The sequence below is a fragment of the Manduca sexta genome, chromosome 8 (assembly GCF_014839805.1).
Source record: "Manduca sexta isolate Smith_Timp_Sample1 chromosome 8, JHU_Msex_v1.0, whole genome shotgun sequence".
Taxonomy (NCBI): Eukaryota; Metazoa; Arthropoda; class Insecta; order Lepidoptera; family Sphingidae; genus Manduca; species Manduca sexta.
The window spans coordinates 10,811,499-10,883,587 of record NC_051122.1 but is presented as its reverse complement, the minus strand read 5'-3'; the positions used below and the strand labels follow the sequence as shown (position 1 = coordinate 10,883,587).

Here is a 72,089-nt window from a genome sequence, read left to right as displayed (position 1 = left end):
GTGAAGATGATGTCTCAGAAGAGGTATTGCAAGCAGCATCAATCTCACTAATTATACAATATGCAACACCAAAGCTCACAGTTAACCTTGGTACGTTATATTGAAAGTATTATTAATTGTATCAAGATAGCAAGCTCAGCTAAGATATATTTAAATTATAATTTAACTTAGGAATACAACTTGTACCGCGTACCTTATATGAGTTTCTCAATTTGTACCTTGTATTTTTTTTTCTAATTTGTGCGTGTCCAGTTCGGTTCAAGGTTTTTTTCGGTTCAAGACGAGCTTGTCGTTCGCCTGATGGTAAGCGATACTATCGCCCATAAACAGTTAAAATATCATCCAACACCTTGAATTACAAATTATTGTTTGGTCTTCTACGGCGCTCGCCATCCTGAGACATGAGATGTTAAGTCTTATTATGTCCAGTAGTTACAATGGCTACAAGTTGCAAATATTTTAAAGGTTGTACTGTATGTCTTTTATGAATGTTGAGTTTGTAACCAGTTTTGTGGACCTAAGAAAAAAAAGTTATTTCCAAACTGTCCATTTACCACCTTATTATTTTCAATATCTAAACTTTAATGTAATTTTCATCATCTCTCAGCCACAGGAAGTCCACTGCTGAACATAGGCCTCCCCCAAGGATCTCCTGTAATGTAATTTTACTATCAGTATATATATTTTAATACAAGAGGATCCCACTTCACCTGATGGTAAGTAGAGTAGGGTCGACAGAATGGCGAATACCTTATTTACAATAGTAGCTATCCTTGCGGATATATCCTACCACCAGCAAAGTAGTCTAGTAACCAATTATAAACATTTAAATAAACCAGACGTTTGCGGAGTCGGCCGCCTAGTCGATGCAATAAGCAATTTCCATTAATGTAATGAGATAGACATAAACGTTTTGTTTTTCTCCATTTACTCGAAGCATGTTGCATGAGAAGCCAACGTATAAACGTAGCGCAGACACTTCTTTCTATTTTTATTTGCAATTTGCTTGGCAACTTGGACTGCCTCCACGGCGTAGTTGTATTGCATTGCGGTACGGCAGCGCTCTGAGGTCCTGGGTTCGAATCCCGGGTCAGGCAAGTGATATTTGTTGTGTGTTTTTCTGCTCAGTATCAGCCCGGAGTCTGGAATTTGCGCCCGATAAGGCGATAGGCTCGCCCTCTATCATATTATGGGACGGAACACACTTAGCAAAATGTGGGTGCCCTGGTTGCGTCTTTGCATACCCCTTCGGGGATAAATTCGTGATGTGCGTTGGTTTCGTTTGCTTGGCGAAGAGTGTTTAGATCTGATGCAAGTAATTTTGAGGCGAACCTCCTAACGAACTATTTGCGATAATGTATTACATAGACTGTCAGTGGGGAAAGTTCGTTAACCAATGTTACGTGTTCACTCAACTTTAACACCATGAATGAACTACTCCTAGCAGAATTCCGGCCACGGCGACCAATCTCAACTGAGATATTATAGTGCACAAGTGTGTGCGCAATACACAGGTGCACTCTCTGCTCCTTCACTCTTATAGTCGCGTGAGACGGCAATCCGACATGTCCAGAGAGAGATCAATTTAACAACATATATAAAAAAAATTATACTGTTCTTAAAAGAAAGTTTGAAATTCAGAAATAGAGGTGTTTAGGCCTACGTAATTCTCAAATGAACGAAACGCCGGTGTGTTTTTATTAAATCGTGTTTTTAAAGCTAAAATACGAAAAATAACGTCTAGACGTAAAGTCTGTTCGTTTGTAAGATGTTCCACGAATCCTTAATATATTATGGTATTCTGAATAAATAATTAGAAATCACTTGTCTGGCTATCACAGAATATTAGTTTAGCTTTGTTTAATTATTTTAAAATATAATCTCTTAATAAAAATGAACCTTATGCCCAGGACAAAAGTAAGAACGTTTTTCATAAGAAATATACTATAGATATTTACTATTAGCTTTTGCTTGCACTTTTCTAGAAGATCTGTTTAGGGAAAATAGTCCACATAATGTACATTTTTATTAATGGTAAAATTTTCAAATCAAAGCCGTAGTTTCAGAGATTTCTAAGATCAAACATAAATTAAAAAACATTGTTTTTTTTTTCTTATAACCCATCCGCATATAAGAGAATTACCACCAGATGAATTTTAAAACAAGTTTTATATTATTAGATTTCTTGCTTATCCCAATGTAAGATGTAATTGGTAAAACGTATGCAATAATATTCAGGGATGTTACAGTATTTAGCTTAGAGTTTACCTCTCCCATGTCAGACTTCTCACTCTGGGATACAGAGTTAACTTAAATCGAACTCGAAACATCTCGGTGTATAGGCAATATAAGTACTTTTTAATGAATCAATCTAGTAGCCACTACAGCACCTTATTTTTGCTTAGAAACTTTTCTTTCTTATCTAAAAAATACAACCATCCTTGTCTCAAAGGTTATAGACCAATTAAAATCTATGAGGCTGGTCCAATGGTTAATGGATCTTTTAATCTTGGTGCTTTCAACGGAGAGCATTTGTGAAACACATAATTAACCTAGTTTAGGTTCACGACAATTATGACTAATATATCTGTTTCATTTTATACTCTCTTGCTTTACGCTCCATTAAGACAAAATGTCTTGAAGATCACGCCTCGTCTCCGCGCCTCATTAAGTCCCAATCTCTGTATTTGGATAACCGTAAAACCTCCATTAACCGCTACCCAACAGCCTCGTTCACGTGGAAGTCAGAACCACATTAGCCAGAAGTTTAATGGGCTTATGAAATTTATATTTTTATTGACCTGTTACATGTTGTTCTAAGGTTTATCCTCTTTGCGTTTTTGATATAGGCAATTTGGTTAGTAATAGTCTTCCACCTTGGTCGAATGTAGACTGTGGCATCATAGCGTTCCTAAGTAGGCTAAATGATGATCAATCTATGGATGGTGGTAGGATATATTTTATATCCGCCCGGATAGCGAACACCCTATACAAGGTGTTAAAACCCGCCATAGTGACCCACGTAAGTGTGTCGAAAATGCGTGCGTTTCAAAATCAGCCTGTATATATCCGGTTCCAACATGCCGGCATAATTATGTCGATTGTCGAGATCTAATCATCTCTCATCAGTCGACATGCTATTGGACCCAACTTCACTTACCATTAGGTCCAGTGGGCTAAATATACCGTGTACCTATAAAAAATCTGGCATCGGTATAACAAGTGACTGAATTAATTTTTGAATTACAATATCTATATATTTTGTGATTCTTCAATTTATACATTACTTGATCAATTACACTAAGACTTGGTCTCAGGGTAAAGAGTGCAGTTATGAATTACATTCTAAGTGGTACTACTGTTTGTGAGTAACTATGACGCTCACCACATTGCGAGCAACTTGACTGTGTCGTCATACAAAAACCAGGAGCAGATGAAGTTAACTCGGGTAGCAAAGATGTTTGAAACTTTTCATACCCTTGAGAATAATATTAGAATAAAAATAAAGGAACAAAAGATACACCACTCCTTGTTAGTCGGACGAAACATTACAAATGTCACGGTATTGTTATAAATCTTGTAGATAACTATCCTTCTGTATGTTGGAAGAAATTCAACGCTGTTTTTACACTAACCATTATTATGCAAAAAAATTCAGATAAAACGGAGAAAATAGTAAGTTTGGACAGTTGATCTACGATCTGAGGGGAAATCAAGTTTTTGTTAAAATTTATGTTTTGCGGTAAAAAGCGTTTAGTGTTACTTTTTGTAGAAAAATTATATTCGCAAAATTTATAAGAGAATTTATTTAATAACAAATTTTCTCTATTGCCCCAACCTGATCTCACATCAGAGTGCAATAAGTGTGGATTCAAGGAGACGGTAGTTCAATTATAATTCGAATTATTTCAGTAGAGTAACGAGAAGAGCGCAAGCTTGCTAGTGCCACAAATGCTCACAACCAGTAGCAACACAACTCAGCACATATAATTACAGGGCCACTACGTATATTAAGTGTCACGTTACTTAGTAATTGTTCTGACTACAACGTCCTTTAATTCGAACAATAACACTGTAAGAAACAGACTGTAGGTTGCAGTTACGTATCACAAAGGTAGCAACATTAATAGTCCAATGATGACAAGCTTACCTTTGTTTCATGCTTTTGTTCTCCGCTAATATTACGTACACATTACCCGATAATTTTTTTCCAACAAAAATAACCAATTAAATGTTTTTTCAGGAATCCGTGTCACCGCAGAAAGCCTTGTAATAAGGTTGGCCGATAATGAATCACTCCCCAAAGAAACAGGTGACGAGGCGTAAATCCAATGACATATCAGTATTTTCTATAACAATCCGTCATGCCATCGCGAGATTGATGACGAAGATGTTCCCCAAGGAACACCTCTACAATTAACATTTGCAGGATTACTCCCGAATCCCGGTGCGAACAAATGGACGGCGAAATTGAATGATTGCGTAACACCAGCTGATTTATGGTCGCAATTTTTGTTGTTCCGATGGTCTTGTTTAACGTTTGTATTGGTTTCATCGAAATATGTTTTGTTATTGTTAATGAAATTTTTTATTTGGAAATATATAGGTTATTTGTTTTATACCTAAACACGGCACAGAGACCCCTGCACCTGATGGTAAGTAGGGTACAAAAATCTCGACTGACCCCTCGATAGTCGACCAAATACGCCAGCTCGAAACCGTTTTGATGCAAAGGCATGAAAACCGTTCATGAGCATCAACACTGCTCATAGAAATAATAATGCTGTCGACTTCTGTGGTGAGTAAGGAATAGAAAGATTCAAGGTCAAGTTCAACAATTTCAGACCATGCAAAAACAGAACCAAAGTTGCCACTTACGGATCTAGATTGAAAAACTGATAGTCCACATCAAGTCGAAATGGTTAGCACTAATAAAATATTCTCTTGAACTTTCAAGCAGTTTCATGAAAAAGGCAGTGATATAAATTGTGCCTTTCAAAGCGTAAATCTTAAATTAAATGATAAAGTCAAACAGACAGCATAAAATATGGCGGCAGATTCTAATCATGAAGCACAGTTTGTATAAGCGTTCAATCTTAAACCGAGTCAATTCTACACAAACGTAGGAATGTTTCCTCTAAGAGTGAACTAGAGAAGTTATTATTTAAGTCGTCGCTTGCCGGTGACGGGTTTAAAATGGTACAAGATTAGAAGAAAAGCGATGCTATGGGAAAAACACGCTATCTACAAACACATACTCACGCCTTTATCCTTGAAGGGGTAGGCCGATGCGCAACTAATTCACTTTTCGCCATGTGTATTCCGTCCCATGATAGAGTGATAGTCTATTACTAATAATATATATCCTTGCCCACTGCTGAGTACGGGCCTCCTCTACTACTAAAAGGGATTAGGCCTTAGTCCACCATGCTGGCCTAGTGCAGATTGGTAGACTTCACACACTTTCGAAATTCCTATAGAGAACTTCTCAGATGTGCAGGGTTCCTCACGATGTTTTCCTTCACCGTTAAAGCGAACGATAAATTCACAAAGAATACACACATGATTTTTTAGAAAAGTCAGAGGTGCGTGCCCTTGTCTTTTTAATATGTGAACATTCATTTCGGCAGTCCATTCCACACCCAACTAGGCTATCGTGGCTTATAGCTCCCATAGCTAAGAAACATAAACAAACTAAATACCTTACTTTGCTGCTTGCAAACAACTATGAAAAATATCTCAGACAATACGAGTTAAGCTCAACTAACTTAGCTAATTTCTGATCTACAAGCTTATTATCATACCACTCATCGTTTTCCTTATTGCAGTAGTTTTAATTTTAATGTAAAAAACTTCCTTTGAATTATGTATTACTTAGATTTTCTATTACTTATAACGCTTATTATTAAAATTATTATAATATTATGATATTATTGTATGTCTTTTTCATTTTAAGACTATTTTTTTACAATTGTTTAATGGGTAAATTGTTCAATTGTATTTAGTTGTAACATGTAGGTATCGTGAGCACCTTGTTTTGTAAAACTTGGCGTCTGTGACGCAGGATATCTTAGTTCAGATGCCAAGGTACCACGAATTTGTGAATTTCGGAAGTGCTACAATAAACATTTTATTATTATTATTATTATGTTGTATTTTTCACAGTTAATCCCGGCGTGAAAGCCGGTCCTTTTGGAAGGCTTCCGAGGAGACATGGTACCAACACGCAGAGGCCCTTGATGAGAGATGAGATATATACACCTTACACTTTCTCTATCTGTACTTATGGAGAAAATGTAGTTGAAGATAGCGTTAGCAAGGTGCTGGGACTATTATTGGTATAATTCTAAATTTTTGTTCCATACAATCCTTAAATAGTACAATCAATACAATCCGTTATCTATAAATAGCCTTATATCTACTGTGTTTCACTAAATACTAAATTATGATAAAAATTAACATTAAGGAAATGTTTTGACATTCTTATATGGACTGAACTGTTTATCAAACCCATTAAATAAATCCAATTAGTTCGAAGCCCCGTATCTTCAATATCTCATAACTTACACCTCTAAACGTAGACGACAAATCCCTTCGAAAGCTACAGTATGATAAAATGCAGTTTCAGTGCAATATGGCGCTTGAAATTATGAAATGTGAGGCTAATCCGTCAAATTTTTTGCCATCACCACTCACCAAAATTGAAACTGTTGAAGCCAACGCACATTAAGGTCGGGAGTTGCATTTTGAATAAATTTTACATTATCTTCACCCTTTCAATTAATTTGATGATTTTTTTACAAGTAAATGACGAAATGACAAATTTATTCGCTTCAGTGGTAAGCGAGAAATCATACGAGAGATGTGTATTGAAAATTGTATATTAATTATTGCTCACCAAATCTATTAAAATGTATTAAATGTCCCAGATGGAAACAAAGATAATCCCGAAACGACGCTAAGAAATTTTTTGTCATAATAATATTCTTCGTGTTTCCGTAAACTCTAGATCGTTAAAAGTTTGAAATTATTCAGTCATTGCTTACTAATTTTTATTACTACGTCACGAGTTCATTGGTATCGTTGATTGAAGAAAAAATTTACACAGTAAACAATAAATTGTCGGATGAATTAATGGTGGCATAAAATTTGATATCTACAGTATACATATTAGAGAAATTTATAGTTAGTTTACGCTGTGTACAAAACGTGTTAAACCCCACCATAGTGGCCCACGTAAGTGTGTCGCGTTCCGGGTCAACCTGTGTATATCTGTTTTCAACAGGCCGGCATAATTATGTTGATTGTCAAGAGGTAATCATCTCTCGTCAGTCGACATTCTATTGGACCCCACTACACTTACCATTAGGTACAGTGGGGTCTATTAGCCGTGCTCACAAAAAAAGGAAGATTTTTTTTTAACTTTAAGCAAGAAAAATGTGTCAATGTCCTCCCACACCTATCCTGATTTCTGTTTTAACAATCTACAGACTTAGAATTTTAAACAGTTTTTCTTATTAAAATTAATCTCCGGTAAACAAAAGCCCGCTAAAAACAAATACCACTTCAAAATTAATTAAAACAAAATATTTTAAAACATTTACCCAATTGTTTTCATGTTTGAGCAAAAACTAGCAAGAAAATTATGCATAGTCGAGTAGAGTAGCGTCTCTAACAAGATTACACTGTAGCATAGTTTCCTTCGGGAGACGAAACAAAAATGCACCAACAGAATATTTTATCAAATTGCATTTCCTTCTTTTAGCGTCACCGTACAGAGGAGAAAATACTGGGAAATTATTCGGCGGGGAATGACATTTTATTTACGCTTTTAGCTCCCTAAGAACACCTCGGGATAGCTGTCTCGTGCCGTGATTTGTGATATTGTCTATATTGTAAGTAATAGTTTAGGAAATGTCGAATGTGACACAGGAATGTCTTGACAAAGGTTGTGTGGAAAATGAGGTTTTTAAATCAAACGTCATAGCTGAGCAGTAAATGGAAGTTACTAAGTTTATCTATGCAGTTGAATACTTGATAAATTCACGTTTGATTCACAGGTAGGTTAAGAAAAAAATACAGTCGTCCTATCAATATAGTCGTAACTTTTAGCTACAAGACTTTCAATCTCGTTTCAAGGCCACAGCAAACGTTGTATGAGGCTATCAATGTAATTATCTCTTGTATCACAATATTATGTATTAAGGTCAGAAGGCTCTTTACCATCTACGGGGGCACATCTGTCTTTTCGCAATTACGGGCGTTCTAATCGAAGGACAGCTTTAATAGCTGTATGTAAATAGGGGATTTTTTTTTCTAACCTAGCTGTCGAAGCTGTCCTTCGAATAGAACGCCGGTGATTGAAAAAAAGATAGATTCGCCTTTATAGACGGAATAAGGCCCCTGACTTTACCATCAAAATGTACAAAATTAAACTGCATACGTGGATGAGTGCTCAATAAAATCGAAACATGATTATAGAATATTAGATAAAAATTGGTTGTTTGAAATGTATGTGTCAATGAAGAGTGAAAATGACGGGTGAATGGGGGGAATAAAAGGAAAACACGATGTGCCAACCCTTCATATAGGGGTGAAAATAAAAAGATATCGCGTACAGATGTTGGTTGTCACTTTATTGTAATATGAGTAATGGAGGGTAACTCCCCGATTTATTGATATTTAATATTGAGTTTTTAAACTTTAAATATAGACTGTCTTATTGTTAATTTTTTCTGCAGTATGAGTGAACCGTTGCCTGACTGCACAACCGTGTTATAATAAATAAAGAAAAATATTATAACTGGAACAAAAAGCGTCTTATTACTGAGTTTTAAGTAGTGAATGCGAGTTTTTGGACTTCAACAATTTCCAATTTTTCTCATCATCAATTTTTCACCTAGTTATATTCTAGTTTGATAATGCTCTCATAATTCCTCAAGTTACACGAATATTCAACTGTTAATTGTTAATAATATAAAACGGTAAAAAATTTATCAAAATCTTCCCCAAATCAATTGGTTCGTAATTTTGAAAATTTATTTCACACCCATGCCTGTGCTCAACCTTTCAGATCATCCTTTTAGGTATAAGAAAGTATTTAGTTTTACCTTCAAAATCAACAACTATAAAATTTCAACCTATGCCATTACCTTTTTTCTAGTAATCCAGCTGCCAGTTGCCAAGACTTGAAGTCGTAAAACACACCCAATATGCTGTTTACGTGCTGTTATATTAAATTTTAGCTATAAAAGCTGTCGCAAGAAGCAAATCTCACAGCGTTTTCACGCCAGCGCACGTACGTGCCGACCGTTTGAATATAAAATATCTAACTTAATTTTATAAATTTAGTCGCCTCTCCAGAGTGGACTGTGGGGGAGGTTAGAGGTCCTGGTTCAAGCTAGGTAAGACTGGGGATTTTGACACGTTTTGCTTGGAACAGGATCCCCAGAGGGAGCTGATGTGAACGTCAAGCGTGCAGTTGATTTTAAGTCAAATATTTCTGCCATGTGCTCGAATTTACATTGTATTGGGGAACGTGAAGGTGGAAGAAAATTCACACTTATTCACGCCTTTTGTGTCCCATGGAGTAGGCACAGGTGCAACTGGTGCGTCCATTTTCATCCGTATGTATTCCGTCCCATGATGGGATAAGGAGCGAGCCTATCGTATGATCAGGTACAAATTCCAGAGTTCAGCCTGATAGTGAGTAGAAAAACTCAATGTGACTGCCTGACCAGGGTATCGAACTGGAGACCTCAGCACAGCATTCGTAGCATAATACCACTACGCCATCAAAGCAGTCTCAGTCCATAAGAATATTCATGTAATATTTTTGGGTCTTACTTTGTCTCGTTTCCTCTAATGTTGAATGTCACTAGATAAAGCAAGACAAAACACTGAATAACTATCGTAAGTTTATTTGTAACAAGATGATATATTATGTTCGTGTAGATAATATAATATTAGCCAATAACATTATTTAAGCGTGAATTTTGCTACAGATAAACCATATCCTGGAATAACATGCAAGCAAATTTACCCTAGAAAAATGTACAGTTCGCCTTTTATTCCGGAAATGAATCCCACGAGCCGCGCAAAACCAACAAATTTTAAAATGTTAATGGTCGACTTAATTTGGAACGATATCACCTCATCGAAATGTGATTTTTTTTCTTTTTTTATTTGAGTGGAGTTAAAGTCTTTTGATAATTTATCAACTACTAGCTTTTGCTCGCGGCTTCCCCCGCTTGAATGTGTTTTCAGGGATAAAAGTCCGGCTATATATTTTCCCGGGATAGTAACCTACAACTTTCCCAGGGTTCTAATCTACCTCCCTACCAATTTTCAGCCAAATCCGTTCAGCCGTTCTGAGTTATAAATAGTGTAACTAACACAACTTTCTTTTATAACTATATATATATATATATATATAGATATAGATAATATATAGAAAGCGAGAGTCAGTACGTCTCGTTGAGTAGTAGTTATTTTTTTACCTGACAGTAAACTTTGTATGAAGCCTTAAAAGTAATATTAATACAGACTATGACATAGTGAGTGATGAGCCCACTGCGAAGCTATAATACTTTACTGGTGGTAGGTCTCTCATATGTGAGAGTCCGCCTGGGTAGGTACCAACGTAATGTCTATTTCTGCAGCCAAGGAGCAGTGTGTAGTCTAGTGATTAACGCAATAGTTTGCGTTCCCGTTTGAAGGACATTGTAGCCAGTGTACCTACCGGATATAAAAAGACTTAACATTCAATGTTTCAATTTGGCGAGCACAGTGGAATGCCCATTTATACTTTGTATTCTAAGGTGTTGGATGGTGTTTCTACTGTTTATGGACGGTCGTATCGCTTACCATCAGGCGAATGGCAAGCTCGTGTCGTCATTCAAAGCAACAAAAAATACGCTTTCAAATAGTACGGCATAATTGTGTCGACTAGCGAGGGATTTCTGGCCAGTCGACATTCTATGTGTACCCCATTCAACTTACCATCAGATGCAGTTGGATTATTTCACCCCAAACCCATATAAAAGAATGGCAGTCCATTCAATTCTTATTCTGAGAGATACTTTAATATACTGCATAGCGCTCGTCATCCTTGATTTTACTCAAAATATTCTATATATTATATAATGATTATATAAAGAATTATGTAAGTATGGATTCTTGAAACGGATATATTTAATTTTTAAAACTTCAAATGTCACTGAATATTTTTATTGTTAAGATCTAGACACTTTATTGTAAAGTTTGGTTATTCTGATCAACGGGGTATTAAAACTCAAATTGGTTCAGGTTACATTTAACAGCTTGTAGTCATAAGAGCGTTTGTTACCTACTTGGGGCTAATATATTTATACATTCCAAGAGTTCGGGACAGGCTATCCTATTGGTAAATGTTTGTAAACGAACAAAATGTTCATGAAACTTTAACAGTAAAATATTAACACAATATTAAGTATAGTGTTACGCGTCTATCCTTCCCGATGACATCGGGCGTTTCCGGAAGTATTCGGCTGCGCAGGCGGGCTGGCAGAAGAGAAATTTTGTGGTGACTATTCTATTATTCTTTCTGGTTGCACATAGGCAAAAAAAAAATATATTCTGTAATTATGGCTAATATAATGTTTAATATTGTAAAGTGAGCATATCACAATATTTTGTCCTAATTCAGCAGCAGAATAACGCCTGTATTCATAGATGTTTTTTATCTAAGGACTGATAACAAGTCTGTTTCTCAATGCTGACGGCATGGCAGACTTCGCAGTGCGTAGACATAGGGCTGTTGTGATTGGCTAATATTGGCTTTGAATAAGGGAGTAAGAGTTTAATTAATAAGGCTTTGGTATTTATATGTCTATAAATAAAATATAGGCCTTTAAATTTTGTTTTATCACTTCTACATTTTTCATAAATTATCTTCTATAAGATACTCATAAACCATATCAACATCCAATAGAAAGATATAAAAAGATAATATATCTTACCGATAAAACGTCTCCAAACACCCCTTAATCGACATAGATATTAAAAAGAAACAAAACAAAGATGTTACCATAACTTTATTTATCGTAAACAGTCTTATAAACGAGCGATGAACTTACATTTTCACGTATGTAAACAATATTTCAATTTGGCTGAGTCTAAGCGAAGTTACGATTATACGAGCTAACCTCATAACGTTTTTATCGTTGTTCGTACATTTTTACAATAAACATTACATCTTATTTAATATTTACATGAATTGAAACAATGTAATTGAATTACGTTTCATGGTTTGTCGAAGCAAATTGTGCCTCACGTCTGTTTAAAGAGTTTAAGGCGATACCTCAAGGTCCATTTTCATACATTTTGTTTCACCTTTAATCTGGGTAACTAAACAAGTACAAATTAAACAACTAAAAATTTCGTCATATTAAATTTTAAAGGCCGAAATATCCATGATTATTAATTATTTTTACGTTTTTCTTTCAACTGCGAGAACTAATCACTAACTAGACGTGAATTTAAATTCTTTACTTGCCAATACTTGTTTAGTTACCCAGATTAAAGGTGAAACAAAATGTATGAAAATGGACCTTGAGGTATCACCTTAAATGTACAGATTTTTGTTGGCTAATTACTGAATGCGTTAACCGCCGTCGTCAATTTGATAAGTTTTATTTTTGTTAAACATGTTGTACTCGCAAGATAGCAAAATTTCCTTTAATATATTATACGAATTTATTTGTTCAATGTATTATGAATACTATTGATCAATATAAATAAAGTGACAACAGATCTAAACACATCTTTAAAACAATCAAACTGAGTTTTGGTAGACAAGAACCTTGAAAAACCTTCTTATATAGTTTTGGATCCTGTTGGCTGCACTAGGAATACGATCGAAATAAAAAATGTAATGTCATCAGCTGAGAGATCTATATTAGAATATACAAGAACTAAAAATAAATTGTTTTTGCTAAAAAATGTATATTCACATATTCGATTGAAAATATTTTTAGTTTATTCTATCCGAATTGGCTTCATATATATTTTATCTTCCTTTACATTCCCCTAACCAATTTTGTGGTTTGAGAATTCACGCACTGACTAGTGAGTTATTAGTTTTACGAACCCTCAGACATAAATCCTTTGTGGCTATAAATTCTAACGAAAATCAATTTTTTTTTACTCCTGATTTCCAAGACTTTGATATGGATGAACTGTTTTTTTTTTACATTTTAAACAGACGTGAGACTCAAAAAACAAAATGTATATTATAATGACTACGTTAACATATACCAATATGTAATATAACAAAGCAGTATTGATAGTAAAGTCCTTTTTGAGTACAGAGGATCTGATGTGTTGCCTTTCGCTGCTTCCGTGAGACCTGCAGGAACAAATTAATTTCATTAACGTTGTAAGTAAATTGAATTCATTAATAATTTTGTTATTATGGTACTTTAAACTGTTTTAATTTAATTACGCAGTTTATTCCAGTTATGTTATATACTAAAGTAAGCGATCATGATGGTTAAAATAATAGCAAATTCGATACCGTCTGTAGGTGAGAGGAAGATAATATAATTGTTGATAATGCTAAAAATATTTATTGGCTATAACTTACTATAACATGTATCAAATATGTATGTGGGAAACGGAACGTGCGCGGGAGTAAGAAACGGAACGTGCACAGGGGGATAGAAAGAGGGAAGATGGCGTAATCTACGACGTGAGTTACAATATTGTGTCCGCTGGAATTAAATAAAATAATTAGTAATGACGAGTTTTGATTTGATGTCCCAAAACACCACATGTATGGTGTTTATTTTGTTGGTTGTCCAAATAAAATAAATAAATATAGGCAAGTTATAATGTTTGTCAGTTTTTGCAAGTATTCATTCATTTGAGGTAATGCTAAAAATATAGGCATTAGGCAAGTAATAATATTTATAAGTGTTTGCGAATATTATATTTCAAATGATACTGTTTTATTTCAGATATATGATCGTCCGAGAATACAGACTGTCTATTATTAAAAGAAAATATTAATATAAAATGTATTAAATGTTATTGGATTAGACGGATTATTGGATTTATAACTAAATACACTTTTAACAATGGCCAGAAAAGCTCGACGTCTTGAGTTGTATCAACAAAGGTTTATTACTTATATAACTATAATGTACATAATATTACATTACTTTGTCTACATTTAAATTAAAAATAATAGGACGAAACATTGGTGAAGTAGATTGGTAGAAAGCGGTTTACCAAAATATTTCCAATAATTAAGATTGTTAATTGATTTAATAGAAATTCATGTAAGATGTCATATAACATATGCTTCTAACTAGAAGTATGAAATGTACGAAAGTAGATGCACTTCATACCTACATTACTTTAAAGAATAACTCTACCTTTCTACACAAAATTAGAAACGTAAACATTGTTAGCATAAACTCGACAAGGGATTAAAATGTAAAAATAATTAATGCGTAGGGTTTTATTTGCAATGCACCACTTGGCACCATCATGGACGTAAATTGCTAAGAAAAATGAAAATAGATTAATAAGAAACAATCTAAAAATTTTTGCGTCGTGGGAGTACGAATGTTAAGGCAGAGAAACTATTTCTGATCATGATAAAATGAGTTGCAAAATATAAGCGATTTTATTATATTTGAAGAACATACAACAGTCTATCAAGTTAAATTACAAGAATTTCTTTTGCTGATGGTGGATATATTTTATATCCGCCCGAATAGCGACCACCACACACCAGTGGCGAAGGGTGAAATTTTTCAAAAGGTAACCCGGTGTAAAAAAAATTGGCGTTGCTTAAGATATCGGGGGCAATTTATCGGAAAACAAAAACTAAGACAACGGATTAGTCTTGATTCGAAATCACCAAACGTTAACATACCTACTAAATCACCTATTATGCGTAAATAATTGAAACATTCATAAAATCGAACAATAAACGTAGATAATTCTTCTTCCATTAATCACAATTATAAGTCATACCTATTAATTTGTTATAACAGCAACAAAAGTAAGTATTAAAATAATAACCACACTACCTACCTAAAAGTATCTGTTTATTTTCAAAATAAAACCGTAAATGTAATAGAAATAGGTATCACGATCGCCAAACAAACCAGTTTAAGTCTACCTACATGATAAACTTATATAATTATCAATTTAAATTATAACCAAGAAAGATTATTCGTAAACTTTTGCTTGTATCGTGGTGCTATTTTAAATTCAGTAAAATATAATATTTATTTTCTTCTAACAAACATTTTGTGTCTAAAATCAAAAACTTTCAAATCTACTTCCAATATTTTACCATCTAAATACTAATATGTGAAATCATCGATTAATAATATACTTACGTAAAGGTAGACATTAAACTGATTACAGGTAGTTATTTCCATTATAATACACATTTATTTTTGTAGTTTATAAATAAACAAAGCGCTGGTAACTAAATATCACATAAATATCAAAAAATAAAATGAATATGACAATTTACAAACACCGAAACTTGGTAGCATAATAAATTATGACGTTTGATTGACGTAAAAAGTGACAACTATACATAGTCGGTTAACGTGAAGCCGAACTAGCTCGGGTTACCTTTGCCCATATCTTCCGCACGATTCCAACAAACACTAGCATAGAAAGTCATAGAAAGTGCTGCCATCTATATTAAAAAACATACTAAGACGTTAAGCCGCTTGACAGCGGGTTACCTTGCTCCTGTGGCGTCACAATTTCACTTTGGTAACGGAATTTCTGGGGAACTAAATACAAGATGCGCCATCTAACGTTATTTAAAACAAGTAATCGATCGACGCTTCGCCACTGCCACACACAAGGTGTTAAAACCCGCAGTGGCCTACGTAAGTGTGTCGCGTTTCGGGATCAACTTGTGTATATCCGGTACCAACAGGTCGGCATAATTGTGTCGACTGTCGAGTGGTAATCATCTCTCGTTAGTTGAAATTCTATCGGACCCCACTTCACTCACCATCAGGTGCAGTAGGGTAACTTTCGAGTACTTATAAAAAAAATCTGAAAAAGGTAACAAAATATTCAGGCAAAGTATACTAAATTCTACAGTGGGGTGGTAATCTCAATATTGATTACTGTCAAAAGTGTAGATACCAAGCGAAATGAAGTTACGAGTATATAACATTTTAGGAGTACGAATTAATTGTTAAATTTTAACACAATTCTTTTTTTTATTCCAAAGATTTTATAGAGAATTAAATATATTGTCACATAGAACTTTTTACAAAAAATTACTGTTTTTCTGTTTTCGATATGTTTGTGTGTGTGTGTGTGTGTGTGTATGTTGGGGAGGGGGGGGGGGGATTGGCTATTTGATACATAGCTTGCCGAATATAAATCCATACCTCCTGCAACGCTGATTTGATTGCTGAAATCCTCCGCGTAAGAGTTGAGTTTTATTTCTGCAACAATACAAAAGTTTATTCATGGTGCCTTTGTTTTTAACAGCCTTTTCATGTAAGTTCTGGTGTAATTCGTTTTTGATTTGTATTAAAAAAATTATGGACGACGGATTAAAGGATAATAATTGTAATAACGCATTTTCTTTTAATAAGAATACAGTGAAGACTCGATTGTCTGGACCTCACTTATGCGGATTCGAGATTATCCGGATTTACAATCGCTAACAGCGGCGGGATGAAACTGGTAAACTTTTGAAAATTCTTTCTCTAATAGGAAACTACATTATCTTTTAGTGTTATAGATTATTTTTTACTGAGCATGGTCATCAAGGCGGGTGCAGCCGTGAACAAAACCGCACAATAGCAAATAATTGCACGGCTACAATGTCCTTCATTTCAGAACACAGTACGTGCACACTGTTGTTTGACGGTAGGAATAGACATTATAGTCACGAAGGGTTCAGATATCTCGATTCCTGCCGGCTTCCCTTTTGTAATTATGTATACTATAATTATTATTATAACGATTTGTAGTCCACATTCATGCACATTAGTAGTTATTTGTTGTGTCGGGTTTCAGAAAATTTCACTCTACGCCACTGTTGTGATGTATCTAGACAGCCCATCGCTAACAAACCTACCATTACTACACTGCCGTGCTAAGCTCAAAAGCGGTATCTCAAAAAAAACAAAGTCTTCATTTTTATGTCGTCAGATACCTTAAAGAAATACGCATCCAATGAACTTACCTAAATAATGGTATCTTGTTTAGAACTTGTAAAAAACTTAGAGTATCTCTATCACAATTTTACATACAAAACTATAAAACTATATTTACAAAACTTTGATTATCTCGAAATAAGGTTTCCCTGACATACCGCTTTTGCGCTTAACGCGTCAGTATACTAGACTCTCAGAACAATGACAAGCATAGAAGTAGCACTATGACATTTGAGTGTACTCTGTCTTAGACAGCCAGAAATTTAATTGTGTTGCGATCCCTTCTGACATCTTATCAATATCGATAGATGCTTTGTCAATCGGCTATGGTAAATTCACAGACCGGCTAAAATAAACTTTTCGGTCAGTCAACTACAAACCGTTGCAAATTGCTATTTTAGATAAAGGCTAAAAAAAGATATTAAAACCCTGATTTGGTATTCAAGTACCAAATGAAGTCTGGGTATATAAAAACACTCGCTGAGAAGCTGTTAAATTACAATAAACTATAGAACTACCGGCTTTCTTCGAACTAAATTTTGTACAATTTTCATTTGCTATTTACAGTAGTTTCCATGCTTTCCGAAATTTCATTCACACAAAAATGGTTTAGCATTTAGATTATTAAATTAAGAAAATGTTAGAAATTTCGGAAGGAATGGAAACCGCTGTAAGTAACAAACAAGAAATCGGCCGGAATTTCGTCTAGGAGAAAGCCAGTACGCCTTCTGTTCTTTTCTGACTTTCTTAGGGATTAAAAGATATCCAAGAGATGTGATTTGACAGAAGCTAGACTGCTGAGACTAGACCTCAGAACAAGAACAAGAACAAGCATAGAAGGAATCTAAATTACCCTCATATACTTATCCTATTTTTTCAAATAGGCCAAAACCGTTGAAAAGAACGAGACAAATATTATGTTGCTAAGGTCGGCTTGCGTACACTTTAAAATAATCAAATGATTATCTTTGGTCATCTTTAAGATGCCGAATTAAAAAGCAAATAAAATGTCAAATGTTCCAACCTGCCAATCTCAAAACAATGTCACAAACGCGCCCACACAATTTAGTTACGTTATACTTCAGCGCGTGCTTTTCAAAAGTGGCTACATGTTGTGTAATATTTTTGTTGTTAATTTTAATAAATACACAGTGCTCTTTAAGTAAAATATAGCCCTAGGAACAAGCATGCGTTATTGTGGGGTGTAAATCTCATTCTTCTCGTAAAGAAAATGAAACTGAAATCATCAGCTTCCATCGGTGAGTAAACAAAAACTTTAAAATATATTTGCTTGTACATAACCCTGTACATAAGTGCAAAAAGTGTTATTAATTATACTGTATTATGCTGTAGTCATATTATAATCTGCTGTCGGCCATTCGATCCAGTCATTATTATGTATTTTTCATTTTTACCAATTTACGTAGTCGTATTCAATAGTATTGCGCTGCATATTCTGTCGACAACATAAATGTTAGTATATTGTAGTTTACTATTTTGCATAAATTTCCTTTTACTTTCAATATACGGTGGTGTAGTGGTAAAAGCCACTTGGAAACCATGCGCGAAGGCTGGGGTCGAGGAAACTATCTGATTTTCATAGTGTGTTTCATACAATGTGTTTCATTGCAGATTTCCCACAGATGATGGTATGAGGCAAAAATGGATCGTTTCCATAGCTCGTCCCAATTGGCATTGAAAAAAACAGCACCATGTTTGCTCTTAGCATATCGACAAAGTTTTATTAACATTGAAATAAGTTATCAAACGTATGTGACATGAATGATACCGCTGTGTTTTAATTTTACTGTCCCATTTTAGTAGCTTCTGTCATATCACACCTCTTGGGTATCTTTTAATCGCTAAGAAAGTCAGAAAAGAACAGAAGGCGTACTGGCTTTCTCCTAGACGAAATTCCGGCCGATTTCTTGTTTGTTACTTACAGCGGTTTCCATTCCTTCCGAAATTTCTAACATTTTCTTAATTTAATAATCTAGATGCTAAACCATTTTTGTGTGAATGACGTTTCGGAAGGCATGGAACCTGCTGTAAATAGCAAATGAAAATTTGATAAAATTTAGCTCGAAGAAAGCCGGTAGTTCTATAGTTTATTGTAATTTAACAGCTTCTTATCGAGTGCTTTTATATACCCAGACCTCATTTGGTACTTGAATACCAAATTAGGGTTTTTATTTCTTTTTTTTAACCTTTATCTAAAATAGCATTTTGCAACGGTTTGTAGTTGACTGACCGAAAAGTGTTTATTCTAGCAGGTCTGTGAATTTACCAGAGTCGATAGACAAAACATCTATCGATATCGATAAGATGTCAGAAGGGATCGCAACACAATTAAATTTCTTGCTGTCTAAGACAGAGTACACTCAAATGTCATAGTGTTACTTCTATGCTTGTCATTGTTCTGAGGACTAGACTATACCATCTTCGTACGAAATTGTGCATGAGTGAGATAAAACAGATTCAACTCATTTCTGTCACGTACATTATATTTTCGTGCCAAACGCGCGTGAATAGCTTCCATCTATTTCGGTCGTCCAATCGGGAGCAATATGTTACCGGTTAGAATTTTTCCCGAGCTAGGAAGCTGTACTTTTATTTAGAGTGGAGAAAAACAGATATTGTTTATAGGAAAAATGGTTCTTTTTATTTATCTTAACACGTAATTATGACTGCAAATAACATTTAGGATTAAGAAATACCAGGAATTCCTTAGTATAATGGTTTATTGTTTTACCCTTACTGCTATCACGGGATAAACGGGAATCTGATTCGAAAATCGCGTCCATATTTCGGACTCAAATCGGTCTACCTATAATTAATAAATAAATGAGATGCACATCAGTGCCAAAGAGCGACATTTTCACAAAAGGGAAGTCACTACATAAAGGTACTACTAATACGCATAAATGTAGTTGTTCCAATGCATTTTAGATTTTACAGTTCCGAAAAGGAAGCCAGCAGCAATCGCGTTATATGGACCCTTCGCGACTGATGCACATCAAAGTTCAAATTAAAAAAAACGTTACTCAATCATCTCACAAAGGTTGTCAATGATAATATGCTGGGAAGACTTACCATAAAGTCTAAGAGTGCCCTCACTTTTGCCAAGGGAGTTGGTGCTGACGCAGTTATACGTTCCGATGTCGCTTCTTGAAAACTGACGGATTGTGAGCCACATGGAAACTTTGTATGAGGATTTCTCCTCCCTGATTGTGTATTTAGGCCTGTAAAGAAACTCTGTTTAGTGTTTTCATAAATATAAATGCACATTTCATTAATGATGAGATTCAGTGGCGAATTGTGATATTTTTCAAAAGGTAATCCGAGGCAAAAAAATGTTCTCTTAGTTTACATATCGCGACCAATTTAACGGGGATAAAAACTTAGACATACGTAAATAAGCTAAAAGGGAAGCCGGTACGAATCGGGCTGTATTTACGCTTTGCTACTGATGAGATCATAATAGAAACGACTTATTTTTGGGTAGGATGGGTTGCGTTTATACCGAACCTATCTACTTTCAAGGTCGGCAATACATTGATAACTCCTCTCATATAAAATCCGTAGAGAAAGGAAACTAAGTGGAATCCTTCGCTCTTAAAAAAATATGTTCCGCAAATCTTAGATTGATGCGGCCTGAAGGCTGAAGAAGATTCTAGTTGTTTATCTAAGAAGGTTACCATTTAACGTAAAGTCACCTAATAATTAGTCCAATATAACAAAGGTTATAGGATTATAGACTGTCTCGGTGGCGTGGTTGTATTGCGTACGTGGTACTTAGTACGTGTACGTACGTAGTGTGATGTACACACTGAGGTTTCGGATTCAAATCCCAGGTCGACCAAAGTAATGTGCTTTCCTGCTCAGTATCAGCCCGAGTCTAGAATTTGTGCCACTAACATCGTAGTACGGAACACAGGCGAAAACTGGGTGTCCTAGTTACACCTCTGCCTATCCCGGAATAAAGGCGTAATAGGTTTATCAAAGAATTATTATCACAAAAGAATATTACTTCCATTCCAGTGGGTCACTTAATAGCAAGTCATAACCTTTAATTAAATATTTATACAACGAAGTAGAATTTCAATGAAACCGTGACGACAGATCATTAATGCTTTCAAAACAGCTATCATTTTATCGATAATAAATGCCAGTATACAATTAGTAGTTCAACGTAAAATATTCAGAGCGCGCCGTTCATTACACTGGATTAATTAATAGACGTATATTAACACATTTCCATGTTTATAAATTGGTAAAAAACGATAGCCTAGTTGGTTGTGGAACGGATTGTCGGGACGAATATCCGCAGGTTCAAAAGCTTAGGGACACCTCTGACTTTTCTAAAATTATGTGTTTTATTTGTGAATTATCATGAGGAAGGAGTAAACAATCGTGAAGAAACCTACATACCTGAGAAGTGCTCCTTAAAAATTTACTTAATTTACACCAATCGCGCAATAGAAAAAATAAGTTGAAATAGCAAAAAATAAAATGCTTGATAAGCTAAACAATAATCGATTGCCTAAAAAGTTAAATGCATAAATAGAAATAGTATTGAGGGCAGTAGACAGAATTAGGTAACGCCACGTCGAGCACAAAGTTTTTTTTAGATTAAGGGCCAAACGAGAATTTGGTCACCTGAGGCCGTTGATATATTGTAAATGTTTCTATTATATTCTGTGGCAACGACTTTTTTCTATGTATTCGTTCGTTGTGACCACCTGCCTTATAGCTAGGATATGTCATTTTCATATATTTGTTTGTTCTCTATAAGCATTAATGCTTTTAGAAAATCATGTTGTCTAAACCCCCTTTTTTTTTTTTTCTTTTTTTTTGATTTCGCGGAGAAAGTCCCTTATTACTACCGCCCAGCCTTCGTGGGGGGCGACTGAGCGGTTATGCTGGGGTAACCGTGCCTTACGGCCCGGCGTTGAGCCGCCCGGATTTGATGGTGACCTTCGGGCGACCGCCGGGCCGAGTCCCTAACCCAATATACAACAACCTATGCACGCCCTACCAGCTAAAACTCCGCGGTGGCCCTCTTCGGCGCATTAGGGACGGCCGCGGGCTTCCTCTGACGTTGAAGTGTCTAGTCTGCGACCGCAGCCGCCCCTGCGCGGTGCCGCCTTGTGGCCCGTCTCCTATGGGGGGGGGGGGGCTCAGAAGCCCTGCGCACCGAAGGACGCCCTCGGCGTCTACGGCAGTGTGAGGCCAACAGCACACTGCCGTCCATCCCGGGGGTCAACCGAAAGATGTGCAAAAATGCACAAAAATGCACTAGGGCGGACAGCCCCCTGCTGCCCGCCGAAGACCTCCTTCGTGGCCCCTATTAGTCGCCTCTTACCACAGGCAGGGGATACCGTGGTGGAATTCTCCAAATGCCCCCATTCCACAGGGCGGGTTGTCTAAACCCCCTGCTAGTAAATAATTAGCACTGAACATAAACATTCCCAATACCATCAACATCGTCATACCAGGAGCGAGGCTTTACCGTGGAAGGAATTGACTCTCTTCTTGAATGTTTCAAATCTGGGAATGTTTAAGTCTTACCTATCAAGGAGCATTTTCCCTTGATTCTTGATACCTGGAGTCATCGATGATTTACCGACGAAAACATATACTCTCTTCTTAAATGTTTCAAATGTGTGATTGTTTAAGTCTTACCCATCAAGGAGCATTTCCCTTCGATTCTTGATATAAGAATCCATAGATGCTTTTCCGAGGAAGGAATATACTCTCTTCTTGAATGTTTCAAATCTATGAATATTTAAGTCTTACCCATCAAGGAGCATTTCCCCTCGATTTTTGATCCAGTAGTTGATGGTGTTGGGATAAGCTTCAACGTAGCACTTGAGCTTCACGTCGGTACCCAGCGGCGCTCCCAGCAACTGATTTGGCACTTTTACCGTCGGCGCAACTGGTGACAAGAAAAGTATTAATGATATTTTTGATATAATTAAGAATGCAGATGTTAGTTTAGATTTTGTTGAAATTGAAAATGCAGTAAGTACAGAAGTTATTATAGTAAGCTATTCTATGATTGATTTAAAAAATACTCATTTGTATACGATTCCCGTAATGAAAATATATTTTATCTAATTTGCTGTAAATTATAATTATTCTCAATAGTAATATTAACTCTTAACATTTAACCAGTCGCTTATCACACTAAGGGACGCATTTCACTTAAAAGAAAATAAATTTACACATGAAATAAACTCTCGAAGATTCTCGTGGGTTTTATATGATCATACAAGAACTTAAAAACAATGGTGCAATATCCATTATGCAGTTTAAAAAACGCTTTCCTCTCTTCCTTCTTTGAAGTACGAAGTTTGAGTTACTCGGAGAAACAGTTAAAAAACAAAACACCAGTAATGCACTACGTGCTATCTCTTAGACGTTTAAAACGAACTTGGTTAACACGGAATAGTCTTTCGTTAAAATTTTAGAAAAGATATTCAGTTTGTGTAGTATTAGGTTTCTAGTGGAACAGAAACTGTTGTTCTTTTAATTAGTTATTAGTACAATTTCAAGAAGTTGGCATCTACATAAATGATTATAATTAAGGTTTGCAGAATTGAACCCTTAATGCAGACAATAAGGTTGATAAAAATAAAGGTGAAAACATTAATTTAAGGAAAGCAGAAACAATAGGTACAACTGAAATAGACATCAGAGTATACAGAGTAGTCTACTTCGGCTTGTACGATGTAATTGTTACAAAAAACGAAAAAGAAAATGTACTCACAGTTGACTAGTAATATGATACGTTTGCTAACTGCTGGCGGCACGTCGTTGGACGCGATGCAGAGAAACGCACCCATCTGTCTTCGATCCACTCGCCACAAAGGTAGTGAACTACCCACGTAGCTTTCCACTAAACAGAAAAAGAAAGTGCAGATTTACCGTAAGCTTCACAAGATTAAAAATTCCATCACACGGCAAAGTGATACATAATATGATGTTTAGTTTAGTCTAAACACATTGTCAACTAAAATTAAGTTGTAAATTTCAATAATAATAATAATAATATCAGCCCTGTATTATATACTTGCCCACTGCTGAGCACGGGCCTCCTCTACTACTGAGAGGGATTAGGCCTTATTCCACCACGCTGGCCTAGTGCGGATTGGTAGACTTCACACACCTTCGAAATTCCTATAGAGAACTTCTCAGATGTGCAGGTTTCCTCACGATGTTTTCCTTCACCGTTAAAGCAAACGATAAATTCACACAGAATACACACATGATTTTTTAGAAAAGTCAGAGGTGTGTGCCCTTGGGATTTTAACCTGCGGACATTCGTCTCGGCAGTCCGTTCCACACCCAACTAGGCTATCGCCGCTTGTAAATTTCAATATCCTTGTCAAAATTATATTGATGATAAATCCAGTGTATTTTTTTTATACGTCCACGGCAAAGTAACTCCACTGCACCTGATGGTAAGTGGAGTGAGGTCCAATAGAATGTCGACTGACGAAGATTACCCCTCGACAGTCGACACAATTATGCCGGCTTGTTGGAACCGGATATACACAGGCTGGTCCTAGAACGAGACACACTTCCGTGGCCATTATGGCGGATTTTAACACCTTGTGTACCATGGTCGTTATCCGGGCGGATATAAAATATATCTTACCACCTTCAAGTTTATTCTCAACTCAATTGACGTTATTTGACCCCGTCGACTTGTACTATGTCTTGTCATAATGTCTTTTACTTTATAGTTTACGTGTGTCCTACAAACACTTTACGGTATAGTAATGTAACTTTTTTTACTGTTCAAAGTCGTTAGTGTTTATTGAATTCAGTCCTTCCACAACGATAGACGAGGTTCCTTGAAATTCTAATACAAATCAGTTGTGTAATGTGTTTTTTAGAAATAAATTATACTGTGACTTGAGAATTTCTTTTACTGACTTTTTAGTGGACCATTTGATATTTGGAGTCGATATAAAAATAGGCTTAGATATTCTAAAGAATACTAAAAATCTAAAATATTTTTTATAACAAAATAATACGTAATCACTACTGTGATTACAAACATTATGAAATTGGCGAACCATGGCGACTGCAGCGGAGTGGCCGATTGTAACGTTCCATAGAATTTCCGTGTTTGTTCTCAGTACAATAATGCCGATATATGCAAATAAATTACTACTACTTTTAATTTTCATAGTTACTACAATCCCTAATGATAAAATACTCTGAAGGTCTAGGAACAAAGTTTTCAACAACCGAAACTAAAGATAAAACAAAGTTTAATCAATTTTAGAGGCTAAATATGCTGCCACTCCAGTTAAGCATGCTTTAAACGATAACACATTACAAGTTGTAATTTAAACTTTTTTCTACATTGAAGAAATATTATCGTTACCAACTAACATTAGGGTCGCGTGGCCGATATTCAACAATATTGAATCCAAACCTATATAAAGCGATTACACGAAACATTAGCGTCGTAATTGAAATGGCATTGAGCGGCCAGCGTACCGTGACCTCTTATAACATCATTACGGTATTTCATTTCCTTTGACCGCATAAAAACAAACTCGATTCGAAAAGTTTCCAATAAAAATGGTCGGTTTCGCGTTTGGTTACATTAGCTAATTGGAGTTCGGCTTATGATTTATGTAAATCCATTTAAATCTACATGTTTAATTAGAACGTTTATTGCGGCGTGTAACGTAACATTCGCAAATTTTCGTAAGCACAGAGGCCTTGATTTTCAATTATTCCTTGATAATTTGTTTATTAATACGTAGGTGAACAAAATTGCAGTTAGTAATAAAATAATATCAGCCCTGTATTATACTGTCCCATTGTTGGGCACGGGCCTCCCCTACTACTCTAAAATTGCACTTACGATACGTCAAAACAATTTATAAGAATAATAATTATTATTTTTAAATATCATTTAAGATCGCTCATTATGACTACGGAGATTTTAAATTACGGATACAATTAGTAAGGAATGCAAGGCATAAGGGAAAACAAAGTAGCCAGCTCAGGTTGGCAGGTAGGGGGAAATAAAAGGATAATGCGTTGCGATCCTCACCGGTGAGGCCATGAGCCCTAGCCTAGCTAACCTACCAGCTACCCCCCTGAGGCAATTCTTGTGCGCTTGGTCTCCACACCAAATGCACGCCCATGCACGGGGGAACATTTGCCGCGACCCTAGGCACACAGCTCGTGTGTATATCTCATGGTTGCTAAATTCACAGTGAGGTCTATCTAAAGGTTCGTGAACATTTCCCTTCCCTTCCCTTCCAACCATCCTAGTAATTCCTACTCCTTCCTCTTCTCTTCCTTCCCTCTATCTCCTCCCTTCTTCCTCCCGGGCCCTAAGACCGTCTAGTTGCAGGCTGCCGCGCCTCCAGTGATAGCGAGCCCACCAACTCATCATGGGGCTGCCGAGGTTGCTAAGCCGGGGGATTACTAGGGTACCTTCGGTGATAACCACGGCAGTTCCCCAATCATCATGTTAAAAGACTAATAATAATTAGACTGCTTCAGTAGATTTTAGCACTCAAAAACCTCAAATTCATTTAGACTAAGGTTCATTAATAGATCAAAATATTTGGAATTATACAGACTGCTTTGTTCAGGAACTCCACAGATTTTTTCTACCAGAAATCTTTCGCGTAGAAAAAACCGCAAGCAAGACCTAGTGAAATACACTATTTAAACAAAATACATTAAATTACTGAAGAACAACTAACAAGGGAGGGAGTAATGCATCTCATTAGTAAACACCTGTGAAGCTCGATGCCTTGGCAAGGCCTTGCGCTCTTGGAAAAGTACATTACGTGACGAGCTGCGGATCTAATAAATATCATTGTTCGTCGACAGCTAACAAAACTATTGACGTCTCGCTCTTTGAAAACGATTAGTTGCACCGATTAGTTGGAGAAAGAATGGGACCAATTATCGACATAGCTTTCTAACTATTTGCACAGAGTGTGATGGTTGTGCGGTAAAAATTAGTTACTAGTGTTATTTTCTAATGATTTATTCTGTTCTGTTTTAATACCGCAATATGGACTGCAAATATATAACATTAAGATAAGTTTTCTATTGTTATTCTTCTACTTTTATGCAACTGTAATGTATGTAGTATCATAGCAACACACTTTTTCAAACCTCATGTTGCGAAAAAGATTTGACTAAGGTTTTGCGACCAGTTTTCTACCATACTTTAACTCCTTCTGAAGGACCCAACCCTTGGCAAATCATATAAAAACCCTCATAAAGTATTACATGACCTGGAGACCCAATCCAGGACATCCGAATACACAGCTCCTTATGCTACCACAGACATTTAGTAAAATTCTAATATGAATTGTCATATCTACAGTAAGATTACTGGAGCTTAACTATTTGCTATTTTAATATTCAACACGCAAACCGTCACGTCAAGCCTGTCTCTATAACTCCAGAGCTAATTGTCTTAATTAACTCGCACCTGTGTTCTACCGACTCGTATTAAAAAACCATTTTATAATATTCACATTACATTCCGCGTAAAAAGCGTTGGAAGTCATATATCGCACCGTTAGAACAGAGTAACCTACCTCACAATTTATATATTTTCTAATTTTGTTAAAGAACGACCTCCCAAGCATGCTCTATAACCCTATGACGAGAAAAAGGCAAAATTATAGAATAGAAACAGAGAATCTCATTATCAACAACCGCCCAATTCACTGACTTCTATATTGTTTTCAAGTCTTTTTTATTCTTTTCCAAAAGATCGTCTTTTGTTGAGTTAGGTCACGTTACTTCTAAGGGTGAGGTATTCTTTTATAATGCAGACTTAAGCGATCAAATAGATAATCAGATGTAAATGTGACCAGAAGTCCTGATTAAGGTTGCAGGAACTCGCTAGATGTAGATCACTTCTAATAGGTCGGTTTTTTAATCTTTACGGGTCCTATTTTTAGGAGAAGACTTCCTGCGACGATGTGGTTTGACATTGATGATGATGAAGTGACTATTTTTTATAAAATCGTGCATTAATGACATAATGGGTGCTTTGTCTGTGCAGCATTTACTCTGATCTACATATCTACCAGTTTATATCCTAATGGTTATCAATATCGATAGGATTTTTAGCCCATGACACATAAATCCGAACAAAAATTGCGGACTTTTGTCATCAAATTGTTCAGAATTAACTAAGAGATTTAATTATTAAAACTATAATTTAGTATCTATCTTCAAATGTTTTTAAATTGCTTGAAAACTGTCGTACCTTTATCAAAGTCTCTGGAAAGTGGTTTCTTCAGCAGTATGGGTTCGTGGTCCTCTCGCCTCCATGTGATCTTGGGTGGTGGATGCCCTGTCGCTTTACAGGTCAACGTGGCGTTCTCCAACTCTTGGACTGATACGTCTCCTGATGTATCGTCACTTATGATGTCGGGTGGTACTATTGACAAAAAAATGTATTTAATTATTTTTTTTTAAAAACCAGAGAACCTAGTTTGTGAGATGGAAGATTAATGTTTTTATTTTTATTTTGTCATCTAAGATCATTTCTTAATAAAAAAAAACCGACAAATGCGAATTTAACTCGCGCACGGCGGGTTATGTTCAAATTACTTACCTTTATTGTTTTTAAAGAAAATATTTATAGTTTTTAGATTTTTTCCCTAAAATGTGCTATAAGACATTGCTTCTTCCTAAATTTTATGATTCTGCATTAACAGGAAGTACCTACTAATAGGTTTTGATACCCTTGTTAAATCGTAAAGTATGTGACATAACAGTGTTATATATTTTGATCGCTTTGACTTAGAAGTTTTTTTCACAGCTGAAAGAGACCTATACGTGAGTATTTGATATAAGTTTTAACTTGATGCTTCTACACGTTCCATAGAACAATTCATCAAACCATCTTTACAAACAGACAGACAATCAACAAAGTAATCCTATTAGGGTTTTGAGGTCCGAAACTATAAAAAAGTAAGTTTTATAAAAGGAAAGATTTTCATAACAACCTCTAACTGCCAGGTACATTTTACTAACTAACCAATTAATTATTAGTTCCATATATTTCGAGAAACTCCTTTGGGTCAAACAAAAACTTAAACTTTAAGCCGAAATTCGTGGAAATCCTACAATCTGCTCCAAATCTAGAATTTAACACAAATATTATTATAGACGTTTCTTTGTAAGGAAAGATAAGCGAAATTGTATTAAGTACAGAGATTAAAATGATCACAGATTCCTTTGGGAATATTAAAATTCTTTTATGTTTTTATGCCCGGCAACTTTATAAAGTGTTTTATCATTATATGCAAAGTTCAAGGTCGTCACGTCCGGCGGAAATGAGGAAAGTTTTTGGAATAATATTTAAAGCTTTATATAGAATTCAATAAGTAATGTCCATTTGCCTAATTTATGAAATACCTATTTACTAGACCAATGACAGAGGGTCCGTATAACACGATGCTAACCGACTTCCTAAATTGTGTTATATAGACAAATTATTTAGTATATAATCTTTACTCATAAATTTCATATTTATAGTACTTTATAAATTTTTTTTCTACCTCATATTATTTTGTTTTAGATTTTAATTCAATATGTTGTTAGTGGTAAATGCTGTGTTCACCTATTAGTAGCACACATATCAGATGCTGTACCTTACTGCATTTTTAATATTGATTGATTTAATATGTAGTGCTGTTTATGTACCTTATTACAAATAAATAAATTAATTAAAAATTATAAATCTAATTTTCGATACAATGATTTGCAGATCGTATTTTTGCATATTGGTACCTATATGTTTTGTTGGATTACTTTTTAGAAAATTGCCCTCTTCGCCACTGTACTAGACATAGTGGGATACTTATGTTGAACAATCTTTGTGTGAGTTTCTTTGTTTTCAACATTGCCATACATATTAGGGTGCTTGGAATCTTTATCACACGTGGATTTAGACATAACTTCTAACAAAACATAGACTGCAAAAACTCAGCGAATCATCACATAGATCTTCTAGTTATTAAAATTCTTGTTAAAGATTTAAGCTTAGGGGACCCTATTCTGTCAATAGGGGCGAATCCGTCTTCTTGCAATTACGGGCGTTCTATTCGAAGGACAGCTTCGATAGCCGTACAAGTAAGAAAGCCAAAAAATACCATATTTACCTATATGGCAATCAAAGCTGACCTTCAATAAGAACGCCTGTAATTGCAAAAAGAAGGATACGCTCCAGAAGACGGAATAGAGCTCCTAGAGCCTATCACGAAAAGGTCCAGTATCAACATTTTCGACTCAACAGCATTAAATCTAGAGCTTGAACCAGAAGGAGGTAAAAAGGAAACAATAGACGACTGAGCGATGATACAGCATGACTTTCGAAACTGGCTGAAGATTCTTAACGTGAAAACTTTGATCGATATATTTTTAAGAGGCAGGTACTTAACCAATTTATGATAAATACTTTTAAAGTATCCAGACTTGATAGTTTAGTAATTTCTGTTTAAACGGCCAGGGTCGAGACGAACTGGATTATGTTTAACCGAGTTTCAACTCATCAATAAGTTGAATGGGTAGTATAAGACATTGCTTGTAAGAAATTCTTGATACTTATGTAAGAAACACAACAAGGTAATTCTATTATAATTGCGCAGGAAAATGATTCTCCTGCATCTGATAATATAAAGTGTCCAATGACGATAGTCATCCAGTTGCCACAATTATGTCGGCTTGTATGAAATGGTATATAAACAGGTTGATCCCGGAACGCGACATATAAGTACGTGAGCCACATGTGAAACAAATATCCTACCAGCAAAATCTAAAGATTTATAAACGATAAGAATTCCATTTTTATATTTTTAATGAGCACCCAGTGCTGTCAATCGTGTAAACGCAATCGATACATCAGACATCAGCCGTAAACGATTTCTAACAATAAAATAGGGTTGGTCCCCAATCCCCCCTCGGCCACTAACCTGCCGGAAAAGGGGAGAAAGGTGAATTTTCGCAATATTGTTGTGATTTATAGCCGCTTCGGCGAAACGCGAAACTTTTTCTTCTTTAACGTTTACCGTGCGCCTCGATTTGCATTCAACGTTCGGAATTAAATTTCTTTTTCTGTTAATGTTCTTTACTTTTATATTCTATGGGACACTTACTTTTTGTAATAGTGTTTTTACTGCCAATCTGTCTACTTCGTGCATTGTCAAGTTGATTACAAGTTTTTTAATCAACGCTGTTGAGGATAATTGAATACTTTGGAAGAATGAAAGACCCTTTTAAAACGTTAATATTTTCATTTAAATACATGAGAATATATTTATTGTGACTTCATTGTATTCTTAACAGCGTTTACTCTATAAGTAAAATACAAAAGTGTAAGTTTCGAACGAAAAAAAATATTATTAAAATATTAGTATATTTTATTTTACATTAAAGCCTCAACGACTACACAAGTTTCAATCAGAAATACACTTACACGCACGCACAGGCACCACATTCGCACTCAACTGCATAAGAATAAAAAATCAGAAAACTAAAACTGGCATTATTGGCGAAAATATTTGTTATTCATGGATAATTATTGGCAGAATGTTAAACGTAAGAACGAATATGTGGTTTCATTTAATAACGCAATGTCAAACTGACACTGTATAATAATTTAATTATATTACAGCGTGGCATAAACGTTGAATAAAATAATCATGCATATTATATGACAGCATGTCGCAGGAATACGTGTTTGGGGGACAAATTGAAGACCCGCCTCATAAACCGTGTGAGCGGTTCATAAAACTCAAGACTTTTATGAGACGTTAAATTTATCTTCCACCGTATCATTAGATTTTATATACGTTTGATTAATTTATATCCTACTTATATTTAATCTGGGTTTTATTAAATTTAAGATTATTTCCTTAGAGAACATAATATTTAGTCCTTCATCTAGAAATATACTTAATATTAATAAAACAGCACATAATGTGAGTACACTTGCAAGGTGGACAGACGACTTGATAAAGGTTGCAGGAACACGTTGGATGCAGGCCGAGTTCGACAGGTCCGTCTGAAAATCTTTAGAGGAGGCCTATGTTCATCAGTAGGCTTTATGTAGCTGATGATGATGATGATGATGATGATACCGTGTGAGACTATTAATTGTATCTCCTTTCCATTTATCCATTTCATTTCAAATTCAAATCATCCAAACATTTTGCCTAACATCGCAATGCTAAAAAAAGACTTCCCATGAAATAGTTTCTTCTGGAATCCACAGGCTTACCAATCAAATCAAGAAATACATACTCATAAATAACATTGACTACAACAAAAAACTTCACAAATGAATCACTTCTCCAAAAACTATTTAGCGAAGCATACCTTTAAGACATGCCAGACACGAAATAACCTAAAAACACGCGACAGTACGCACGTCCGATGACAGATTTATACGCCTAAATGAACCTGCACGTTCCCAAACATGATGCCCGAAAACGCAGGGTATTTCGGGCATCCTGACAAGTGACTGTTGCAGTTCCCGTCGCAAAAATATCATGCGGAGCTACACCCATTTGTGGCGGGGTTTTAAGAATTTTTCTCGCTAAATATGGACTCATATTGATTTATTTTGACAAAACATCACAGTGACAGTTTTGAAGTTAAGCTTTTTGAACAACATCTCAATATAAACATTCCGATTTTGGCTTCACTATTGTAGCTATCATTTTATAAAGAAGATGATTTTCTGATATTATATTAGTGATGAACACCGAACAGTTGTCATAAGATGACTTATTTGCTCCCTTGTTATAAAAGTATGTACACACACACACACACACACACACACACACACACAACATCACGCATTTTGTCCCCGAAGGGGTATGCAGAGGCGCAACCATGGCACCCACTTTTCGTCAAGTGTGTTCCCTCCCATGATGTGATAGCGGGCGAGCCTATCGCCATATCGGGCACAAATTCCAGACTCCGGGCTAATACTGAGCAGAAAAACCCAAATATCACTTTGCCCGACCCGGGATACGAACCCAGGACCTCAGAGCGCTGCCGTACCGCGCATGCAGTACAACTACGCCACCGAGGCAGTCAAAAAAAGTATGTACGCAATTACATATTTCCAATATCATTATAGGTACGCAATATTTTATTAGAAATGCGCGACGGTCTCAAATAAACATCACGTATTGCACGGGTATAATATATAAGTAGCGCGTAGTATGCATTGTTGGTAAACAGTTTGGGTCAGATCATTGACGTATATTCTATAGACACGAACGTCCATATAAACTATTTGTTCAAAATCTGAACTAAAATGGCAACCAACACGTCACTGTTATAACCTATTTATTCACTTGAATTATAAATAATTTTACTTATTTGACTAATATTTTTTATTCAAATCCAAGTTTACACTTAGACTCGAGTGAGTCTAAGTGTAAACTTGGATTTAAGTGAGTTTCGACATGAGCGCCACTCCTTACACAACCACAAGCTGTAAATATTGACCATTCTAAAGTCAGTTTGAATTGATATTAGTTCAAATCATTTGAACACAGTGAATGTTCGGAACGCCAAATCTAGTATGTAGCACATATTATTTCGATGGGTCTAATGGTGAAGCAGTTGAGTCTTCATTCAAACACTAAGTAGCAATCACCAGTTGTTTTGATTTAATTACTTGTCCTTTTAAGATATCAATATTATTATTATTTTTAAAAAAATATCGGTTTTATGATTATAATAAACTCAATATTATGTCCAAAAATTACAAAAGTGGATCCTAATGAACGTACAACCATGCCTTTAGCCAACATACCCAATTTCCCCAAGTGTGTCCTGTTCCACACTAGGGGTCAAGCCTATCGCTATAACATCGGCACTAATCCTAGACTTCAAGTAGATAATCAACAGAGAAACTGAAATTATCACTTTGTCAAACACGAGATTTGAACCCGGGTCCTCAGACTAGTGTCATACCGCGCATTTAATACAACAATTAGGGCATAGGTTTAAGAAATACAATCTAGGCTTAATGTAATTTAGTGCTTTAGTATATGATTGTGTTCTTTGTTATGCCTTTTGTTAAAAAATAAAAAAAACAAAAACTACGACTTCGCAACAGTCCTATAGTCCTCTATTATTGGATCATGATTTAACTAACGAACAACATTAAGCCGTAAGCTACATTTACTACAAATGGTCCGTTAACAAATATTACAAAAAATAAATTATTTTTATTTTACATTAACCTAACAATGACTAGGATAATTTGATTTTCAAATATGGCGCCCGGCTTAATATTGTTTTGTTTCCAAACCGTTTATTGCGACCCTCCTTTTAATGATGAATGACTTTAATTAAATGTCTTTATAGTGTACTAACGTCTATAAACAACGTAAAAATATGAGAAGGTTTTGCTAAATATTTAATATTCAGTCCAGGCTAAAGTTAGATGAAATATGGCAGAGGTACCGTGACTTTGTCCTTGATGACCTGCAGTTGTGAATATTATGAAAATATTTTATTAGTAAAGTTTTAATTTTTAAAATTAAAAGACTTCTCAGTCGCCCGCTCTGGTTCCAAGTTATTTTTATTTGTGCACAAGATCGAGTTTGCGAGTGGAATTTTCGCTGTAAAATATATTTCTTCAGCTTGAACGGGATGAAATTAAATATTTTTAAAAGATATTAAATCGATTATTTATTTTAATCATAGTAATGTTATTGATAAATAATGACTGTAAATAATCCGTCGTTAATAAATAAAAAAATGTATTTAAATTAAAAGTAAAACTGAAATTCTTTATGGCGATTAAAATAAAATAGCTATTCTAGTTCAAAGTAATAAATACTAATAAACGATTCAAAATTATGAAAGAGTGTCCATTAACGTTGTTGTAAGCTATAATTAAAGTAGCTAAAATATACGTAAGCAACGGTTTCAAAGCTAAGCCTTTAATTAGTTTACTAAACACTAATTCCTTAGTTCTTAACTTGAAGGGTAATAGAATTTACAAGGACCTAATTGTATTTTTAAATTATCATTCTTAAAACTAAGTAAAAGTTATAAAGCCCGATTCTAAAATACAATTATCGGAATTTAATTCGATTAAGATTATGATCAGGCCTAAGACCATTGTCCAAATTTAGATAATCTAGATGTCAGACGTTGATAAATCAAAAATAGAGGGACTCGCGCGGAGGCATTGTGAAAAAACTTGGTAAGTACAAAAAGGGAAAAATCGAAAAACTAATCGAACAGATTACGAAGTCATCTCGCCTTGTGGCGTTCGAATATGGAACAAGTTCGAAATTGGAAAAGAAATCGCGACATTTCCTCGTTGAGTCATGCAAAACGTCGGCGCGAATAAAAGTAAATTGCTAAACTTTTAGTATTTTGCGGCCTGCTTGAGTTCTGTGCGCGCCATATTGCTTTAATATGAGTGATGGAAATATGATTAAATTACTTTATAATTCAGTAACTGTGCGTGTTTGAGATGTCAATACTGACATTTGGCAGGAAATGTATGTAATTACTAATAACATAGAGGTATATAAAGTTCAATGTATTACCTGCCCACACAGATTTCAAACCACGTCACTCGAACACGCGGCACGATCCTATTACGATGTGGGTGTTTATTGACGAACTACAAAAGTTAGGGTTTGTTTTCATAAGCAATTTGTCAATTAAATCAATTGTTTAGTCTCTCCATATATGTGCAATCGTGGCCGAGTGGTTCAGCCGTCTGACTCGAAATAAGATTCCCTCTGGGAGCGTAGGTTCGACTCCTACCGGCTGCGTGTACATTTTGTTAAAACTTATCGCATGTTGTCATGAATATTCCACTAATATTACAAATGCAAAAGTTTGTGAAGATGGATCTATGTATGTTTGTTCCTCTTTCACGAAAAAACTACTGAACGGATTTGGTTGAAACTTTACAGTAATATTGATTATACACCAGAATACCACATAGGCTACAATTTATAATGATTTAGTCTAAAGCGGGATTTTTATCTCAGAGAACTCCTTTACGATGGCGAAGACGCGAGCAAAAGCTAGTATTAAAATAAGTGAAAAAAATAGTATCCTTCCGAAGATAAAATATCTTTATGATATTGAAAATGGCATCAATATTTAATATAGTTAAAAGGAATTAAGGGAATTAACAAACATATGCAAATATTTAGTTAAGTAGTATAAAAAAAAATGTGGTGTACGGCAAATCAATCCAGTCGTCTTTCCTTTCGAATCGCAACTTATTCTGGTTTCCCAAATTACATTAAAAGGTATTATGATAACCAGACCTAAAGGCCAATGCAATAAGATATAATTTATTATAATCTCTATTTATTATAAGAGTCTATTTGTTATATGCCACATTTTACATCCAGAACCATTTAAATGTATTCGAATTTGAAGATAACGAAAAAATTTAAACTTCATACTTACTACATTTATCAAACACAACTTCTATTCCAGAATATCAAATTGAAACACTATAAAAGAGAAAACAAATATTTGATTTCGATTCAATCCTTTAGTTTTCACTCGAAGAACTTTTTACGCAACCTTTTTGTCATTATTTTTATGAAATGTTTTTTTCTTTCTGTTTTTACAAGATCGGTTTAATGATAACCGAGTTTGATATTCTAAATTCAATTTTAAATTCCATTTTTAAAATTATCAAAATTCATCGCAGATTGTTAACTGGTAGTTTATATTTAAAATTTTAATAACGTGTTGATTATCATACTGTGTTGTATTAAGATTATAGTAAGATATCAGTTCAATAATACACATTTAAACACGAACTATCTTCAACATAATAGCAAATATAACACCACAAAACAACACAAAGATTTGATTCCCGCTCAATCTCGACAAAACGAACCAATTTCCAACTTTTCACGCCATTATGTTTCTATGTATGAGTTGCGCAGTCTGCCCTCGCTCGAGACTGCACCGGATAGAGTTGCAACAAACTTTATTTACTCCCCAGTTCCTTAGGAAATGTTTAATGTTGAATTTTTATTCGCCTCCCTTTGAAACGTCGTCTCGCATCGTTTTTACTCAGGAATTTTCATTTTAAATGCAATATGTCGTATGTTGGTGATGAGTTTGATATCACCTACATTACCTTCAAGATTTGCTTTTGGAAATTTGCGAGCGCCGAGTGCCATTTCGTGTTTTGCATGTTTTGAATTCATATTCAGGCGTATTCAGTGCTTCGAAATGAACACTCTTTCAAATGTTTACTGAATACTTACACTACATTAGGCGTATTTCAACTATTCATATAAGACATAATTTTAAATGGGAGTGTGTTTTACATTTTGTGTAATAAAATCATTTTATTTTCATATGAAATTTCAAACCCCACACATTAATTATATACGCTTATTAATTGTTTCAAGGGATTAAAACATAATATCATTACATGAAGCTAATTCGTAATTAAATTTTATATTATTTATTTTATTTAATAATATACGATCGAAGGTTAATTCATCGGTATCAGTTAAAACATCTTGGTAAAATCGACCCCAGGCAATCTCAAGCCTACATAATTCATCCAACCCGCCAACGCCACATATTTCACGTGAAAGAAACAAAGTATTGCAACATAGCTTTAGTAATTCGACCCACAGTGGGCCGCGTCGACCGTCGTGACACTGGCTTCCAATAAAGTAAAGAACAAGTTCCGAAATTGAAAAAGAAATCTCTCGGCGGGTCGCCATGCAAATATCGGCGAGTGTACAAAATTGCTAAACTCCGGACGGAGGGTTGAGAAGTAAGAATTTTTCCTTATAAATTAACGAATTCATAGCGTGTAAGTTTTTCTGTTTCCTTTGGTTTTGTTTTAGTATTGTGGTTTAGTTGGAGTTTATTAATAATAGTATTGTCTTCTTACACATTGTTTGCTTTCATATTGTTTTCTATCTTCAGTTCAAGAAGCAATTGATAGTAGACGGTACAATTGGCTTACATACCATTGCGTAATATTTTGGGCGCCGGGAAAGGGGCAAGTAGGTGTACGCGCACCCCCCTACCCAGAAATAAATGACAAAAAATGTCAGTCAATCAATAAATCTGAAACAATGGGAACTATCGACCAGAGATTTTTTTATGATAAAGCATTGTTGATCCATTTGAATTTTATATTTGTATCAATCATTAAAAAACTTAATGATATTATATAGTATGGTGGGTAGGTGCAGATGCACCTCCCTAACACTAGCCTTGGCGGCGCCCATGCGTAATATTACCAACATCTTCAATGCATAAACCAACTCAACGCAAATTAGTCTCGTGTTACATTAAAATATATATCAGTTGGTCAAACCCTATTCTGGGTTTCAAGCGTGACTTAACCAACTTAAGGTAATCCGGCTAAGAATAGATAAGACAAGGCTCATAGTCCGTGGATATAGGTCATTTAGTGTAAGTGATAGGAGGGGCTTCTTGAGGCCCGCACACCCGCCGGCAAAAGTGGAACATATTATTTATTCATTCGCTTAGAAATTTACAACATGTGACTCAGCACTGAGTTCGTAAATAAGATTATGGTCGAAATTTCAACGCGACAAACATGGAGCAAGATGGAAAGGTTCTTGGTTTTGGGTTGCTTTTCTCTAGCTAATGCTATGCCAAAATAAGTTTCTCTAGCCTGTTTAAAGATATGCTAAAATCAGTCATAAGGGGATGATTTATGAGTTGGTCAATGAAATGATTCTTCTGCCAATAGAGTTTTAAGAGATAATAAAGCTGTTGTAGTTTAAATTCCATACTCTTGTTAGTGGACTATTACGCAGATGGTACAATCTTTACAGCTAGACACATATTTAAAAGTGTCATGCCTTTTCTGTATAATAAAATGAAATGTAGTAGAATTAATAATAACTTCAGAAATATACTCGCAACTGTATCCTCAAACAAGTAGACAAAGACCCAATTAGTATAATTAAGTTTAATGACCCATTATCGACCCGTGATCTGGTAAGTTAGGAATGTAATTGCTAGTAAATCATTACGTATTCTAATATTAGATTATTCACATTATTTTTAACAACTCCAAAAAGAAGGAAGAGGTTCTCAATTTGTCGTGTATTTTTTACGTTTCCGCAGAACTCAGTCACTCATTCACCGATTTGGAAAAATCTTTTTACATTTGAAAGAATATACTTCCAGGTTATATTTTAGTTTTTGAAAGCGGTTTAATATTTTGTCAGAAAAATTGAATCAAAAAATTTGCCTTCCTAAAAATTGATTTAAGTATTGAACCCAATTGCCATTGAAGATCAGAACAGCCACATAACCAATGTTAAAGAAGCAATGCAAAATACTTCGAATAAAGGGAGAAAAATCATATTCCGTCAGCTCGGTGTATGTCACCACACGATCGATCATCGTTGCCTGTCCTACTCTTAAAAAAACTACTATCCCACCACCTGGGCAACCCATTCAGCTAATAGTGTCAGAAGATCTAAATATACAAAGCCTTTTTTCTCCGATGGATTAATCTTAGGTACGTCTAGTATGTATGTCACCAAACTACTTTACGTCTTATTATGTGATAACTGATAAATCAACCTTATCATATTGGACACTAATTCTATTCCCTGTTTCTTTTTTTCTTCAATTCGCTAAAGTCGGGCAGACTTACTGTTGAAAATTTCGAATCGCTACATAAAACACAAATTTAAATTCAGGGTTTTTTAAATTAAAGAACTTTCGAAATTCATGTTACCTTTAATGGCATAGAGATTTAGAATCGCTGTTTACAACCCAAGTACGCTTCTATTAGAGCATCGAGGGGATTAACCTGGATATAGGTTAGTTTATAAAGCTGTGTTTCCTGATACCTTGCCATTAGCTATTAGCCATTTATTTGCTTTCTATTTTTGTTATTCTGGACGAGAATCGGTTATAAAGACTGAATTTTATGGGTACATTAGTGATACTACAGCTATTATTGAAAAATAGTTATCCCCGTGATGCATGAAGAGTTTTCTTTAAATAAGTATGAATAATATTTGCCTTTTACTATCTAAAATGTTAAGACTACCATCTGAATTTTCGTTTCGTTTAGAATCAAGTTTTATTATATTTTAATTTCGTTGCAATGGGCACTTTGTGTATACAAATTAAAATTACAAAACTTGGCATGAAATGGCACTGAATAACACTATTCACGATATCCTAAATAACAACAACAGTTTTTATAAATAGCCACACAACAGCTTTGCGACAGTGCACTATCTTATATATTACCTTGAAAACTCAATTGTCTATTGAGTGTGAACAGTGTTTAATATAAAACCCTTTGATGACTGGAATCTAGTTGAATCTAGTTTAATGCTCACAAAGCTCCTTAGCTGAATTGTGGTCGGCGGTAAGTGGATCGTGATATTAACCAAGTTGAACTGGAGTTCAACAACATAGTTACTCTTTATGCTATTGACCGTCAGGACGAAAATTTGGTAATGAACTACCACTTCAAAGGCCTTAATTGCTAGCCCTAACATGTGGTTAGTGGAGTGGACAGTTAAGTCGCACACTAAGAACTAACGTAATTTTAAGTTTGGATGTAGTAATATTATAATTAATCAAAATGTTATTTATTTTAGCTCGCAGTTCTGCTACATTACCAATTTTCCCGACAGATGCCATATTAGAATGCGCTAAGAGTGATAAGTAAAGAAGATATAATAATTACACGAACAATACACATATTAGGAATTCCCCAATGACCAAATCCTAGCCACACATATTATAAACAACGAAAATAAATATTGCTAAAATAAATATACTGGTTGTAGGTGTCTCTTATGAGAGTCCATCTGGGTAGGTACCACCGCAATATCTTTTTCTGCCGCCAAGCAGCAGTGTGTTGTCACTTTTGTGTTCCGGTTTGAAAGACATTGTAGCCGGTGTAACTACTGGACGTAATATAACTTAACATCTCATGTCTCAGGATGGTGAAATCACCAAACAATACTTTGTAATTCATGGTATTGGATGTTGTTTCTGCTGTTTATGGGGGATCGTATCGCTTACCATCAGGCAAACGGCAAGCTGGTCTGTACATTCAAAGCCATAAAAAAAACCTTATGTATTAGAGTAACCTGATTTTAAAATATCGTTGGAGACATCGTATACCAAAAATAACTCGGTCAGAATATGAAGTTAATATTTCGAAATAGTAGTTATTAAAGTTATATTGCAGTAAATTACTTCCTCTCGTGAATTCGCGCTGTCACGGTTCGTGACTAACAAATTGGTGGCACGAAAATCTGTACACAACGTTTGTCTGTAACTGGTGTAATACTTCCATACGACTGTTAAGTGTAAGTTCTAGAAACGATAGTTATTAATTCTAAATAATGCAACAATGATATTACTTGAACAAATTAAATAATAGTCACGAAACAGCATTTAAAAAACGTGATCTTCGAAAGGAAACATCGGCAGCATTAATTAAAATAAATTAGAAACTTTAATTTCTACAAGAAATTACCTACAGCCACAAAGACATAAATACTTAAACCTTTTAGTTCTATGATCGAAAAAGAATACTTGATTTTTAAAAACTTTAAAGAGCAATGATAATTACTCATAGAGATTCAGAAGTGAACAGTGAAATAAAGACTGTTTTTTTTGTTTATTTTAATACTAAAACCAATAAAAATCTAATTAAAAGTCCACTAGAAACAAATAAATCATAAAAAATAAGCAAATATTTACTAGACGCATGATTTCATTATTAATTTAAACCGAAATCGCTACTTACTAGACGCACGATTTGACTACTAATTGAAACCAAAATCGCTATTATTGTTGGTTTTGATATTGTGTTTTTATTTTTAAGTATTTATTTAAAGGTCAACATGCTTTAAATTTTCACCATTTTGAAATGCAAAAGATCATTTACTTCCTCAAGGAACACATAAGATAACAAATACTTGAGGCAGAATTTTAACAGAGCCTAATAAATGTTTAAGCTAAAATTATGAGCAATTTGGTGTAATTTAATTATGTCTACTATCTGGGCTTTATATGGTCATTGGTCTTCCAGGATTTACCAATCATAAAGTATTCCTTAGTAACTGATGCTATTCATTATGATACATTAAATTTAACTCACCATAAACATCTATGCATCCAATCTGCCACTTCATACTGGGCTGCGTGTTTATCTGGCACATGTAGCAACCTCGATCCTCGGCTCGCAGCGGCCGAATCCTTAACTGCCAAGTTCTTGGCGCGTCCAGGTTTACTGAATACCGGGCTCCGAGGACTGCCCTCTCATGCATTGTTAGGACGGTTTGGTCTTCTGCCCGAAGCCATCCGACCTGTAGACAAAATAAACGAGTTAAAGTTGTGGGTTGAGTCTATTAAAATGTGGGTCAGTTTGCTGGGTCATGTGTATCTTTTCGTATTTTGTTAGGTTCCTTAAGCGAAATATAAAGAATACAATTAGATAAGTATACCGGCAAAATTTTGGAATCGTCAACAGACATAGATACACTGGGTAGCCATTTTTTTATTATATTATTATTATTAGACCTAACTTTATCATCACTAATATAATAGTAATAGTCCAAGGCAATTAGAAAAAAAAAACTATTGAAAATGTTGGCAGAATTCTTATGAAAACATTTGTAACTAATCTAATAGACAAAAGATCACAATGAACCTCCTAAAATATAGAACAAAATTATCATTAATATCACAAGGAATTATTCCCTGAAATACAGGAGAAGACATCCTTCCCTCTGGGAGTATAATCTTTGGTAACGTGAGCGCAATATTATGTTAGACTATATGGAAATAACATCTGAAGTTGCCTAGACTACAAATTATAGGAGAAATTTCCGTATTTTCCGGCATTTTGCAGCACGTCCGTCTTCTATTCACAATGAGATCTATATTTAGTACGCGCTTCATCTCGAGTGTATTTTTGTCCTCCTTATTTTATCGTAGATTCATCATGAAACTATAACTTTGTCCACTGCTGGACTTTTGCATCCTCTAATATGCGCCATTGTACCCTGTTTTAGGCCTGTCGCATCCAGTTCTTGCAAACGACCTTTCGCAGATCGTCACTCCACCTAGCTGGAGGGCGTCCTACACTACGTTTGCCAAGTCGTATTCGTACACTATCCTATATATAGTAGTGATGTTATCTGTGATAAACGTCAATTTTGCGTCACAACCTTCTAGTATATTGTGGTCACATAGATCAAAAGGAACATTTAAAGTATGTTTTCACGAAATATCCATTTCCATTTATAAGAGGCCATTTGAAGCGTATTCCAAATATTTTTGCACAGTTTAACAGTTGACATTCGATCAGTTGAAAGAGGTGTCGTTGGCAGTGGAACGATCGAATTTTGTTTGAAGCGCTCTCAGCACACTTATTGGGAACTACGTTTGAGTCATTCGATCGGACGTATCAACGAAAGCGGCACTTAGCACTGGTATTTTTAAATTAGTTCTGTTTTTTTACAGTGTTGTTAACATCTGTGTTATTTGATTCAATGTAATGATTTCTTATGTTTATAATATATAGTCTTTTGGGTTTAAATTCAATCAAATGCAGAACAGGATCCCAGTCTTGAAACCCCGATAAAATAAACAAGATAGTTTTGATTCGATGTATTATTTACTTTTATCTATGACGTCATAACATATATTATTAAGAAGATCCGATACGCATAATGTCAGCGAAATGTCAAGAATACCATAATCAAGGTGACAAACTAACAAGGCCTTGACAACAGTCCTTGTAGAACCGAGTTGTTGAATCAAGTTTGGCTACTAATTAAAAAAAAAATATACTCACTAAAATACGTGAGCCGGCAAATTAGCAATGCTTTACCACTTTAATTTTAAGTTAGCCTCAAAAAGAAATTTCTTAGTAGAAACAGTTCCAATAAATAATCGGGTAACTAGAACACTCGTTTGCGGGTATAAAATCTTTTGTACATAAAACTATCTGAAAATCTTCGCCGTTTAACGCTACAACGAGTTCTGCCCGCGATGGATTCCGGCCGTGTGCCATGTTTGGTGTTGTCAGCTTTAAACCTCCCGGCTTTGAGGTTATAAGTACGGAATTTATGTTGGCGAGACAATCGAAATGAATGAATGCTTTGATGGCTAAGAATTAACTTCTTAAAATGATGTTGTTGGTAGTTAATTTTATGAGAGAATATTTTGATTCTTGTTTAATTACTCTCTACTCTGTTTAACGTTATGTATACTACCATTAGTTCTTTTATTTTAAAACATTTTTGTCGTATTTAGAAGTAAAAATCATTTCGAATATTTTTTCTTGGAATTCACCTAGTATCGATTTTACTTCAACTAACCTTTGAAGGTTGCCGTATAAACGTCAAATAAAAACACGTTCCATTTTTGAATACAACAAAGCCACATATGGCAACACTCGTCTTTCGCATAACAATGCACAAAAATCAGACTGCACCTTTCTGCTATACGATGCGCACTGCGAATTTTAATACGAACACGTGTGTGCAGTTTCCTTCGTTTGACGCATTCGGAGTACGAATTCTGTGGTACGAATGAGACGTTTGGGAGAGTTTTAATCTTAGTTTCGTAAGTTATAGTTTGTATTGTTAGCGTCTGAGAAGTTACTGTTATGGTTAAAACTAAACGAGAACGTATAAATATTTTCTCTATAAGCAGTCTGATGGAGAAAGCATTGATATCGTTTTCTAGTAATTGTTTGTGCCTTTATTTCGATTTAGAGGCAACGTATATAACACGTGTTTACCCTTATAGTTATCGGCTTACTAAATTCAACCTTCGTTAATTTAATATAAGACACATCGCATATATTCTTTTTGACACAGCAATTAACAGAAGAGCACTGTGTGCCGCAAGTCACCGAGAAACCTAGTTTTGAACCTAAAAAGATCTGTAACAGCGAAAAATAATACCATCTCAAATCCTTTTCTAAGAAAACCTGTTTAAATCAGAAACGATTCCTTTCCATTTATTTTATTTATTTTCCGAGTAATTATTGCCAAGATTGGATATCAAAAAGGAATACAAGATCCATATTTATATGTCACTCACTTTGAAGACATTTCTAATAAAAATAAAATTTGTGTAATAAAAATAAAACACTTGGATTTCCACAGAAATTTACTTGACAATATCTGTATCCGAAATATTGTTTTGAAACTGAATATTTTATACATTTTTCTAGTTGGAGCCTTTTTAACTCAATCGTAGTGGTTAGGAATCTTGCCAACGATTATCAGATAAGAAGAAACATTTAATTCGAAATGAAAGGTCGCTTATTTTGCAATTTGTAATCTTTAACATCTTACAGGATCTCCAAATCACACCATACAACTGACACAAGCTCAGCGAATTGTACCAGATCTCCTAATCCCTCGGGATAAAGGCGTGAATGTTTATTAACAGGAAGCGCTTAATCCGGTTCCGGCACAGTTTAAACGCACAAAGGTCTATGCTATATAGGTTACTGTTGATTCCCAGCAGAACCTAGAACTTGTTCTAGAAAGTTCCAACTCCATATTTACAAGGTTGCGGGAACGTTGTGTTGTGGGATGTGTTCGGTCCGAGTTTCGAGTGTTTAGTTCAATTTATGGTTTGATGCTACGATTTTGGACACTGATGATTTACATTTGTATTAGCGTCGAACTGTAAGGTGAGGTTGGTACATCATTTATAGTAGATATACTTATACAATGTCGGCCCTGTATATACTGTCCTATTGCTGAGCACAGGCCTCCTCTACTACTAAGAGGGAATAAGCCTTAGTTCACCACGCTGGCGTAGTGCGGATTCGTAGACTTCACACACCCTCAAAATTCCTATAGAGAATTTTCCAGGTATGCAGGTTTCCTCACCATGTATTCCTTGACCGTTAGAGTAAGCGATAATTCACTAAGAATACAAACATATTTTTTAGAAAATTCAGGTTTGTGGCCTTGGGATTTGAACTTGCGGACATTCGTCTCGGCAGTCCGTTCCACACCCAACTTGGCTATCGATGCTTGTTTTATACTTAGTAAGTAGTATTAAAGTTTGTTAGTAAAACTGACCGCGAATATCCAGTTTCAAGAGAAATATGGACTACATTGAAAGGGTTATTTTGAGAATTGTATTCCTAGGTTATATTCGAGACATCATAATATATTATCTGACTTAGGCTTCTTTACTCTTGGGAGATAGAAGCTTCGGTAACATTGTGATTTGACATTTTTTACTTTTTATAAGAGCACTCTGGCAAATATTTCTAATGTTTACACGAATGTTAGACATCGATATCAAAATATTATTCGGAATTAAATATATCATCAATCCCAATTTGTATGTTTGTAGAATGTAGGTAGATATTGTAACTTTCACTTCTCTAACGACCAACACCCCCAGTCCGCTTTGTGTCCAAGGCTGGTTTGAAAGGCCTGGAGCAAATCATAAAATAAAAACCGCAATAAAATCCGAAATATAGTTTTATTTCGTAGCACATTGACAAATATTATTCCATGGCAACCCTCATTCAACGATATTGATATTTTACTTGCTTAATAATATCAGCCCTGTATTGTATACTTGCCCACTGCTGAGCACGGGCCTCCTCTACTACTGAGAGGGATTAGGCCTTAGTCCACCACGCTGGCCTAGTGCGGATTGGTAGACTTCACACATCTTCGAAATTCCTATAGAGGAACTTCTCAGATGTGCAGGTTTCCTCACGATGTTTTCCTTCACCGTTAAAGCGAACGATAAATTCACAAAGAATACACACATGATTTTTTAGAAAAGTCAGAGATGTGTGCCCTAGGGATTTGAACCTGGGGACATTCGTCTCGGCAGACCGTTCCATACCCAACTAGGCTATCGTCGCTTTTACTTGCTTAACTATACCACAATTCAACATGTATGCGAATTGTGAGCATAACTAGCCTTTTACAAAAGTCAAATCATCAAATAAAATCACAACCAAAACACCAACTTCCTCAATATTATCAATAAAACTACCAACTTCGAAAACTTACCTTCTGACGCCAAAAACTGACAAACATCAGCAAACTTTCTTTGATAGTTCAACAGCTGGTTTAAATAAAATAGTTTCAACATAAATAGTAAAAAAATCAGCGATATTATTACATAATGAACGAGTTTCTTCGTCGTATATCAAGTTAACTGCTAAAGTTGTTATGTTAGTGCAGCAAGGGTGATAAGTGGCTATACGACGAAATTCGAAAGCCTAACGGTTGTACAAGGTCTTTATAGTTTACGAGCCTTTTTAAGTTAAGGTTTTATGAAGCTAGTTTTTGATCGCAATTCTGCTTAAAGTCTTTTTCAGATGGAATGTAGTCTGGTTTGTTTCCCGTCATAATCGGTTGTAATTTAGTAAAATATGTGAGCAAATAATATGCAACTCGGGTTTGAATTTTATTAAATCAATCATATAAATCATTCTATTCTAAAGTGAACACACACGTCATTTCTTTATACCCGAAGGGGTAGGCAGGTGCTAGTGTACCCATATTTCTTCTTTCTTTATTCTGTTGTTGCATCGAATAACGAACAAAAACATCAGGATCCGGCCTGATACAGAGCAGTAAAACCCAATATTTTTACGTTTTTCCTGGCCGAGGATTCTAACCCAACACCTCAGAGCAATTTCGTACCACCCGCCCAAATTAACTACGCCACCTAAACAAAACAAACTATCATAAAAAGCAATAATCACACATTTCATGACACCATTCGTGAATATATTTTGAAATGATCACATAAAATAGAAAATCTCTTTACACCAAAGTCCTCGATAAAACTTGTTTTACAAAGTGAAGTGAGGCGTGCCGCGCCGATATTGGTCATTAAGTCGGTTCATGAATAATTTCACACGTATTATTTAATAACATCGAATGGTATGTGCTTCACACGTAGCGAAAATGTGGTGGAAATATTTAGTAGTTATATCGAATGTTATTTTAGTAACATGAATTTACGTAGACTAACCTTGTGTGCAGAAGTATAAGGTCTATATTCGTACCAAGTGGCGATAGTATTTTATTTAAATACTAACCATGTGTCCGAAAAGATTTAATGCCCTAAATCGATGGTAATGAATTTCAAAAAAATCTTTATCATTGTTATTTAAAATAATCTACAATATTTCTCTATAGATGAAAATGAAAATGAAAATCTATAGATGAAAATTTTACTATACAAGAGCCTTGTCTATTTGTCATCAGTTATTTTATCAGTCAGTATTAATTTTATCATGCATTTAAAGATCAGTATGAAGTAAATGAGTCAATCCAAGTCAAGCTATAATCATCCCTATTGACTTACTTTATGTTTCCCAAGATTAGTGACTGCACAGCCCAGCACCGCTTCTCTTCCAAGGGAGAAAGTGTGGTTGCCGATGGGTCGTTCGAACTCAGGCTCTTCCGAAAACCTCTTCGTCGTCATCTGGGCATCTGTAGCAATAAATAAAAATTCTCTTAAGAGAGGTTTAAAGTAACCAGGAAATTGGCAGAAGGCAACTTCTGCAAGCAAATTTTACAAAGTAAACAATCACCGCAAGCGACTTTAGCAAATTTTGAACTTTGGAAGACTTGCGCCGAGTCGCAAGTATAAGGAACTAATAAAATATTGCCGCTAGTATTGACGCATCTCGAAGTTCTTACACAGTATCTGAGAATATTGCTGGCAAATGGCGACTGACGACAGATGGTTATCCCTTAGCAGTCGACATAGTTATGCCGGCCAGTTGGAACCGGATATACACAGGCTGATCCCAGAACGCGACACACTTACGTGAGCTACTATGGCGGGTTTTAACACATTGTGCACGGAGGTCACTATGCGGGCTGATATAAAACATATCCTACCAGAACTTGCTAGTTTAAACTCATTGTGGTACAATATGGTTGATATGTTATGCGTGGTTTGGACTGCATAGTTGTATTGAATGGCACGACGAAAAAGTCAGTAAAGAGTTATATAAATAAGCACATGTAATAACAGCAGTGATGGCCTAGTTAGGAGTGGAATGGTCTACCGAAACCATGAGGACAGGTTCAAACCCAGAGGTGCGAAGGCAACGCACTTCTGATTTGTCTAAAGTTGATGAGACTTTCCCGCCCTCACACCCACCACTACAACTCCTGTAAGCCAGGATCAGCAGTGGCACGCATTTTATGATACCGAGCGGTGAAGCTCGCCGAGTCTCAGGGAAAACTAATATGTCATTATCCCGCAAGGAAATTAATCAAATAGAAAGAAATTGTCTAAAGTTGTGTGAGTAATTTTTATCACTTGCTTTAACGGTGAATGAAAACATCATGTGGTAACCTGCATACCTGAGAATATCTCCAAAAAGAGTTTTGAGGGTATACGAAGTCTACCAAACCGCAGTAGGCCAGCGTAGTGGACTAAAACCAAATCCCTCAATAGAGCGAAGGTCCGTGCCCAGCAGTGGGACAGTATATAATACAGGTCTAATATTATAAAATAAAAATATAATATACCTTTTCATGTACATAATATATTTATATCATACATGAAACTAGTTTTAAGAAATTAAACCCGTTAATTGTAAGAAAACGTAAACTTATCTATAATTAGTGGTTAGATGTTAATAATTATTGTAATTAGAGAACAATTATGACAACTACCTTGTAATTAAGATCGAATGGTTCATTGATGGTGTGTTTGGGCTTTGTACGAGGCTCTAATCGGATTGAGTGAATATTATTATCTCCTTATTTCTTGTAAAATCTTACTCATGCTTATACTTACATAAAATAAAATAAATGAAATAAACTGCTTTATTCATCACGTAGGCAAACATAATTGCGCTTATGATAAGTCAAGGTACATGAGAATATTTAATTATTACTTAAATAAAGTGTCTTATAAAACTAAAGACATTTTATCATTGCATTTTATACCTACTAATAATATTACCTATGTAACATTACAATCTGTCGGGTAGTTATAAGTTGCATGATAATACTAGTTGACACTAGTGGTAGGGTAATGTACGGGTGGGGTAAATTCAATATAAAAGGCGGGACGACTGACTCGACAGTCAGTCGTGTTTACGCTGTTACAACTGAATTATTGTTGGATTGTATTTATCTATTTTCAAGTTATAAATTATAAATAAATAAATAAATACTATAATTGATTTATCGTCTTTTTATACCTATTATTTATACTTATAACACTATTTGGATCTGGAGCGATGTTGATTTCAAATAAAAAAAACCACAACAAAATATGTCAATATACCCTCACAAAAATATTTTTATCCCAACAACACGATATAATATTACATATCAGAATAATTGTGACAATTTTTAGATGTTTTTGGGAAACTTGCATACATCCGCAAGGATTTCGATAAACGTTACCACACGAAAATTCTAAGTCCTGAATTTTCATGTAGGTTATTGTTCATACAGGTCATTCGCTTCCTTAGGAAATATCAGACTTTAAATTTGGTTTAGATAGAGCAGATAACGAGAGTAGAGGAGTCCCGTGCCCAGCAGCGGGACAAAATATTACAAGGTTGATGTTATTATAGATAGAATAGGCGTCGTATAGTGATGCTTTAAAACGCTACAATGATTTAAGAACTTTTGGTAATGGCTTTAAAGCGGACGAAGCAGCGACCAATATCTATTGTGATTATATTCTTAGAAGTTATCAATAGTAAAATTCATAATATCACACGTATTTTATCATCAAACTACTTATTTAACTATTTTTTTTTATTCACATCCAAGTTTACACTTAGACTCGAGTTATTATATTATGAGCGTCACTCTAATAAAGTCAGGTGTACGGATTGCAGTATAGTTGAACCGAACACAGTGAGTGCACGGAACGCCAGATTTAGGACGTAGTGCATACTATATATCGATGTCATCAAAGAAGATAATCCAATCAACATTTTAAATTACAATTTATCTTTGATAAAGACATTAAAACCAATCTAGTAAATGAACACATCAAAAGCTTCTATTAAAAAAATTACCCAATTTTATGAAACGTAATTTTCACAGGCCTTAGCGGTTATTACCGATTAATAATTGATCGAAACCATTAAAATGATCATTGTAATAAAAAATTTAAAGCTTTTACCGTTGTTTAATTAGAGAGCTTTTGTGATGTATCTGGATTATTTTAATGATTAGTTAACTTTTAAACGTAACAGGTTTCTATGTAGTGTTAGGTTTTGTTGGCATTTGTAGAGTTCCGTATTCCAAAAGGAACATTTAAAGCATAATTTATTTCGTCTGTTCGTTTGTCTGTTAAAATCCTTTTTCTCAGGGACGCGTAGATGTACGCACAACGGCCCGACCTACTACCGAACCGAACTGCGGAAGGAGCCCCTCAACATAGTCGCATAGAGATATCGAGTTGAAATTAATATCAAATACTCGGTTTTAAGGTCTGTTTTTGCTGTGAATAAATCAAACTTGTAAGTCAATGCTATCAAAAGATGTGACCGTGTATGTCGCATATTTTACGATTTTAGTAACGAAACAAAACCTATAGGGTACTTGGTGTTGAACTAGAATCATGAAATTTGGCAAGAAAAAATATCTTACAGTGAATATGAAGTAAATGTGCAGGTTAATAATAAAAAATATTGTGTTCCGTATGAAAGAACATTGTAGCCAGTGTCACTACTGGACATAATAAGACTTAACATCTCATATCTCATGATCGCGACCGCAATGGAATACCAATCAATACTATGTATTTTAAGGTGTTGGATGGTGTCTGCTGTTTATGGGCGGTCGTATCGCTTACTATCAGCGGAAGGCAAACGCGTCTCGTCATCCAAAGTTAATAAAAAACATCAACCCTCCTATGATAATTTTTCCAGTTAAATTGTAAATAATTTCCTGCCGCTACCCCTCGAACAACCCTCCCCTAGCATTTACATGCCTTTCGCCACATATAAGCGCCTGCATAATTTTTGATGAACCCTCGCCCGCGCGACCCGTGATCGATACAGGAACATTCTGTTTTAATCAATTTTATTTATAACTATCTTTGGTCTACGGCTATGCCCGCGTTATAAAGTTTTCCGGGATAAATAATTTCTCAGGGTTATTGCCTATCAGGAATGTGAGGTTCCGATTAGTGAAGAAACTTTTTAATAAAAATTTATATCACCTTCAAAATCCACTAAAAACCAAGAAATAATATTACCTGCGTACTGGCTACAAATCTTGGAGTCGCTGAATAATCGGTCGGTGAAGAGAACCTCCTTCTCTTATGAAGTCGGCTAAAAATGGCTCCACCATAGTGATAATGTTTTTCGGGATAAATATTTTCTCAGGACCAAAAGCCTATCAGGAATGTAAGTTCGTGTTACTAAAAAAATATTTTAATAAAAAATTATAAAGTCTTAAAAATCCACTAAAAACCAGAAACAACATAACCTCTGTACCTACCTATATGGTTATATTTCAATGTCAATTTACATAAACCTTGATTATCTCTGCACCACCCTAAGGTTGACTGGTAGAGAATGCCTATGGCATTAAGTCCGCCTGTATACATTTGTATATTAAGTGCAATAAATAAATAAATAAAATAAACCGTAATGTATTAATAACCAAAACCTTCCCCAAGAATTGCACTATCTTTTAGTAAAAACTGTACAATAATCCGTGCAGTAGGTGAGAAAATCGATCACAAACAGACAGACAGCTTTAGCTTTTGGTGACTTTGTTCTATAATATACACAGTTATACAAGTCAACATAACACAGGATTAGCAAACTGAAGTAGCAGTGGGCAGGGCATATCTGTCGAAGAACCGATAACCGATGGGTTAAACGAGTTCTTGAGTGGAGACCACGACTCGGGAAGCGTAGCAAACGCCTTCCAGCTAGGTAGAATGACGATCTGCGAAAAGTCGCTCGTAAGAACTGGATGCCACAGACCTAAAACAGGGTAAAATGCCGCATTGCAGGCCAATGTCCAGCACTGGACAAAGATATAGGCTGATGATGATGAGATTATAGAAAACAACGACGTGCGATAAAATTAAAACATTAAACGAATATTCTACATTATCCCTCTTCGTTTAACGTCTACGCTAAAAGCAATCATAATAAAATTGAAATTATACTGACCTTCCCCCGAAACTAGTTTAGATAGAGACCTAACATTAACAATAAATTTTCCCTAACGTAGAATTAAAACGTAATAGCGAAAATACGATGTGAAAAATCTTTGTTGTTACAAATGTTTAATTTAAGCTCTCATAAATTAGATCATGAAATATTTCTTAAAATGTTTTTCTTTTTAATTTATGCTTTGGATTGTTTGAGAATTTATTACGATGTTTTTGAATTGTTAATGATATTCATTGTGCGCGTTGTAAATCATAGTGTGCATTAATGGTGGTTTCGCAATTTTGTAGATCTTACAATGGTTTTGTTAATAATAACCTCTTAATGCTTAATGTATGTTAAGTTTACCATCAAAGACAACGTCTTTTTTATACGTACGCGACAGTTACCCCAGTGCGCCTGATGGTAAGTGTAGTGGGGTCCAATAGAATGTCGCCTGACGAGAGATGATTACCCCTTCGGCAGTCGACACAATTATGACGGCCTGTTTGATCCGGATATACAGGCTGAATCGGGAACGCGACACACTGACGTGGGCCACTTTAGCGGGCTTTAACACCTTGCATACGGTGGTCGCTAACCGGGTGGATGTTAAACATATCCTACCAACAGCAAAACGTGGTGGACTAACTTATTACAGTCTATTTTATATTTCGAAATTATAAAAGTCTAAACGTGGGTAGATATTTTTTGTACTTTTTTGACCAAACAACATCCCTAACTGCAAGGGATATTCAAGAAACAAAATGGCTGGCTACGTATTAGCATATGAATAATTTAGCAGCTTATAGCCAAGTTGCTAATGTAGGGTTTCCTTCCATTACGGCCGGGTGACGTCAGTTGGATACTTCAATTGAATTGCCTTATCTATTTGTATACCTATTTGTTGAATCTTTGGATGTTACAAGTAAACAAACTGAAAGACTGGATGATATTTAGCACATGACTAAACCATTTCCTGGACTAACAATTTTAATCCCGGCAAAAAAATGAGACCAAGTAAACGCATGAACCATGAAAAGGCTTTGGACGAAATTTGGCACACGGATATACCATCTCTTGGACTAACTATTTTTATCCCAGTAAAATAAACAATGGGGTATTTGTTCTGGACAAGGCGTTAAACGTAAGAGAAACTAGACTAGAGAACTAGACTAGCGAGTAAATGCTAATGCATCATACCGTAAAAGTGTCTCAATTAGATCTGATGCTATGTGCAGTATATAGTCTAAATAAATTGTCTATAAACTTGAGACTGGCGAGAGATAAGGAAATATCGTCAGGCGACTTTATTTGGACCTCTCTGACCACCAGGTGCAGGGCACTTTGCTATAGCTATAAAAAAATAGACAGTTGCCGAACGCGATTACTAAAAAGAATAACTATCATGAATTTTTACTAAGCGCTTATAATAATAATAATACATTTATTTTCATATCTAATAAAATACACATAATAAAACCGTATTTGAAAAATCCTTTTTAATATATAATATATTTGTTTTAGGACACTCCACTCTTCCATATTTAGTTACATTAACAAGATGTCTACTTATTATTAAAGAATAAACAATAACATTATGTTTATAAGTCGCTATCAAATGTCAAATATATCTAGAGCCCTCACCGATAACCGAGTAAAGAACCAATTGTTAGATATAATCTATATAAACATCACTAAAGCATTGCCAAAAGAAACACGTGAACAAATAAAATGTTTACAACCAAAAAAACGTAACAAATTATCGCCTTTCAAAAACAGACCCCAACGTACACATCGCAATCAAATAAACGTATACAACACTTGAACGCGTAAACCAACCCAAATAATAAAACAAAAGCCGTGAAACTGTAATAAAACAGCTTACATAAAGCAAAGCTGGGGTGGGGTTAAGTGGGGAAACGTCAAAAAATATTGCCCCGGGTCGATTGGACCCGGTCGCACCTGTCACCGTATGCTAATGTAGGGTTTACATGAAGATCACGTATAAAGCATCGCGCTTTCTCTCTTCAGGGGTGGGCAGACACTTCATTTTGGCAACTATGGCGAAGGAGTGTGTTAAATTCGAGTTTGTACGTGGTTCGCGCAAGTCTGCTTTCGAATAAAATATCAGGGGAGTAAAGTATTTAATTCAGATTTGATCCCGCGGGACTCGACTTATGTCTCAGCAAGCAAATACCATCTGCCTGGATGTCGCTCTGTGATGCTATAACCCTGTCGGTTGTGACAATACCCGCGTAAGACTTTTCCTTCATAATATTTCGACCATGTTTTCTTTGATAAAAAGTGACCAATGATAATCGCATCTTACTTTTAACTATTATAAAAAGTGACTTATAATAATCGCATCTTACTTCTTAATGAATGCCAAAGTTTTTGAAATGTTTTGATGTTGCTTAGAAGTAAACCCACCAACAGCTGAACGGATGTGGATAAAATTTGCCACACGGGTAGATTAGTCCTGGATTAACACAATCTACTTTTTATCTCGATAATTTGCCAATTGCTCCCATGAAAAATTATATATTTTTATCTAATTTTTAAAATAGAATAGCTAAATATACTGTGTTTTAGGGAGTTTTGTAACGGACAAAATCTTCTCACGCGAGTGAAGGCTCGAACAAAATCTACTGTCATCAATAAAAAATAAATAAAATATTTAATAAAGCTATTAAAGTCGTAATGGAAATGATAGGTGCGAAGTATTTCATTAAATAATATGGCATTACTAATTCCCTTTACAACAAAGTTATAAATGAGCTCACGCCCCGTTAAATTATGGTTTGGTTACGCGGAAACACTATACAATAAATGACCTTTTCACACAAAATAGTTTTTTAATTACAGACATATTGATAGAGGCGGATCGAAAGTGGAAATTCATGTAAATACCAAAGGTTATTTTTATGCGACAGAATAGCACGTTGGATCGTCTATTTATTAGGGACACGAGTTTTTATATTTTATTGCTTTGAATGACGAGACGAACTTGCCGTTCGCCTGATGAGAAGCAATACGACCGTTCATAAACTGTAGAAATACCAACACCTTGAATTACAAAGTATTGTTTGGTATTCCACTGCGCTCGCCATCCCGAGACATTAGGTGTTAAGTCTTATTATGTCGAGTAGTTACACTGGCTACAATGTTCTTTAAATCGGAACACAACAGTGACCGGGTACTGCTGCTTGACGAAAAATGTCAAGAAAGGGAACCCGACAAAACATATAAGTACTAATATGCATGAATGCGGTCTGCAATCGATCTCATGATAATTAATTTCTACATAAAGGGAAGCCGGCAGGTATCGGGTTATATAGAACCTTTGCCACGGAGGGTTTTACACGTTAGTGTAGCTACAATCACCAATCAGTGATTGGCGGTAGTGTGTCCAAGTTCCTTGCCGAGTAATACACCCTGATCAAGTCGGACCATTTATTATTACCTCTTACAAATATTCTAAACGCAAAAGTTGTTAAAAATGTTCGGATGTTTGTATGTTTGTCAGAAGTAAACGCAGAAATAGCTGAACGGATTCAGATGAAATTTAAGGTAGACAATATCCTGAATTAACACATAGACTACTTTTGATCCTGGTAATTGGCTCCTATGGGAAATAATGGATATTTTATAATCCGATTATTTAAATAGATGGCACTGGTAACGTAGAGTTTTAAGGGCTATTGTAGCGGAGACGTAGACTGCCTGGGTGGCGTAGTTGTACTGCATGCGCAGTATGGCAGCTCTGAGGGTTCGAATCCCGTGCCGGGCAAAGTGAGATTTGGGTTTTCTGCTCAGTATCAGCCCGGAGTCTGGAATTCGTGCCCGATATTGTGATAGGCTCGCCTATCACATCATGGGACGGAACACACTTGACGAAAAGTAGGTGCCCTGGTTACGCCTCTGCATAACCTTTCAGAGTCAAATGCTTGATGTATGTTTGTGTGTTTTGTAGCGGGAAATAATTTTCACGCAGGCGAATCCGGGAGCCACTTCTAGTACAGTAAAAAAAGACATAATAAACCTTTTCAGTAAAGATATTATCCAACTATACAATGAGTCATCAATACGAAAATGGAAAATAGACTGTAGTAATTTATAAGTTATTCATGATCGGTATCTGCTTCAAATTGACGATGGAAATCAAATAAACAGTTTATAAATGGCTTTATGAAATAAACTGTTTTATTTTCGGACTGTTTGAGTTGTGTGCTGTATAGCATTATGATAAAAATATAAACGTAGTTGTCGTGTACATGCAACAATACATTGATATTTTTTTAGCTCTGTCGTGCCTACAAAAAAATATAGTGATATATACATATATATCTTAAATATTCTACGGTTTAAAATATTGTTTTTTTCCTGTCCGAATTTCGGCCATAGCGGCCAATCTTACCGACGATCAGCCAGATACGCAAAAGATATTATAGTGCACAAGTGTGTGCGCAATACACAGGTGCACTCTCTGTTCCTGCTCTCTCATAGTCCGGTGAGACGGCAATCCGACATGACCGAAGAGAGATCAGGCGCAGGACCAACGGTTTTACGTGCTTTCAAATATTTTATTTAGTCATCCTCCAGTCGAAATTATATCGTCGAATTATTATATTTGTACCTTTTATACATATTTTTTTATTTTTCGACACTCTACCATATGAACTTTAATTATGCCAAATCTTAACTACTCCATATAATGTGCTTAAAACATAGTACAAAGTTTTTCTTCATGTTACATAATATATAGATACTAGCTTATGCTCGTGTCTCCGCCCGTGTGAAAAAGTTTTTCCGGGATAAAAATCCTACTTTATATTTTCCAGAGATAAAAACTGGCCTATAAAACTCAGCCGATGTAGCTCAGAAAGCCGCTATACTTAAATGGAACTGGGCTGGTCACGTACGTCGTATGCCTGACGAATTTTTGGCGAAGATTGTTACCTTGTGAAGCTCTGACACTGCTCGTAGGCGTCGCGACAGACCAAAGAAGAGATGGCGGGCAGAACTGGATCCATTTAAAAATAACTGGTTCACTATAGGGCAGGATCGTGATTCATCGAAGGATCTTGGGGAGGCCTTTGCCCAACATTGGGATATTATAGGCTGATACGATATGATAGCACTCAAATGTAGCTTCCTATTAGTGAAAAACTTCAATAGGTTTAGTAGTTCCTGAGATTAGCACGTTCAATCAAACAAACTCTTCAGCTATATATATATAGATTACAGTACAGTAATATAAAAAAAATTACGATCCCCGAAAATGGATTACCAATTCTTAATACATAAATTAATAATGTAAAATAGAACATAATGATAATTATACTCAATTCCGTATAATAAATAGTTAAGATAACCTGAATCGACCTTTAACCAACCTCAGCCAAAGTAAAGTGAACATTATGGCCAGAATATTTAAATACCATAATTAAACAGCAGTCTACACTAACGTGTAATTATGACGAATACATTAAAAATTCAGAAAGAACACAATCAATTCGAAACGCGGCGGATTATGCAAGACGAGGTTACTTAACTCGACTAAGTTATAAGTAAGTGTTGGCTAAGTTAATATGATATGAATTTTAAATGTTCGCCCAAAAGCTTAGCGAGTTTTAATTAACAAGTTTTAAGATGTATTTTATTTAATGCGCACGTTGTGCAGGGTTTAGCGTGTTGGTGAAATATTAAATATTTTTTCCTTTTTACATTGCACGGAGCTGATGTTTGAGTTTAATTAATGCAAATCCGTCAGACTACTTTTAAAGCATATGAGAGGTTAATGTAGAGGCTTTATATTTAGAACTACGCGAGGGACGACTGAGGTAATATGTCGGCCTAATAGAGTGAATTCGACGGAGTTTAATCTGATATCGCCTACCATCAGGCGAGAGGCATGCTCGTTTCTTCATTTAACTATAATGAAAAAAGTAAAAGCAAAAACCGCAGATAAATCAAGTTACGCATTGATTTCTTCCTAACCAAATTCTGTCATAGGGACTAATCTCGAGAGATCAGCTAACTACGCAGGAGATATTATAGTGCACAAGTGTGTACGCAATACACTAGTGCACTCTCTGTTCCTTCACTCTCCTAGGCCGGTGAGACGGTGATCCGACATGACCGGAGAGATAGGGTGTAGCAAAGATGCCTTCCTACAATTGTTAACGCTAACGTAATGCATAATAATGATATATACTAATGATACGCTTATCGATAGTACATGTTTATTTTTTCTGTTATCTATAAACGTTAAAGATTTTAGAAATCTTGGGTACGGCCGCTGGACTTTTATTCTGGGAAAGATAATTCAAGCGACTGGGCCCGGGAACAAGACTAAGGCTCTTATTAATAAACTAATCTCAACCTTGAGTCAAATTTCAAGTAGACATTTAATGTATTGAACGATTTAATAAACAAAACTTAAGTTGTTATTCAAGAGATCGTTCTCAACTTAGTAGGTCGCTCTCATGAGTAGGCGTTGTGTAAGAAACCGAGCTTTCTCCGTCATATGCTATGTGTATATAATATCAGCCCTGTATTATATACTGTCCCACTGTTGGGCACGGGCCTCCTCTACTACTGAGTGGGATTAGGCTTTAGTCCACCACGCTGGCCTAGTGCGGATTGGTAGACTTTACACACCCTCGATTTCTCAGATATGCAGGTTTCCTCACGATGTTTTCCTTCACTGTTAAAGCAAGCCATAATTCACAAAGAATACACACATAATTTTAGAAAAGTCAGAGGTGTGTGCCCTTGGGATTTGAACCTGCGGACATTCGTCTCGGCAGTCCGTTCCACACCCAACTAGGCTGTTGCCGTGTATATACTTTAGATATCATTTGAGATGTTGATACCTGTTTATAAACAAGCGACACTTAAGATGCTGCATTTAATTTGACAGCATCTCAGCTAATATCGCACTTGGCGATACTGCGTTCATCTATTAACACGGGGCCTAGTATTCCACATTCCAATTTAAATCGAATATCAAACTAATCGATTTTGGTTCCACTAGACATCAGATTCGGGACGAATTTCAGTTACTCAGTTATCGTCGTCACAGAGGTTCCTTTAATGGTGATCTCGACTATCTCTGACACGAGATTGACACGTTAGTATTACTAATGAACAAAGAGAATGCGAAGTTTGACGTATTACCAAGTGATTTCTAATGCGGGTTATAAACTAACCTATTAGTCCATTGAAAAGTTACATTTGGGGTTGCGTTTTTTAGAGGACGCAATTTTATTTTTTTGAAGTGTAGGGGGGGTCAGTGTAAAGCTAAAACCAAGTTTGTGGGGTCGCCACCCTTGTCCCACGGCCGCCATCTTGAAAATAGGGGTTGAAATGGTTTTAACGATGTATCTCTTAAACTATTTACTGGTGGTAGGATATATTTAATTTTGGCCCGGATAGCCACCACCGTACATAGATTGTTAATACCCGCCATAGTGGCGCATGTAAGTGTGTCTCATTTCGGGATCAGTCGATGTACGAGGTACGTATATCAGGTTCCAACAGGCCGGCATAATTGTATCGACCGCCGAGGGGTAATCATCTCTCGTCAGTCGTCATTTTATTGGACTCCACTCCACTTACCACCAGGTGCAGGTAAAAAAATATCAATGTAAAAGTCCAAACTTCATTACTTCTTTTGTTCTCGGAATTATAAAGCTGCATTAACTACCTTGTCACTGTTACATCGCAATTTCTACCTCTTTCAGTAAAATAGAAGAAAGAAAATTCCTACATATCATCCAGTTGACGTTTTGACGTAATTAAATACAGGAAAAATTTCGGCGAACAAAAATTCTGAGACGCACAATGTAATTCTTTAAGTTAGGTAGACATTTGATGCGGTCGGATACCACGGTCTTATAATTTACTTTTCTAGGTTGCTTTATTTTCATCTGCACGAGAGCCTGTCTAGGTCAATTCTTGTATCTACCAATGAATTTTAAGATCATATTGAGCGGACATTGTAAAAATTGTCATACAAAAAATGTACACTCATACGATGGTTATTCAATCTACCGTGAAATAGCAAAACATCAATGTAAAATAATTAATGTTTTTCGATGTCGTGATTTGCACGTTTCCAATGCGCATAGTAGCACATTTTTTTATAAATATGTTATTTTCGTATTAATATCTAAGGACGCTGTGACCTTTCGTCGCTCCGACATTTCAAATAAGACAACGACTTATTACCAAACAGTAAAAACTTTTGTGGCTAGGTCCTTATGTCTGGTTTATAACTAACTCTCTAAAGTCTCATATAATAGGGAGTAAAACTTTTCGTGCACAATTCCAGACTTAGCACAAAAACCTACACTTCACCCAGGAATTGAACTCGAGGTCTCGGCACGTCCATCGTAAGCAATACAACTAAGCCAATCAATCTAAATTTATGTATAATAGTTAGTTATGACTGCTGCTATTAGTATGTTTGTATTCTCCCGGCTAGCGACCACGGTACACAAGGTTTAAAACCCGCTAGAAGGGCCCAAGTGTGTCGCGTTCCGGGAACAGCATATGTATATTCGATTCCAACAGGCCGGCATAATTATGTCGACTGCCGAGAGGTAATCATATCTCATCACTCGACATTCTATTGGACCCCAGTCCACTTACCATCAGGTGCGGTAGTCACTTTGTCGTGCACATAAAATAACTGCATAGTAGCCCAAGTAAGTGTGTCGCATTCGTGGACCAGCTTGTATATTCCGATTACAAACAACATAATTATATCGACTGGCGATGATTCCCGCCAGTCGACCTTATGAATCCTACACTCATCAGCCATTGGAGATACATTACCAAAAACAAATATGTCGGCTTACACGGTGAATTTCGCCATGATCCTCCTCAGCTAGTTACAGCTAAGTATCTGGGGCGTATACGGGGATATGTCGGATAACGGAACGCGAGACAGTCCCCACACACCCACAGCACTATTCTCCGCACACCTGATCACAGCCAACTGCGGCCAGCTAGTCAACTACAGTCAAGTACCGTCAACTGAACTGCTAGCGCGCCACCGCTTATATTATGTCAGCTGACATCCCCATTTCACTGTGTTGTGTAGATTCTGTCAAACGCCGATAGGTGGCGTTTCATTCCGTTTTACAAAACAATTCGATGATTCTGTTAAATGCTGATAGATGGCGTTGGCACTCTGCTTAAAAATCAATCGATGTCGACAAATAAGTGAAACATTAACTCACCTTTCAAAGCCATGGTGGGTAACAAAGCCAGCGCCTGAAGCATCGACCAAAAGTAAGTCCTTTCGATCCTCATCCCGTATTTATGAACTGTTCACTCTGTCACCCCGAACGGTACATTCCGCATGCTGTCAGCTCGCTTCATTTAAAGGTTCATTAATTTAGCGAGCGCACTTCATTTATTTTTTGTCGTTTCATTTATTTTTATAACGCAACTGGGATTAATGCTTTAGGGATGCAGTGACTGTAATTTGTTTTTGATGGGTTTTGGCTCCTGTATTATAAGTTGATTGTGATTGAATTTTAGTAGTGATTTTATGGTGAAAATACTTATTGTGTTTGATGGTTGGTTAATTAGTTGTTGCAGGACATGGACAGCTGGAGGTCTCTCGTTTGAGTCGCTGAGCCAACGGAATAGTAATAGTAAATAATAATATTCCCGTTGATTCCCGAATAAGGTCGACTATCGAGTGTAAAAGTGTAATAAATTCAAACTTTTTAATAGTCTTAACTAATTAAATTTATGTCGTGGTTAGAAATTGACACTAATTACGATATCAGTCTTATTTGTTTTTCAACAACTTTTCTCTTACTTCTATCTAATATTATAAATATGAAAGTTTGTTAAGGCTTATCAGAATTAATTGTCGAAGAGTAAGACACTTCTGAGTGGATCTTGTTTACTATAAAAAAGCGACAAAGAATTTAAAAAAAAGCATTTTTTTTAACTATGTGCGTTCGTCACAAAACTGACACTTTAATTATATTCCCGCTAACAAATTCTAAAAAATACCACCAAACGCAGTAATAAATAATTCTTATCACAAATCAGCGATGTAAACTTCGAATTAGATTTTTACGACTCCAATAAAAACAAAATTTAAGTACAATTTGATTTTAGTGCGCGTGCCGAAACGATGAATGCTTTTTGTTACACATTACTATGTCATAAATCTGTTGTAAAGTTAGATTTATGTTTTGATCGTGTCTGTAAGACAATATATTGACGTTCGAGAGGGGATAAGAGAATTATGAGTTGAAAAAGGCTTTTTGAGGTCGTCTACGTTAAAAAAAATGTGGGCAAAATACAATTATTTATCACACCTTTTATTGACAAAGGTCATTTAAGGCTAAAATAATTGTGTGCAAATAAAACATTCAACGTACAAACTCATACCTTTTATAGACAAAGGGGTCGACAGAGATGTAAGTTGTAACATATTGCTTGTGTTTACTCCGTCCCATGATGTGACAGGGCGAGCCTATTGCCATATTTTTTCTTTTTTAGTTGTGTAATATTTCGCTTTATTGCGACGTTCTTTGTTTGTTTACATTAAGTATGAATTATAGTTTCGGTGCAATTTTATTCATTTCAAAGAAACGGCCATATGCTATTTAACTCTTTTGGTTGATGAATTTCCAAAAATCGTTTATCATTGTCAATTATAAAGAACTGCAGAAATATTTTTTAAATTTATGAACTATCCGTTTGAACTGTGTTTTTGTCAGTCAACAAAAATGTATTATGTACTTACTTTACAAAGATAAGTATTTAGATTTCTCAAAAATACTGCTGGAACATCTTTTATATTTAAGTACATAATTTATATCTGTACTTAATGTAAATGCCTTCCAAATAGCATATTATATTAGTGTATTTAGTTAGATTTCGTCTAAAAGTTATATAATAATAATAATATCAGCCCTGTATTATATACTTGCCCACTGCTGAGCACGGGCCTCCTCTACTACTGAGAGGGATTAGGCCTTAGTCCACCACGCTGGCCTAGTGCGGATTGGTAGACTTCACACACATTCGAAATTCCTATAGAGAACTTCTCAGATGTGCATGTTTCCTCACGATGTTTTCCTTCACCGTTAAAGCGAACGAGAAATTCACAAAGAATACACACGATTTTAGAAAAAAGTCAGAGGTGTGTGCCCTTGGGATTTGAACCTGCGGACATTCGTCTTGGCAGTCCGTTCCACGCCCAACTAGACTATCGCCGCTATATATTAAAGAATTAAAAGTTATATATAAGAAGAAGAAGAACATTAAAAGTTATATATTAAAGAATATTATAATCTAATTTATAAAGGAATAGAGAGTCTATTTCCTAATTAAATGGCTTAATAATTATTTTAAGAACTATTTGGTTAAGTTAGGGTCTTCGCGCACAAGTTTCTTTTTATGGCTTTAAATGACGAGACGAGCTTGCCATTCGCTTGATAAAAAGCATACGACTGCCAATAAACAGTAGAAATACAATCCAATACCTTTAATTACAAAGTATTGTTTGGTATTCCACTGCGCTTGCCATCCTGAGACATGAGATGTTAAGTCTCACTATGTCTAATAGTTATACTGGCTACAATGTCCTTCAAACCGAAACACGACAGTGACTACATATTGCTGCTTGGCGGCAGAAATAGAAATTTCGGTAGACCAGGTGGATTCTCATATAAGAGAGACTACCACCAGTAAAGACACGAGTGAAGTAAAAACGCGTGTATAGAGCACATACGTATCCAAAAGATACACAGTTTTGGAGTGCATCGCATCTTGTTATATCTTCGTGATATCAGGGTGGAATGATAATCTTTAAGCCAATTTCTATCTTCTTTAACGCGTTGCGATGCGTTACGTGCTTCTTACACACTGTCCAAATAACGTGTGGTATAGTCTTAGTCTTAGAAAAGCGGCGATAGCCTAGTTGGGTGTGGAACGCACTGCCAAGACGAATGTTCGCAGGTTCAAATCCTAAGGGCACACACCTCTGACTTTTATAAAATTATGTGTGTATTCTTTGTGAATTATCGCTTGCTTTAACGGTGAAGGAAAACTTCGTGAGGAAACCTGCACATCTGAGAAGTTCTCTATAGGAATTTCCAAGGTGTATGAAGTCTACCAATCCGCACTAGGCCAGCGTGGTGGACTAAGACCTAATACCTCTCAGTAGTAGAGGAGGCCCGTGCCTAACAGTGGGACAATATATAATACAGGGCTGATATTATTATTATATTATATATAGTCTTAGTTGCGTATGGATCAGGTTGCTAGTCCTGTTTATGTAATAAATAGGAAAATTTGTAACGCTTTGTTAATTAACAAGAATAGTTAGTAAAATTGTTATCGAACTCTTTAACAATATTTTTTTTCTGATAATAAATACTTAAAATAAATACTTGAACAGATGGACCTTGTATCGATTCAAATAGATAAAAGGCCATAAGAAAAGCGCTTTATCAATAAAAACTGTTTACAATAATTAATTAGTTCACAAATTAACGTATAAGACAGTTAATACATATATTAATATTGAATACCATTTATATCTTGACTTTCGTATTTAACTTATATTCAACTATTACCGATTACTCACAATGTAAAATACGTCCTAAGACGTCCGTTACAGTTCTTGGAAAACCACAAGGTATTCAATCTGAACCCTTCTAAATATACGGTGTCCTATATAAGCAAGGTCAACTTAAAACGGATACTTATCAACCTTCGCAAACAATAAAAGTATACAAGTTTAGCATCGTGCAAAAATAGTTCCATTACTACCATCGATATATATGTACTACGTAGTAGAGCTAGCGTTCCGTACACTCATTGTGTTCGACTCAACTGTACTGCAATCCGTATACCTGACTAGTATGATTTCAACATTGACAGCGTGTGGTTATGTACGGAATGACGCTCATGATATAAGAACTCGAGTCTAAGTGTAAATTTGGATGTGAATAAAAAATAGTCAAATAGGTAAAATCATTTGTTGTTCAAGGGAATATATAGGTTATAACAGTGATTTTTAGGTCTCAAAACTATTTGTTCAAAATCTAAACTAAAATGGTAATTTTAGTTTAGATTTTGAACAAATAGTTTTCGTTCGTGCCTGTAAAATATACGTCAATGATTACTACCGCAAAAATAACAATAAAGAATAAATAATTCAATTCCAACCTTCGTTAATATTCTGACTCAAATAACAAATGATTCGAACATGTTATGATTATTCCAAACGTTTGGACAAAAACAAACAAAATAAACAACGATATTTTTATAGGTAAACAACTCGTGTTATGCTTGTATTATTGATATAATTATTCACTAGTTTTTGTTCGCAGTTTTACGATTAGTTGTGCAATTCGGTTTTTGACATAATATTGAAATGTGGCACATAGACATTTTCCGAAAGGACCACACTATGTATAGGTACTCCTGTTCTTAAATGCGGTCCACAAGTCGTTTTAATGATGATTAGATTCTATATAAATTATGGAAGGAAAGCTGGTAGGAATTGGGTTATATGGATTCTTTGACAATGAATTACCCTTTATAAGGTATAAGCTTCAAATATATCAATATCTATAATAATAAATCAAAATTGGTTCAGTATTCAGCTGCGGATGTGTAACTTAATTATTTTTGCATTTATATTAGAAAGAATTTTACAAATAGATATATTGGCTGGTGGTAGGATATATTTCATACTATTTTTTGACTGCCTCGATGGCGTAGTTGTAAGTGTACACGGTACAAGTACGACTGCCGCGCTGAGGTCCTGGGTTCGAATCCCGGGTCGGGCCAAAATAATTGTGACTGGGTTTTTCCATCTTAAAAATTACTCAGTCGCAGCTCGGAGTCAGGAAGTTGGCGGTGTGATACCCCCGTGCCTCGAAAAGCACGTAAAGCCGTTGGTCCTGCGCCTGATCTCTCTCCGGTTATGTCGGATTGCCGTCTCACCGAATTATGAAAGTGAAGGAACAGAGAATGCACCTGTGTATTGCGCACACACTTGTGCACTATAATATCTCCTGCGTAGGTACGCAAAGCCAGGTGGCTTGATCTCCGTTGAGATTGGCCGCCGTGGCCGAAATTCGGCTAGGAGGGATTCATATTTCATATCCGACCGGATAGTGACCACCGTACACAATATTAAAACCCGCCATAGTGGCCCACGTAAGTATGTCGCATCCTGGGATCAATCTGTGTATATCCTGTGCCAACAGGCCGGCATAATTGTGTCGACTGTCGAGGGCTAATCATCTCCCGTCAATCGACATTCTATTGGACCTTTATCCACTCACCATCAGATGCAGAAGGGTGCGTGACCATATAAAAAAAATTGGTGGAGACTTCACAAAATACTTAGTCTATTGAAATAATGTAGTATGAAGTTTTAGTTTATTATAATACACAGATGCTTTTTATCCCCGAAGAGGTAGGCTTAGGCGTAACTGGTGCACCCTCTTTTCACCGAGCCTATTGCATTCCAGGATGTGTGGGACGAGCCTATCGCTATGTCAGACACAATATTTGAATTTTGGTCTGATACTGGGTAGAAAATCAAATATCATTTTGCCCGGTCCGGGGATCGAACCCGAGACCATAACACTGTAGTCGTAACTATAACATTTACCTATTAAAAAGGTTCTTTAATTATGTGAAGTAAGCCTCTTTCCATTTAACCTATACCATATTGAGAAAAGAAACAATAAAAAGTAAATTAATATCCATCCATACTTTGTCAATTATCTTTATTCATCTTTATTAGATTCCGTGTAGTTGACATCTATATGAAGAATAGTTTTTTTTTTTTTATTGAGTATGGTTTATTTATATTTTGTTCGTCCCCTCCAAACAAAAGACATATATTTATATATTTACCAGGTAACAACTACTTATACAAGGTAGTCCTAATATAGTAATGTGGATATTTTTATTTTATTTTATTTATTAGGGATTACCAACAGAATTTACAATATTACATACGAATAACTAAAACAAAAAACAAAACATCTGGACTAATTGCAATTCTAATAACAGGCAAACACAACATGCGCAAGGTTAGAAAAAAAAAATTAACATATAAACATATGATGTATGTCATATGGTATGCAGAGTATTATATTTATATTATACAAGTTTTTACTCGCAGCTCAGTTTTTCCGGCATATAAGTCCCCTTATCTATTTTCTCAAGATAAAAGATGCCTATGTCCTTCCCAAGGTCTTCAGTTATCCCCATACCATAGATCTGTTGGGTGGTTTTTGTGTTTATCGCCTTCAGACGGAGCGGGAATTTGTTTTATAATATGTGTAGATAGTATTGAATATCTTTAAAATACTTTTATTGTACCCTAGTTTATATTATAATAAGCTAATCTCATTAATGAGTGCTACAAAGTTCTGTAAAGTACAAACACACAGATTTGTACTCCAAGCCACTTAAATGACATCATTAAAATAAAATGAAGTTAATAATATCAGCTCTGTATTATATACTGTCACACTGCTAGGCACGGGCCTCCCCTACTACTGAGAGGGATTTGGAGGTAACATTAAATTACATACATCTTTTTCCATATAAAAGTGTCAAAAATTCAAGGTAACAGGAAAATAGAGCAACTGTGTTCCACTGGCAAGTTTAAAAAAATTCACAACAAAATAAACTACACTATGCCAACAATGCTGAAAGCTGCGGGGATTTTTCAGTGGTCACCCTTGTTAGCCTACCCAAAAAAGTTTTTCATGCTTCGTTTATTTTATGTAAAAGGAGGTAAACACTAGGCTTGAAGTACCAAAGAGGCATTAGATTATTTTTCTTTGTTATCATTTTTTTTATCAACTAATAAACATCATGGTACTTTTAATTTCTTACAAATCTTCATATTTTCTTTATAGCTTTCCAAAAAATGCTTTAGAATATAAAATGTTGTTTTTAGTAATTATTCTATTCTGACTGCCTCGGTGGCGTAGTTGTATTGCACGTCCGGTACAATAGCGCTCTGAGGTCCTGGGTTCAAATCCCGGGTCGGGCAAAGTGATATTTGGGTTTTTCTGCTCAGTATCAGCCCGGAGTCTGGAATTTGTGCCCGATGTGGCGATAGGCTCGCCCCCTATCACATCATGGGACGGAACATACTTGGCGAAAAGTGGGTACCCTAGTTGCGCCTCTGCATACCCCTTCGGGGATAAAATGCGTGATGTTATGTATGTAGTAATTATTCTAAACACTAAGCCCTATGGACAAAAGGCTTAATCTCTTAATCGAAACGGAGGTCTGTTACCAGCTGTAGAATAACAATAAATGACTCAATATTACACTGGTGGTGGGTCTCTCATATGTGAGAGTCCGCCTGTATGTACCACCGCAATATCTATTTCTGCCGAATAGCAGTGTGTAGTCACTGTTGTGTTCCGGTTTAAAGGACATTGTAGCCAGTGTAACTACTGGACGTAATAAGACTTAACATCTCATGTCCTAGGATGGCGAACGCAGTGGAATACCAAACAATACTTTGTAATTCAAAGTGTTGGATTGTGTTTTAACTGTTTATGGACGGTCGTATCGCTTACCATCAGGCGAACGGCAAGCACGTTTCGACATTCAAAGCAATAAAAAAAAATACAGATAGTATTAAAGTAGATATGTTATATAGCGGTCTATTTAGTTACTCTTAACGTTAAAATCTTAATTTAAGGAGCATGATAAAGATATGAATTGAAGTCTAGTTATATTATAAACAATTCCTTAAATTTCTATTTAGTTAATTTATATGATACAGAGTTTGTTACCTTATGATTTTTCCAAAAAAAAAAACGTTATCTATAAAATTACTAATATATGATTCAAAGATATCGAAATAATATTGTGAAACCCTATTTCGCACGCGAAATCTCAACCAAAATGAAACCTAAAATATTTAATTTCGAAATCCATAAAATTACTAATATATCTTACTTCTAAAATATCGAAAAAATATATTGAAACCGTGTTTCGCACGAGAAATCCCAACCGAAGAGAACCATAAAATATTACAAAACCTATAAATCAAGCTCTATAACATTAAGTACATTCTAGAAAAAGCTGTAAATAGCGAAATTACATTTTTACGGGCAATGAGAAAGGTATATTATACCCTGTTCCTTGGCTCACGAAGATAAATGATATAAAAGGTTTTCTGTCATATTTTTTACGCCGCGTGTAATAAATCAAACAATGTGTCTTCACCATAAAATCGCTGCCTGGTCCTTAGGGATGGGATAATAATTGTAGTAACACAACCTCCTTTGTTGATTATGGAACCGAATTAAAGTACCGTCTAATAAAATTTACGGAATATTATTTTTGAAACATAACAAATAATCACCACTTTTTTAAAACACATGCATGTATCGTTTTATTTTTTGGTTCATTTAAACACGGTTTTATTGAAAGTCGGATATCACAAACATCGCAACAAGTCGCGGTAGCCGGTTATAACGCGGGACCACGCTACGCGTCCGCACCGTAGCGCGATTCGTAGCACACTGGCCGAAGTAGCCGCGTAGCCTCGTAGCGCACACACGCACAACACTCAAAAAGGTTACATTGAGCCGTTTAAACCTTGCGCCTTTTGCATAAACGGGAATGCGAATGTGTTATATTTTTTCCCATTTGCGAAACAAAGGGGATGTTTAGATTTCCCCGTACAAGAGGCTTGAAATTATTCATGCTCAATTCTTACGTCATTTGAGTCGTCTGAGTGCGCGTCTGCTGTGTAAACTCAACAACGACAAAATGACTGCAATTTTTTATCATTTTTTTTTTAATTATCTTTATTGGTATACAAAGCGTGCTTTTATTGTTTTAATTCACATTTTGGTAGTTTTTTTACGTCATAGCCTAATGCTTTAGAAAATCATCATCTAATTTTTTATGTGTAAAGGCCTTGTATGATTCTATAAAAAAAATCCCTTTCTCAAGGTAGAACGTGCTTGTAGGAATGTTCTCGTAATAATCATAGCACACCTACACGCGTATACCTTGACATTTTAGTAATTACATAAGCATATTCCTCAAATGTGACATTAAAAATACTTACTCCGAAAAACAGTACAATCCCGTTTACGACTCTACTACGAGTAAATGCGGTTTAAAATCGATCGAATGTATAGTAAGGTTTACGCCTAGAAATGGTCATGAAAATTTAATAAGCGGACACACTGATACTTCAAGAAATGTTTCTTAAAATGTACAGATGTCGAAGGAAATAAAATTTTTAGTAATTCAAAAATGTCAACTACTACAGTATGATGATAGTGTTAGATTAATACTTAATATTAATATTAAACATTATGTATTTCATTTTTCCTCGTACGTTAATCTTAATTACTAAAATCTTAACAAAAAATCGAATATTAAAAAGAATATAATACGGCGAAATATTTTTTAAAATTAAATTAAGAACATTTTTCATATCAAACAATGTTCTAAACGATTTTGAACTTTCATTACCTTTATCTTAAAACTCATAATTTTTTTATTTATGATGTAACCCATTTCCGTAAAAAGCATTATCAGAGCACAAATTATTAGACCCTTTCCAGACACTTTAGCTAGAACGTAGTTAGATGTAAAGCTCCGAACCTAGATCAACCACACGCTCTTACTAG

The 72,089-nt window shown here is 35.4% G+C and overlaps 1 protein-coding gene across 1 annotated transcript; it reads right to left on the bottom strand.

Annotated features, from left to right (window-relative positions):
- Window positions 1-12,596: 12,596 nt before the first annotated feature.
- On the bottom strand, window positions 12,597-62,912 carry LOC115440898 (limbic system-associated membrane protein). Its single transcript, XM_037436582.1, has 9 exons — window positions 62,649-62,912; window positions 48,603-48,730; window positions 42,382-42,589; window positions 28,477-28,650; window positions 23,971-24,099; window positions 22,998-23,136; window positions 20,292-20,440; window positions 16,422-16,478; window positions 12,597-13,387 (listed from the first exon to the last, which is right to left on the bottom strand). The coding sequence occupies exons 1-9, from the start codon at window positions 62,719-62,721 to the stop codon at window positions 13,281-13,283; spliced, it is 1,164 nt and encodes a 387-aa protein (XP_037292479.1). The 5' UTR covers window positions 62,722-62,912; the 3' UTR covers window positions 12,597-13,280.
- Between the last annotated feature and the right edge of the window lie 9,177 nt (window positions 62,913-72,089).

Coding starts and splice junctions, on each gene's coding strand:
- LOC115440898 (XM_037436582.1), bottom strand. CDS start 62,721: ATGAGGATCGAAAGGACTTACTTTTGGTCGATGCTTCAGGCGCTGGCT. Junction 28,651..42,381: donor TGGATGCATAGATGTTTATG/GTGAGTTAAATT, acceptor TTTTGTCAATAG/TACCACCCGACATCATAAGT. Junction 23,137..23,970: donor TATCATATTACTAGTCAACT/GTGAGTACATTT, acceptor TCTTGTCACCAG/TTGCGCCGACGGTAAAAGTG.